Source organism: Arvicanthis niloticus, chromosome 1, assembly GCF_011762505.2.
Source record: "Arvicanthis niloticus isolate mArvNil1 chromosome 1, mArvNil1.pat.X, whole genome shotgun sequence".
Classification (NCBI taxonomy): Eukaryota; Metazoa; Chordata; class Mammalia; order Rodentia; family Muridae; genus Arvicanthis; species Arvicanthis niloticus.
The window spans coordinates 71,951,244-72,012,191 of NC_047658.1; the positions used below are offsets into that span (position 1 = coordinate 71,951,244).

A 60,948-nucleotide genomic window follows, 5' to 3' on the forward strand; every position below is an offset into this window, starting at 1 on the left:
TCTTGGCTCTGCAGTTATGTTTTGAAGAACAACCTTGAGGAACCTGAATCTGATGACTTGTTGTGAGAGAAGAGTTCTGTGGTTTCTGAAGTGGTACTGTCTACTGAAAGAACACTAAGGAAGCCAGGCTGTGCATCTCACTGCTCTTAGGGGACACTGAAATTCTTCAGGTGCCCAATCTGGCTTTTATGTGGGTGTGGAGGACCCAAATTCAGGCATGCATGCTTTTTGTCACAAGTGCTTTATGTTCTGAGCCATGTCCATAGCCCCTATGCTTATAAATTGACAAAAATAACAGCCATATTTGGTACTATGGACGACTGATTTAAGATTTTCTATGGCTACCAATACATTGGGAGGCTCAAGTCTTATAAAAATGGTGTAGCATTTGCATATTACCTGTGCATGCTATCTCATGTATTTTAAATTGTCTCTGGATTATTGAGAACACATAACACAATCTAAATACTATAAAAAATAGTCTCTATACTGTATTGCTTAGGGGATAGTGACAAAATTAAAAGACCCACATGTGTCTAACATAAAAACATTTCTGCCCCAAACATTTTCTGTCATTGGTTGAATCTACTGACATAGAATTTATACATAAGGTGGGCTGACTGTGTATATAAATAAATTTTTATATGTTGATAATGTCTAACATATTTTAAAATATATAAACATCATGGAATGGCTGTCATGCACTCTCTTCTTCACAGAGAACATTTAATACTACAAGTGCTTGAAAGAAATAAGTTGGAGTTGAAATCCCAGTGGTTTTTGGTGTTTTCCCCTTTCAATACTCCTTCCCCAAAGAAGAGGATGCAGCTGGAGACGATGAAGTCTGAGAGGTTGAAGAAAGACTCTAATTGAAAGAACCGTGCAAAGAGCTGAGTTCAGGTGCTAACATAGAGCAAGAGGAGCAGATTCCACTCACGTAGCTGAGACTAACTCAGGTCACACAGCTTGAACAGACACCTGGGAAAAGTAACTGAAGCTGTCCACCACAGAGGCATGTGTAAGGCATATGAAGCAAATGTCCTTTCTCTTTCAACCCCAAACTCCATGCTTCTGAATTTCGAATATTCAAGCAGAATAATAACAGACTAAAACAGCTTAATTAAAAATAGTTTTCAGTGGGCTTGTGGAGATGTGCTTCTTTTGCAGAGGACCTGAGTTCAGTTCTCAGTACTTATTTCATACAGCCTACATGTAATTCTGCATCCAAGGGATCTGTTACTTCTGGCCTCCATAGGCATCTGCACACATCTGTGCAAAGTGCCCTTATTTACACACACATAACAGAAAAATTGATAAAAATTAAAGATAATAGGTATTAACTTATAAAACATGACAGAAAATTAAAGTAGAAATCATGAGAGTAAAAAGAAAATAAATAGCATAATAGTAAAAACACAAGTTTAACAATATACACTATATAATCATGTGTAAATATTCTAAAAGATCACTTAGTAATGTGAGGCAAGCAGTCAACTAGCATTGCTTTATTCATCCTACCAGTAGGAAGAATGTCATAAGTGCTGAGTCAGAAAAATTATCTGTACAAAGATGAGAAAACCTATACTGTGGAGACACTAACCAGTTGAATGCCAATGTTGCCATATTAATAAAAATAAAAGTGGACTTTTGTTAGACAGTAATTGTCCCTGAACTGCAACGTTTCATCCTAGAGGGAGGTTGTGAAGAATCAGGGAGTGAACAAAATTTATAATCTCAGGAAAGACACAAGTTGTTGGAAAGTCAGAAGTTTCAGGAAGAACCCAAAATTAACACGATTCACAAGGTCCCTTCCAAAGTTGTGTAAATGGCCAACAGCTCCTGGGGAAGAGAGACTCTGTTCTGTCAAACTGCCTGCCAGTCAGGCATTGAGCTTCAAGGATGCAGATTTGTGAATGATCACTCCTACTGGGTTTGGTTTTTGTGGCCTCCATTTCCCCCCATCATTAACCTTGCTTATTTGCAGTGTTGGACTTTGGTGGAATCATTTCTTTGGCCTGTCTTCAGTGACCTGTCCCTGCTGAGTAGATGTCTGTTCTCATTTTTCCAGGAAAAGTCACAGAGCAACTTCAGAAGAAAGGTTGTGACTGGACTCATAATAATTATGATCTGTATTCACCAGAGAATCATCGGTACTTGATATCTTCACTAAAGGGCACAGCCTTAAAGTCAGACAGGTCACTGATGACAGTAGGAGTGATCATTCACAAATCTGCATCCTTGAAGCTCACTACCTGACTGGCAGGCAGTTTGACAGAACAGAGTTTCTCTTCTCCAGTAGTTGTTGGACTCTTAAAGTCCATTAAGAGTACTGAAATGGCTTCCGGTCTGGGCCCTGGCACAGAGCAGATCCTGGGACAGCAGTTCTGTCCCCAATCTCACAGAACCCAGGGGAAGCGGGCCTCCCAGGAACTCTAACCCGGGTAGTATCTTGGGTAAGGAGACAGCAACCTCCACCCTAAACAAGGAGTAAATGGGACCCACTAGGACCCAGGAATTCATTCCTGTCCCGGAGCACTGGTTCCTTCCTGTCTGCTCCTGAGCACTGAGCAGATCTTGGGCCCCAGATCTAACCCCAGTAGTAACACCCATCTCACACAGTTCTGATACAACCAAGATTAAAGGAAAGGCAGGCTCCAGTCAGAGACAGGGCAGGTAGCACTAAGGAGATCCAGATGGTGAAAGGCAAGCACAAGAACATAAACATCACCAACCCAGGGTAGTTGGCATCATTTGAACCTAGCTCTCCCACACAAGAAAGTCCTGAATTCCCCATATCACTAGGAAAGCAAGATTCAGATTTAAAATCACTTCTAATGATGATGATAGAGGACTTTAAGAAAGACATAAATAACACTCTCAAAGAATTTGAGGAGAACACAGGTAAACAGGTAGAAGCTTTTAAAGAGGAAACACAAAAATCAATTAAAGAATTACAAGAGAACACAACCAAACAGGTGATGGAATTGAACAAAATCATCCAGGACATAAAAATGGAAGTAGAAACAGTAAAGAAATCACAAAGGGAGACTACCCTGGAGATAGAAAACCTAGGAAAGAAATCAGGAGTCATAGACACAAGCATTACCAACAGAATAAAAGAGATAGAAAAGAGAGTCTCAGGTACAGAATATACTATAGAAAATATTGGCACAACTGTAAAAGAAAATGCAAAAATGCAAAAAACCCCCACAAAATGCAAAAAGCTCTTAACACAAAACATCCAGGAAATCTAGGACTCAATGATAAGACCAAACCTAAGGATAATAGGTATAAATAAGAATGAAGATTCCCAACTTAAAGGGCTAATAAATATCTTCAACAAAATTATAGAAGAAAACTTCCCTAACCTAAAGAATGAGATGCTCATAAACATACAAGAAGCCTATAGAACGTCAAGTAGACTAGACCAGAAAAGAAATACCTACCGTCACATAATAATCAAAACACCAAGTACACAAAACAAAGAAAGAATATTAAATGCAGTAAGGGAAAAAGGCCAAGTAACATAAAGGCAGACCTATCAGAATTACACCAGATTTCTCACCAGACACTATAAAAGCTAGAAGATGCTGGACAGATGTCATACAGATCCTAAGAGAACACAAAAGCAAGCCCAGACTACTATACCCAGCAAAACTCTCAATTACCATAGATGGAGAAACCAAGATATTCCATGACAAAACCAAATTTACACACTATCTTTCCACAAACCCAGCATTACAAAAAATAGTAACTGGAAAGCTCCAACACAAGGAGGGAAATTATACCCTAGAAAGAGCAAGAAAGTAATCCTCTTCCAACAAATCCAAAAGAAGATAGCCACACAAAGATAATTCCACCTCTAATAACAAAAATAACAGGAAGCAACAATCACTGTTCCTTGATATCTCCTCACATCAATGGACTCAATTCCCCAATTAAAAGACATAGGCTAATGGACTGGATACATAAACAGGACCCAGCATTCTGCTGTATACAGGAAACCTACCTGAGTGACAAAGACAGACTCTACCTTAGAGTAAAAGGCTGGAAAACAATTTTTCCAGCAAATGGTCCTAAGAAAGAAGCTGGAGTAGTCATTCTAAAATCTCCAGCCCGAGAACACAAAGGGAGGGACTCATGGCTTCACTTGTATAGGTAGTTGAGGCGTGTGCCACCACCGCCTGGCTGATATGAGTTTCTTATTGATATAAAAGTGAGATTAATATTGTTACTCTCATAGGCATTGTGCCTATATAACACATTTAAGAATTCAAGGCTTAGACCCAGTCCTTCTTTAACTTTTTTAACTGATTGGAGATGGTTAGCCTGTGATTTAAGGGCAAATTCATGGCTCTGAGTTTATTGCTAGGGTGTTTTCTATATTTTATTTAGAAATAGCTGAGAGGAGTTAACAGACAACAGTCCAGATTGACTTACATGGATAGTTGGTTTTCAAAACGTCAGAAGTCCACAGAATTGACTTTTGTTCATTTTGATTAGAGACCTGTATGCTCCTGACAGCTTCCTGTCTTGGATTCTAAGACAAAATTGAGCATCTTTGGAGTTACTCCAGTTATGGTGAGAGAGCCACTAGGCAAGAATTGCCTTTTTATCTACAGACAAATTACTGTCCAGAAAAGGACACACTTGCGGAATAGTTGGCTGATTATATCTGCCAATACAGAGTAATCAGCCCTTAATAATTCTGCATCACTCGGTCTGTCAGATGGTCCTGGGCCAGAAGGCTGAAGATCGGATGCTCCAATGTTTTGTAATATAGGGACTGTCCAGATGTTCAGCGATGTCTATAAATTGGCTAAGTTTTAGAAGCTATGCTTGTGCTTCCCATAATTTCATTTAACTCAGTCATTCTGGATTTCTGACAGGGTTGAAGACTTATAGTCTCATAACTAATCCCAGCTATTTACTTTGAGAGAAAAGATTTGAGAGGATGGTTTTCAGCTGACATTCATTATAAGCCAAGAAAAAAAAAAGCCAGGTTCAGAACTAAGTCCTTTAGTTAGGAGAGATAACAAAGGTTCTGGTCAGTCAACAAAATGATGGACTGGGTATTAGGTCTATCTTGCACCTTACTGACAGTAATTGGTATAGTTATGCTCTAATTGTATTTTTAGAGAAAAGTTTTATTTTAACAGGAAGGGTGATATGTAGGAGGAGCTAAGGTGGAAGGAGTAAGGAGAGGAAGAGGAGGAGTAAGGAGAGGAGGTGGAGGAGAGGAGGAGCTAGAGAGAGAGAGAGAGAGAGAGAGAGAGAGAGAGAGAGAGAGAGAGAACAAACATGGAGTCAGATGTTCATGTGTCTCTACCAGTCAAAAATAGTTGGTATATCTAGGTTGGGTATTGGGTTACACTTCTGATTGTATGGACATCTTGTTATTGAGCATTACCAAACGTATGAAGCCTTTGATCAACATTAAAAAAATTGTTTGAAAGCAAAAAGGAGGAGGAGGGATGAATTAGGGGTCTTCTAGGGAGGGGAAATGGGGAAAGAGGATGGCATCTGAAATGTATATACAATATTTAATAAAAAAATAAAAAAAATAAGAAAAAGTACTGAAATGAAGAGCAGTCAAGTCCAATGTCATGGTGAAAACCTAGTGAAAATCAGTGCTCCAATTTATTTTCCTTAAAATTTTATCTTTGCCAGGCAGTGGTGGCGCACACCTTTAATCCCAGCCCTTGGATGGCAGAGGCAGGCGGATTTCTGAGTTCGAGGCCAGCCTGGTCTACAGAGTGAGTTCCAGGACAGCCCGGCTACACAGAGAAACCCTGTCTCAAAAAACAAAAAAAAAAAAAATTTTTTTTTAAATCTTTATTACAGAGGAGTAAAATTCCACTGTGTATCCTAATGTTCTAATAGTCTGTTGATGAATATCTACGGTGGCCCCACTTGCTTGCTGTGAACAACACAGCAACAACAAATATTCAGGAAAATGGATGGCTTTGGAAAGTGTTACATCAAGCGAGATGAAACAGGCTCAGAAAAGTAAAAACTTCAGACTCTGTGCCTATGCAGACCCTTACTTTTAATGTGTGATGTATGTGAATAAGAGGGTATGAGAGTGGACGAAGGCCATGGAACTAGACAGGAGGTCACGGATGGGTGTTGAGGGAAGAACAGGCAGAGGTCACATGGTACATGACTATGGGAAGGATGATATGGGGTGCGAGGGAATGAAGCTACAGATACAAAAGTTGTTTTAAAACATGCTGTGGCTTTCAGTTTAGTTTTTTTTCAATTTTTGTTTTTTCATTTTTAGTGGGATTTCTGAGTGTATGAACTATTGAGTCTCTGAACTGGTATCTGTTTTTTGGTGACTTTTTTGGGGGCTTTTCCCCTTCTGTTTGTTTGTTTTGTCCCATTACAGGATGTAAGTTTCTGTTCTATCTTATTATTATTATCATCTCTTAGCAGTCTGTTTGTATTCTAAAGAGAAACAGAAAGGGAGTGGATCTGGAGGGGAGGGAAGGTGGAGAGGAACTGGGAGGAGTAAAGGGAGGGGAAACCATAATCCGGATATACTTGTGTTGGGTAAAAGTGGGGGGGTCGCGTGTCTGCCATGCCACAGGGCTAGGGCCACTGCTCAGGAGGCAGGATGCAAGACGAGGGAAGTTTGACTGTGCTCACCCCACCCCGGCCGGGCAGGAGTCGGGCTGTGTGAAGACACTGGACCTGGCTCTGGGGGTGGGGGAGTGCAGTCTTGAGGTCTTCGAGGAGCCAGAGCTAGCTGGTGGTGGTAGTGTTGGTGGTTGGTGTTCCTGGGCCTGCTGAGAGGTCGGGGACATCTGATTCTCAGTCTCTTGGGTACCCAGGCTCTGCTGGAAGCTGCATAAGAGCTGAGAAAGAAGTGAGGGCCCACGAGCCGGACGTGTGCTTGGCTTGGCTTACCTTGGCTTGGTCAGGGGTAGCTTGCTTGGGTTGGTGGTCGCTGTGGCTGGGAACACAGAGAGAGGTCTTCTGCGGGAGATTAGAAGGTGGCAGCTCTGTAGGTGAAGGCCTTCTCTATCACTCCTCACAGCAGATCCTGATGAAATAGAAACAGTCCACGGTTTTAAGGTTTTTATTGTCATGGTGGAGAGTAAATGGGTAAAACCCCCATACCCTGTTTTCTCAGGGCGGGCTTGAGGTTAAATACCTTTTGCAGGAAGGAGGGTCTGGGAGGGAAAGCTTAACTGGCTAAGCTCTTCTGGCCTTTAGGTAACTTATTAATATGTAGATCTGTCTTGAGGCTATGTGACCTGTGGTCATGCCTTCTACCTGTGAAGGGGCTCGGGCTTCTAGGGGCATTGCCCTTACGTGACTGAAGGACACAAATCTATGGAGGGCTGGGGCATGTAGAAATGCCTGCCATCCGTTAGGGTCACCTGGGTCCCACCTGGGTCCCCCTCAGGATCACCTGGGGTGTCCGGGGGTTTCTAGCCTGTGTTCGACCAGAAACCAGGCTGCCTTTCACGGTCCTACATACATGTGAGAAAAAAAAATCTAATTTCAAGAAAAGAAAAAAATAAATGAGAAGAAAATGCCATAATAAAATCTAGTCATCTGTGTGCTAAATACATAATTAAATATAAAGTAAAATAATATAAATAATATAAATAAAGTAAATAAAATGCATACAACTCAAAACTTATAAACAGAAAGAAAATCAAGGAAACAGCCTAGATGTTCATCAACAGATAGTGAAAATGTGGTGGGTTCATACAATGGAAATTTACTCAGTTATAAAGGAAAATGAAGTTTATTTTCATTACAGGATATATCAAAATATTCGATCATTGTTTTATAGCTAGATAGGGATTAATAGCCTTGGAGGCCATTAATGATAGACCTCCTTCTTCATAATTCACTTTGGACCCATCCCCCATATCTGTGGCGACACTGAAGAAAGAAACATTGCAATTGCCCTGTCTTAAGATTTTAAAATACTCTATGAAATGGTGAAGGTTTCAGGGCTTTGCTGGGGCCCATTAAGGGAAAGTTACTTCCTTCTGCTCAAAGGAACTTCCACTCTGGGATCTACTCAAGATATGGCCTTCTGATCTGCCCCAAGGGTTAGAACAGTACATACATCATCCCCTCCCTTAAGAAGTAATCCAACTGAGCCTGTCAATCATTCCTCAGAAACATATGCTGAAGACATGGGCAGAATAGTTGCACTTTCAATGAAGCAATGTACTTATACTTCCCAGAAGCCCCTTTCTTGATTCAGCTGCTTGCAGGTCTTCACTTACTGCCTGCTTTTTGGAGTTCTAACTCAGAAAGATTAACTTTTCCCTTTCTTCCCTTTTTTGGATCCTGGTGGGCCTTCTCATTCTTTCTTTGAAGTCTCCAATGCATCGTACAGCTGCAATATGTCTACCTGTAGAGTACCACTGCGGAACCTGCCTGGTTTCTCGGCCCTTAATGCAAAGGGCCAGGCTATCTCTTTCATCTTATCAATCTCTCTCCTCCCAGAAGCTGCCAAGATTACACTTTGCCAAGATTGTTTCACTTCCTTTGGGTTCATTTGTAAATTCTTTGGAGACAACAATTGAAATGTTTACTTACTAGAAAGAACACATGTCTGGGTCTTCTCCAGAGATGGAGGAGAAGGTGGTGGTGTGCTGTAATAATGAGACTCTGTATCTAAGGCTGGGGAGGGAGATTTTGGAAACACAGCTCTAAATTTGATCTCCCTGGTGTGGTAGCTTCCCTTGGGGCCTTCAACCAAATTTACAAAAAGCCTCTGCTCCCTCCAACATTGAGTCTTGTGTGAACTTCTACTATTCTATCCTATAATGATTGCATTGGAGGCAGGAGAGTTATTTATTAGTGTGGGGTGATTTTCTTGTTGAAGCAGGCAGATAACCCAACAAGACTAGAGGGTTCTGGGTCTGAGGTAAGTGTCCAAGAATATAAAGGTGTTTGTCTGGACAGAGAAAAGTGTAGATCCACAACTGTAAGTGACTCTAGAGGACAGAGAGTGAGGCCCGGGAGGGGAGAGGGGAAGGCCTTGGAAGTCTATCTGGATCTTAGGTGCCCAGAATCACTGACTCCTTCCTAAGATCTGCTTGGGCCCCAACCACTGTAAATATCCTGCCCCCTGTTTTCCCCCATTCTCATTTTTACATGCTAGATTCTGGAAGGAGACAATGAAAAAAAAGTTCAAAAATCAATTCAGAGCAAACTAAGTGAAGAGCAATTAAAGCAAGACTTTGCTGCTTTGTCATCCAAAAGCTGGGGCTGCCCCCTGACTCTTCCAGGAGTTGCTGGGTCTTCCTGTTTCTGCTCAGGAGGGTGATGCATGTAGCTGGGTTGGGCCCCTTGTAGTGTTTTCATACCTCTTTGAGTTCTTGCCATCTCATCCAGACTTCTGTCATAGCGGGTAGAACTTTAGTCTTTGTAAGCTGTTGATTGACTTGTGGTAGCTGATGTCCACATAGGAATTGTGCCAAACCAGATCCTTCAGTCTATCAGACCAAATTACTTTCCCCCTTGTGGTCCCATAGTGTCTTATTGTACACTAATGTGTTTAGTTAGCATATTATTTCAGTTAGTGATGTAAAACTCTACCTGGATACAATATTTCTATCTCCTCTAAGATACAGAACACAGCATATTCAGCTGCTTATCTAACATAGTTTCAGGCACACCAGCAGTGAAAAACAACTAGGAGGAACTAGATGACTCTGGTATCATCAAAAATACCTTTGAATACAATATGAGCTTTCAGTTTTCTGTGAAAGCTCATCTGCATCAATATGGGTACTGTAAACCATACTGGTATTAGTCATACAGTCTTCCTCTTGCTGGGCATCCCTGGCCTAGAGGACCAGCACATGTGGATTTCCATCCCCTTCTTCATTTCTTATGTCACTGCCTTGCTTGGGAACAGCCTGCTCATCTTCATCATCCTCACAAGGCCCAGTCTCCATGGACCCATGTACCTCTTCCTCTGCATGCTGGCGGGGGCAGACATTGTGCTCTCCACATCCACAGTTCCCCAGGTCTTGTCCATCTTCTGGTTCCACGCTGGGGAGATCTCCCTGGATCGCTGCATCACTCAGCTCTTCTTCATCCACTCCACCTACATCTCTGAGTCGGGAATCTTGTTGGTGATGGCATTTGACCGCTACATTGCCATTTGTTACCCCCTGAGGTACACCACCATTCTCACAAACTCCCTGATTGGGAAAATCGGAGTGGCCATCTTTCTGAGAAGCTTTGGTACAATTTTCCCTATAATATTTCTCCTGAAAAGACTAACTTTTTGCAGAACCAACATTCTTCCACATACAGCTTGTGAGCACACTGGTGTGTCCAAATTTGCATGTAATGACCTCCAAATGAATATCTGGTATGGATTTTTCATTTTAATGTCAACAGTAACTTTAGATGTTGTGTTGATTTTTGTTTCCTATGTGCTGATCCTCCGTGCCATCTTCCTCATGCCTTCCCAGGATGCTCGCCACAAAGCTCTTATTACGTGCGGGTCCCATGTCTGCATCATCATCCTCTTCTATGGGCCTGGGATTTTCTCAACCCTCACCCATCAGTTTGGATATCAGATCTCAACTGGTGTCCATGTCCTACTTGCTAATATCTGCATTCTGGCTCCACCAATGTTGAACCCCATCATCTATGGAGTCAAGACCAAACAAATCCGAGACCAAGTGACTCATATCTTGTTTCTGAAAGTAATATGATTTTCAGAACAGAAACCAAAGTACTGCATTCTCAGCACTCTAGTCACATGCAAGGGAAACTCTAACAGCCCTGTTAGGTGAGAGACATTGAGGCACTCAATTTATTTGACTAGCCCTCTTTCTGAATAAATTCCATTAGGGGAGTTTTGATATGCTTTTCAAGGTCTCAGATCAATAATGAGATTGGTGTACTTGGGGATCAGTAGCTTTTCAGACTCAGAGTCTGAGAAATATATTTATCTTTTAAATCCAAGTTCTAGTTCATAACCTATAGATATGCATTTTGACAGAGAGCTGTAGCTGACTGCTATCAAATTTCTTGTATATCAAATTAATTGTCATTCTTTTTTCTATGTTGAGCATTCCTCTATGTGTTTTCCATCTCTTCTCCTCTAATATAAATCTTTATTTCTCTCAGGCTCATTTCATCTCCATATATATTGTTATTCAAAAGAAGGACTCATGAGAAGATAAAAACCTATGGGGCCCCAGTATGATAGCACAGTCAGTCTTTCTGTCTCCGTGTGTCTCTCTGTCTGTCTCTTGTTTCTGTATTGTTCCCAATCCACTCACTTCCTCTGTCTTTCCTTACTCTCCACCTTGCTTCCCCTCTTGTTCTTGCCCCATCACAGCAAAATGTCTTGAAAAAGTTGCATCTTTATTATTTGTTTTCTCTCTTCTCCACTCTTTGTGACACACTGCTGTCACACTTTCCCCCTATATCAATGACAATGTATGTTATTGGGATAATGTATTTAGTGTCAACTGTAGGAACACAGTCAAAAGAATGAGTCATGCTGAACAATGCCTTAGTGAACTGTGGGAGAGTCTTGAGGAGAACAGGCGGAGTGTCTTTCTCCTCAGGTGCATCTTGTTCCCTGAACTGTTCTTGGATGTGCTCTTGTGTCTCCTGTGACAAACATTACATTCAGTTTATATGACATATTTATTCTTATTGGATGTCAGATCATAGCTATAGAATCCAATCTGGGGAATGTACTCTGAATCTGAATATGGCTTTCTGTGCTTTTGTGCTTTTCTAAATATAATCTATAATACGTTCCAGACAATTGTATTTAAAGTGGTCTGTCCTGAGAAAGTTCTGGGAAAGGCTACTCTGTTAATATTATGTATGCACTTACTGGCTTTTATTTACGTGTTTTTTCTGAACTCAAACAGTCTTCCCTTTGATCACTACTTCCGTTGTTGCATTCATGTATAAAAGCATACCAAACCTGAAGAAATGTTGTCTACAACATTAGCCTGTGGTTTGCCCCATTCTTTCAGATCCTTGGATCCCAGGTCTGGAAGACAGTATCTACACAGGTCAGCCAACAATTCAACAGTCAGTCAGACTCTACATAGTAACATGAAGTAGTAACAGCATTGACAAACCTTCTCTCTTTCTGGAAAATTATCACTCCTCCCATGTCAGGTAACATAACAGAAAATTCATTATAAAAGTCGTCTACCCTTTCTTATAGACACATTGATTAATAACATTTTCTAAATATACTTCCTACTATGCATATGAGTCAGTTAGATTTATCCTACCCACTCTTCTCAGTAAGCCTATATGGACTTACTATCATGCATAAAATACCAATGTCTATGGGCATTTTTAGTGTGGAGAGCCGCTCCCAGAAGATGGCACCTGGCAGGCAGCCAGGCCAAAGCTTGTACCTGTAAAAACAAGCCTTATTATGGATATATAAACAATATGCAGCTTTCACTAGCAGAGTGCCCATAGTATTATGCCACGTGGCTGAGAATTGTTGGCTGGCCTTAAGGGGATATAAGCCGGACGCGGAAGGGGAGAGTGTGCTATTTTTGTATCAAAAACCTGATTAAACTGCTTGAGGAAGAACTCAGGAGTTGCGTTTACTTTCTGCTGGTCAGAGAGGAATAACAGTGACATTTTAGTATATGCTATCTGAAACTCTATACGTTTGTTATTCGTTCTTTTTTAGTTGTTTTGTAAAAATTTCAAGTTAAACTCTCTGACCTGAAAATACACTTTTCTGGTATCTGTAAAGTACAAATTAATTTTTCATATTTAAAAGAAATTAAAATAATTAATTTTTCTTTGTTCATGTTTGAGTTTGTGATTTTCAAAAAACTGGTCCTGAGATTTAAACTGGTAAATTTACGAACATAAATTATTTATAGTATCATCATTTTTGTTTTATTAACACTCACCACACATTTTAATGGTGTTCAATGTGATGTTTCAGTACATGGATAGGGCATGCACTGGCCAGCTCCTTCCTCCTCATTCTCTCCTTCACAACCTCTAGCGATCACCATATGCCTTTAGGCTGCCTTTTAAATTCCCATGTAATCTTAGGATATTTTCTTCAATCTAAAATTTTGTTATTATTAACTTAGATATTCTTCTTGATTTTTTATTGTTTTCTTTTTAGATCTATTTTTTCAAAATAAGATGTTAAGAAAATGTTAAGGTTAGGAAAACGTTAGGAACACAAAGAAAAATGATGCATAATTGGTAATATGAGTATGTCTCTCTGCTTTTTGCTCCCTTATTAGGTTGCATCTTTTTGGGTGTGGGATACAAGCTTCCCTCCTGCAATATTCTGTAGTATGATACTTGCTACATATGAAGTATAGTGCCATCTCCTCATGTCTCACAGGGTGAGTTCAGGAACAGGCAGACTAGACCCATAAAAAATACACAATCTTTTTAGTCACGGATGAAAGAAGGGAAAGATTTCTCTTAGTTGCAGTTGTTTGTAATAACTTCATCAAAATAGCTTTTTTTGAGTTTGTTATACGTGGATTAGCTATCATGTATTCATTGAACACAGTGGTAGGTTCCATAGACACCTTCATTCATATATGTTAGTTATTTTTCACTCTACTCACCCCATCCCCTCAGATTCCTTCTTTTTGCCCCTCCCACTAGCTCTACATTCACTTATTCTTACTGACTTTCATGTCATATACATACATAGCCATATATGTCACATAGATGTAATTCTATACATCTAAAATCTAGGATTCACAGATGAGAGAGAAGGAGACATTTGTCTTTTTGAATCTGACTTATTTTGCCTAACATGATCGCTTCAGTTGTATTCATTTCTCTGCACATTAAGTGATTTCATCCTTTTGCGGCTGAGTGAAGTGCTGTGTGTATATATGCACCACATGTTCCTTATTCACCATTTGTTGATGGACAACTGGGATAATTCCACTAACTTCTCTGTTTCTTATTTTAGTCTCTGTCTTCTGCCTCTAACCTCCAAGACTCCTAACCTCTTTATTATTTTTGTGTTTCTTCTAATAACATTGGGAAACATTTTCCTAACTTGTGGTTGATTTTTACTAATAATCTTTGTCTCTGTCTAATAAACTTGTCAACTAAGACATTGAGTCTTATTTTTTATTCAATGATTGAACTTAACATTTGATAACATTTAATTTATCTTCACAGAAAAATGTTGCAGTTGGACTGGTGCTGCTATGTATTCAAATGTTGAACATTGTTTCCAAAAATCTAGTTGTCCCCAATGAGGAGATGCTCAGGTATACAAAGTGATGCTATAAAACCTGGCCCCTCAAGTTAATTGGTCAATAAAAGGCTAAAGCCTATGATTGGGTAGTAGGTAGAGGTAGGCAGGTTTTCAGGTACCTGGCTGGGGGTCCAAGGTAGAGACAAGAGGGGAAAGAAGAAAGGATACAGAGAGAAGAGGAAGCCACTACGAGAGGAGATAGACCATGTGGCCAGGAGAAACAGCAAGCAACGAGGGACATATGGATAGGATGTAAGTTAAAATACCCCCAGAAGCTGCCCAATCTAGGCTTACAGCTTGTAAATAGAATACCTGGATTGTGTGTCTTTCACATAGGCTAACAAGAATAAGTGATTCCTTTTTACAGGACAAATGTGCAGAAAGAAGGACATTTGCATGTACTTCTATTCTCCCTTCCTCTGGTTTTGTCTTCTATTAACATCCTGCATTGGTGTGGTGCATTTATTCAGACTGATCATTAATACTGCTATATTATTACTAATAAAACCATATTTTCCATTGCTAGGCTTTGTTGATAGTCTAGGTAGACAGTAATTTTATTTATTGTATTCTGATCTCTATGAATTTGGGAGTTAACTGGGTTCTTATTAATGTGAGATTGGTCAGATAATGGAAGAGAAAGCTTAATAGATTTGATCATGTTTAAGAGAAAATTATAATGGTGAAGAATATAAATGACAACATACTGGTGAAAATGTAGTAACTGCAGTTACCTGCACAATCCCTGTCAAGACTAAGGCAGACAGCATCCAGCATGGATGAAGATGAGTCCCTAGGGGTCCTTCTGTAGCTGAGGAGCTTGTGACAGTTGATGGCTGCCAAAGGAGAGGGAGTAATTTGAGCATATTACTCAGCCTTACAAACAAGGAACTCCTGTCCTTTGCAGCAGCATGCACAAGCCTAAAGGTATCATGGTAGGTGAAATAAGTCAGATGCAGGAAGAAAACATGATGCATGAAAAATGCCTGTGGAATCTAAAGTAGCCAGGTTCTCAAAAGCAGGGAATAGAATGTTGGTTGTCCAGGGTGAGGGAGGGGGAGCTGGGGAGGTGTTCCAAGGACTCAGCATCTTAGTTATGAGATATGGGTGTTTTGGAAAACTAATGTTCAGGGCTGTGTCATCAGGACGCTTGAAATTTGCTAAGATGTAGACCTCTTCACAAAACCAAACCCAGAGGAATTATGTGAGGCAATGCATATTTTTATTAGCTTTATTACGGTGGTTATTTCAAGGCACATACATATTAAAACACCCATTTGTATACATCAAACACATAATGCATTTAATCTGTCAACTATAAGTCAGTAAGTTTTGGGGAAAAAGAAGGGAGAGAGGAATTAGTTTTCTACATGGACATTGAACTGTTTATCCAAGATGCCAGCATCTTGCATGTGCTTGTGAAGGAATCTAGCAGGTCTGTGTCAGCATGGAGGAGAAGAAGTTAGATGATACAGCCCCCGATGAGCAGCAGCTTCTACAAGAGAGTCCAGTAAGTACCAATCTGGAAACAAGCCCCAAAGCATCAGTAAGTCCCACCAGCTTAAGTAAATTGCATCATCCACAGATGAAGACTTCACTAGACAGTTTTTATTTGCAGATTTTCTTTGTTGACTGCATTTCACTCTGACATAGATTCCATGCCTTCTCCACTCCTGCATTTGGAAGTGAGTGCTGGGGATGGAGTAGATTTCCAATGGGATTTTTTTTTTTTTTTTTGATTTAGTTGAAAAAGATTTCTAGAAAGTATTAAAATGTGAAAATTTCTAATAGTAATAAGAAAAAGCACATGGAAGTGAAGATATTTCTGTTAGAGTTTTCTCTGGAGCACCACATATTTAACTCAAATAATCCAGAAGCCATGTAGAGATTAGTATGTTGGCCTGGTGACCGGTCAGTGAGTACAAAGAATTTGCTCCCTCACCGGAAGAAGATAACTAAATCATGGAAGCTGATCTCTGACTTGCACACATGCTCCATGGCATGCATGCCCACAATATACACACATTGTATACCACACACACACACACACACACACACACACACACACACACACACAGACACACACACACACAAATCTCAAAGGAATTGTGTGTCACAAAAAAGCTAAAAATTAAAATTTGTTTTTTTTTTTTTTTTGGGGGGGGTTGTTGTTGTTTTTCCAGACAGGGTTTCTATGTGTAGCCCTGGCTGTCCTGGAACTCACTCTAAAGACCAGACTGGCCTTGAACTCGGAAATTCACTTGCCTCTGCCTCCCAAGTGCTGGGATTAAAGGCATGCGCCACCACTTCCTGGCTAAAATTAAAATTTCTATGTAGATATATTTATCAGAAAATACTGTTAACAGAATAAACCAGAAGCTATGTAAATATTCAGGAGTAGGAGTATAGAAAGCAAAGACGGTAATATGAGATGTGTTGGAGGGAGGGAAGGGAGTGGAGAAATGATGTAATTATATTATAATCTCAAAAATAAAAACAATTAAAAGAGACATCATGGCAGGCCAACAGAACAGAATATTCAGTTACCCATTTTTTTTTTCAAGAAATTTTATAGAATACTAACTCTTCGTATGGTATTGTGCTAATCTGGAGACAGATACAGCTGTAATAGAACCATGTGGTGAATTGTTCTGTACTTTAGTTTCTTGATATACCAGTGGGTTCTTTCCTATTCCCGGTACAGAACAACAAAAGTGAGATGAAGGATATTCATTTTCTTCCCTGTAGTGCCACCGACTCTATGTCCCACAGCACCATGCTCAACACCTTACCAATACACAGCAAAATCTAATGAAAAAGTAAGCATGGTTTCCTAAAGTGGGAAAAATAAAGAAGCTATGTGGTTGACATTTATTACAGAATAGTAGCCAGAATATGCTGGGTAGACAGTACACAATGTGAATGCCCAAAAATAGCAGAGAAAGAGCTGGGAGAGTTATCAGTGGAAATGTCTTATTGATAATCACTAGAGACTGCCATTAGATACAAACACAACAATGTAAATATACTTTAAATGGACTTGACTTTGACATTTTGTTATGATACGGCAAACATAGCACTAAGTCAATGTTGTTTGACTGGCTCAAACAAACAAACAAACAAACAAATGTTTGAAAAGATAAATAGGATCCCAATGCTTAAAGGGTTTCTTTGCCTTTTATAAGTCAGGGTCTAAGAAGGTCATGCGGGATGAAGTTTGGGCCCTTCAGAAGGTTTCCAGCTAAGTTCCTGTCCTCTGATCTTAACACTGTGCCCACTAAATTCTCTCATCCAAACTCATGGCAGACCTCAATCGTGCTTTTCACCAGAGGCTCCCTGTGTCCATGTCATGAAAGAGTTAAGGGCTTTCTAGTTATATTTCTGCTGAAGAGGAGATCCTAGGGGAGGGGAAAGTCACATGGGTTAGCTCATGGTCCCTGGAGATGCTCAGAGAAAGAAGACTTTGTTCTTCAGGTCCTCCCACGCAGTAGTATACTGGCCATGGTAGAGTCGTCTGCTGTGTGGACACTCTGGGATGAAGATGGAGTGTGACTGCAGGCAGAGCCTGACAGTTGTGATGAGGAGAGATGCATGTTGGTATTAATCACCAGAGCTTGGTGCTTCTGTGTCCTCTGCCCACAGCATGAGCTATGAGAGTGTGAGTGTGAAGATGAGGAAGGTGCGAAGGTAAAGTGATGGCTGCCTTAGTCGTTTGGTCATCCGGCAGAGTTTGCGTTTGGAATTATCTGTCTGAGAACAGCCAGAGGTCAGTCCAGCTGTCCTTGCACAAGTTTTGAGGCTTAGTGAAAACAAGAGTGGTTCAAGAGATGAGGCAACTGTTTCTTGACTTCTGAACTCATTTTTGTGACTCTGGACAGCTCCATTCTAAAGTCCGGATAAATAATAACATACACAAGGTTTTCCTTGTAGTATGTTATTATTCCTTGTAGTGGGCTTGGAGATTTGTCCTGTGATGGCCCAGAATTTTTAATTTTCCCATATGAATTAGTAAATTCTACACTACAAAAAGCTGCCATAAACAAGTGAGATTAACTACATTTTAAAAACTTTTAAAATTGTTTCCTGGCAGTCTCACACAGTTAAATAATGAATGTTAGCCATGTCTGCCATTTGCTCTCGTCTTCCTGCTTTCTCCCAATGGTGCCCTTCTTTGCAGGCCTCCTTTTTACTGTCATGCCTTCATTTTGTGTGTGACCCACTGAGTCAATTAGAGTTTCTTGCCTGAGTATGGGTTTAGAGTTATGTGTTGTGTTTTTATGCAGGGCTAGGAGAAAGAGGGTGCCTTTGGTCTTATGATTTTGATGTAGTTTGTGACTATACATTACATTTCTCACTCATGGTCTTTTTAATAAACGAAGAGAATGGTTTAAAAACAACGTAGGTAACATGTAAATGGATCAAATGGCTATGTTCTATATAACTTTACTTTTTAAGAGCAGAAGACAGGCAAGACTTGGCCCAAGCCTGCAGTTTGTTGACCCCTGGAATAACTTCCCAGCCAGCATTTACAGTTTTGATTTTGTTTTTGTGTTTTTCAGACAAGCTCTGTTCCTGTCACCCAAGCCGGCTTTAAACTGTCAATCCTCTAAGCACTTACATTTTTAGTGTCTGACTCAAGCTTATGTAGTTCAAAATGGAACCAGAGAAGCAGCTATGGTGCCTGTTTTGAGAGCTCTCTTTTCAGGTAAATGTAAGAGGACAGGGAGGCTGGAGGCAGGGGTAAGGGAGTAGCTTCAACCCTCAGTTTCCAGAGGATACTCTCTGTTTAGAGGAAAGCCAGAATGCTGGGTGAGGATGGACTGACATGACTCATGTAACTCATCACACAGGTAACTTATGGTGTGTGTAAGAGTGAGCTTTACACAGTAAAGTGACCTGTGTAAGTTTGGAGAAGCCTGACTGTGCTCGTGTAGTGTCATAGTGAAGGGCTACTGGTGTGAACTGTGAAAATGTGTGTCAGTGTCACTGCTTGATCAGAATGTTTGTGAGGGAACATATGTGATGGTGACTATAGGAATGAATGTGGTGAAAATGTGTGTGTGTGTGTGTGTGTGTGTGTACATGTGTACATGTGCACGTGTGTGTGCAGCTGGCAGGGAAGGAACTGAACACAGCATAGACAGTCTGAACCCAATGCTCACATTACTTCCCCTCTATCCCTGTCACACACATCTCTGAAGTTGTAGTATAACTAGAATTGGTGGGGGTGGGATGACAGCCTTGAAGGGTGGTTTGGGTGATCATCATGAGGAAATGAAGTCTTTTGAAATATCTGTATTGCATGCTGCTTATTTATTTGGTGTGCATGTGTGTGTAGTTATGTATATGCCATGACATGTAGAGGTTATAGGACAACTTGTGCGAGTCAGTTTTTCTTTCCACTATGTGGATTCTAGAAACTGAAGTCATGTCATCAAGTCTGGCATCTTTTAAACCCTAAGTCATCTTGATGGCTCAATGATGGTTTTTTAAATTAAAGGAAGCTTGATATTACCTAAACTTGAACATTAGGCTACTAATAGATTGTTTGAAAAAATATTTATTTAACTGTTAGTTTCTTGTTCAAATTTGCAATAGCTTCAATTTCATGTATTTGTTGTGAGGATTAGAAATAAGAATATGTTTAATATTTAGTCATTCAATGATTACTATTATAAAATTAAGAAATGTGAATAATTGGAATTACAGATAAACATAAATGAAAGGTGACAGTGGGTTTGGCAATCATGACACAGTAGATGATGCTGTAGAATGAGATGCAGGGCAGTTTTCGGGTTACAGGGAGATGGCAGTGGGTGACTCTGAGGAGGGAGGAAAGCAGCAGAGGACAAACCTTGTTTTTGTGAAATGGGAAGGAGATGAGACATTGAAACAGTTGGACCCGTCACCAGAGAGGGAGAAGATGAAATCACTAGTGATGGATTACTGTGGAGGGGTAATGAAAGGGTCGGCGTCCAGTCTACATATGGAAGGTTCAGCCTTGCAGAGGAAGAGGAGGGAGCAGATGGCTGTATATGAATCAACTTGTCGGTACCAAAGGAGGGTAGAGGTGAGGGCTCTAAGGCTAGCTTCCTCCTTGAACAAGGAGTCTGAATCTTGTAATTGATAAATTGAGGCAGGGTGGAGTAGGACAGACAGGAATGGATTCAAGTCTGTTTTGGGGATGTAGATTTCAGCCTACCATTTGGACAACCTGGAGACGCTTGAAATGGGAATGCTACCACCGTCACCTTAGCTGTGGTGATTGAGACACAAAGCCCTGAGCACAGCCAGCCATAACTGATCCTTGTTCACTCCACCCTCTCTTTTCTATGCATCTGATACAGCACTGCAAGAGAGAGCTACTTAAAATGCACCTGTACCCACCATTTCTTAGCCAGTCTGTCAGTTCAGACTTAGAAACAGCAAGAGATCATAGGGAGAAACAAAGGTTCAAGTCAGTGTGCCAAGGAGGGCAGTGGTGGTTAAGGTAGGAACTGATGCTTCAGTGGTAGAATTCTTGCATCTCAAAGAAGGCAGGAGGCAGAGAGCTTAGATGGGCAGTGTTGATTGACTACAAAATGATAAAAATTCCTCTGCAGGAATTTCAATAACTGCTGAAATATGGAGAAACTAGGCATTTAGCTCAATGGTAAAGTATCTGCTTAGAAAGTATGTTCCACCACCACCACCACCACCACCACCACCACCACCACCACCACCACCACCACCACCATCACCACCACCACCACCACCACATGTAGCTCTCAAGAAACAAGGACAAATTAGATGTTGTCAGGATGTAGCTCAGTAGTAGCGTACTTGCCTAGTGTGCACAATACCCTGGCATTGATTTCTAACAGCATGGTGCAATAAAAAGAGAGGGGGCTGCATTTGCAAGAAGAGAGGCTGGCGGTGGTGGAAATAGCGATGTGTAACCTGGATGTCAGTGTCTAGGAAACAAGTCTGATAACTCACTCATGTGTGCAGCGCCGTGCAGCTACCCGGCCTTTAGAGATGTCCAAAGTCAAAGTGGAGGTCTCAGGCAATAGCATGGGGGATGCACAAGCCTGCTCCCTTAATGTCTTCTCTGAACTCTCAGTTCCATTTTCAAAAGCTCTTTTAGTGTTCCTCTTCATGCAGCTTCCTCCCTCCCCCAGTAATTAGTCTTCAGGGGCTTCTTCTACGTCAGTATACATTCTAAAGTCTGGGAGCCGAATGCCAGCCGTTCAGTGACTTTGCTCCTATTTCCTCTAAGCCCTGAGTTCTTTGAGATGTCTTCAATGTGGCTCGTGTCCCTCTGTTATCATGCTTCTTTTCTTTGGCAAGCCCTTACTTAGTCTTCAAGATTAAGGTCACGAAGCTCTTCTACAAAGCATTTTCTGGACTCCCCCCGAAGCTGCACAGGTTGGGCCTTTTCTTTTACACTGCTTACTTTATGTAAATAGATACTGTGCTTGGCTTTTGTCTGTTCCTCAAATAACCTATCCCTTGAGTAAAGCTGGTGCCCAGTGTGCCAGTTAAACTGATAGGCAACTCCATTATGACTTTTCTTTCAAGAAGAAATATTCCAATTTGCTTTTCACAGCTTGTAACTATTTAGAAAAATCCACACCTCAGAGCTGTGGCCTTCTAGTGTGGGATGGTCTGTCTTAACAATTTACCCCATCTTTCCCTCAGATTCAAATTATTAGAGAAACTTAGGGCAAGGCAGCAACTTATTGTTGTTTATATAGTAGATAGAATGCCAAAGATTTGTCTGCATCTCCTCACCAAGAGACTTGTGATGGAGTTGCCATTACTGCTGACCAGAATGCTTTTTGCTATTCTATCCAATGAAAAATGTCCCGTCTCTCCTCCTCAACCCCATTCAGCTTTTTTGGAAGAGGGAATTGACTGTCATATCCTATAGGCCAATGTACAAATGACCTGGCCTGGGCATGGCGACTATTAACTACACGGGAACCAGCCATTCTGTCTTCATTCTGTTGGGTATCCCCGGCCTGGAAGAGCAGCACTCGTGGATCTCTCTCCCCTTCCTCATTTCCTACCTGGTGGCACTCTTTGGAAACATCATTCTCATCCTTGTAATCATCGCTGAACGCAGTCTCCATGAGCCCATGTACCTCTTCCTCTGCATGCTGGCTGCGGCTGACCTCATCCTGTCTTCTACCACTGTGCCCAAGGCTCTGGCCATATTTTGGTTTCATGCCGGCGCGATTTCCCTCGATGGCTGTGTCACTCAAATCTTCTTCATCCATGCTACCTTCATTGCTGAGTCGGGGATTTTGCTGGCCATGGCATTTGACCGCTATGTGGCCATCTGTAACCCACTACACTACAGCACAGTGCTCGGTCATGTGGTAATTGTTAGGATCGGCTTGGCTGTGGTCCTGAGAAGTTTCTGTGTGATCCTCCCAGATGTGTTCCTGGTGAAACGCCTGCCTTTCTGCCATAGCAATGTGCTGCCGCACACCTACTGTGAACACATGGCTGTTGCGAGGTTTGCCTGTGCTGATATTCGCGTCAATGTTTGGTATGGCTTATCTGTTCTCCTCTCTACCGTAGTGCTTGATGCTCTGCTCATCTTGGTCTCCTACGGTCTCATTCTTCTCACAGTCTTCCGCCTCCCTTCCAGAGGAGCCCGACAAAAGGCCCTGGGCACATGTGGATCCCACCTTGGGGTTATTTCCATGTTTTACCTGCCTGGCATTTTTACCATAATCACGCAGAGGTTTGGGCAACACGTTCCTCTCCACACCCACATCCTACTGGCCAATGTCTGCATGCTGGCCCCTCCCATGCTGAATCCCATCATCTATGGGATCAAAACCAGACAGATTCGTGAGCGTGTACTAAGCACTTTGTCTTCACAGTGGAAACTATGCTGAGTTCGGTTAACTAGGTGGCATATGCACCACACAGAGCTTTCCATTGTTGTACTTACTTTGCATAGACTAAAGAATGAATCAAGACTTCCATGGACAGTGTACAAAGTGACTTGCCTTGCCTTTCAAAGTCACTTTGCCATGTGACCAGAGAAGTATTGTGTTTAGGAAGCATGGACGTTTGGATCAGGATTGAATTCTGACTTTGTTGATTATGATAGTGGTGGCAGCAATGATGATTTTGGTGATGATTATGGTGATGATGGTGTTGATGATGGTGATGGTGATGATGGTGATGTGTTGAACCTTGGGCAACTTACTTATTTCCACAGAAACTCTACTTAATATTTTTTTTTTTTTTTTTGGTTTTTCGAGACAGGGTTTCTTTCTTTGTGTAGTCCTGGCTGTCCTGGAACTCACTCTGTAGACCAGGCTGGCCTCGAACTCAGAAATCTGCCTGCCTCTGCCTCCCAAGTGCTGGGATTAAAGGTGTGTGCCACCACCGCCCAGCTACTTAGAATATTCTTAAGACACCTTTAAAAGAGGGATTTCCACACCAAGCTAACTAAAAAACAAGGAAGTTTTACTTACAATGAATTTTACTAGTGCACCACAAAGAAAATGTCCACACTGATTTTGAATGTAATGGTGTACACATATTTAATGAAGAGCACATTTTAGTTAGAAGTTTTACATAGTATGCACTTTGATGCAACAGAAAGCCATTCTATGTGAACAGAGTTGGATGAGGGCGCACCCATGCACCTCAGTTGGGAAGCAGACTCTATGAATATCTTATACAGAAAAACCCATCAGGCTTACTGTTATTATTCTTTTTGTAAAGTGATGGATACATTCCTCTTATTTACTTAGTCATTGGCTTTGATAGGAGAAGTCTTTGTAGATCTGATCAAGGACTGAATTAACAACTGTGAAATTACAGGTTAATAAATGTTTATTGTCAAAACATCAGTTTAGTTTGAGTCAAATACGGAGGCCTGCCATAATCTTCGTATCTCTTGATTGTGCCCTGATTGCATGTTTATCATTAGCTACAGCATGACTGACCTATAAACAGGAACTTTGTTACATATAATGCACACAAATTATAGTTGTATTTTAAAAATCTTTTTTCTTAGTCTCTTTGAAATTTTGATACGTTTCCTTTCTAATCTCATTTTAAAATTACGAATTTCAATGTATTTTGATCATGTTTACCCCCCTTCCTCACAGGTCCCAAATTCATGCCATTCCCTATCCTAGTTTGTATGCCCCTCTTCCTCCTCTTCCTCTTTAAGTAACCCACCAAGCAATGTTTATGCTGCCTGTACACTCCTGGAGATGTGGCTTTCATTGGGGGTGGCTGCCCACCAGAGTCCACACCCTGAAAGACAGCTAATTCTCCTTCTCCCAGCAACTTGTCAAAAACTCCTTAGCCAGGGGAGGGACCTTGTGCCCATCTTTCTCCATGCTGAGAGTCTGTCCCGCCTGAGACAGCACAGATGATAATGTTTCTCTAATATTCTGTTAATTTGGAAGTTGGTGGTAGAATGAAAGCAGCTCAGGAAAATCCATAGGCTTTATTTGACCTTAAAAGACAATATTAATCAGAATTGGAATCAATACTTGGAGATCTTTCTCAAGGTAATTTTTATGTGACAAAGAGATTTGTATCCAGACCACTTGTTATTGACTATGGGGGTGAAAGCTGAGATAGTACGAAACCTCGTAGTTCCTTTCAGTGGAGAACAAGGGATTTATTATCTATGTAACATACATCTCCAGGTAGTGAGATAATCTGGTACAGCGTGGTGTTCAGAATGTGAGGAACTGCAAGTTGTATCATTATGATAGTTTCCTTCCACCAGTGTGAAAATCAAAAGGTACAAGCTATTATTTACAGCGTCAACTCCAAGACAATACAAAGAAGAAAGATCAATTTAAAAGTTAAAGCTTGGGTTTCTTACTGGACATACTTGATCCTCGTTCAGCCTACTAGCTGAGCCATTAATTGACTTTGCTAATGTATCTTTAGCTCTATGTTGTTGTCCTCATGGAAACCATCCTGGATTTTCATTATTGTCCATTTATCCAAACTTTTCCCTAACTCCACTGAAGGTATTTTTTTGAAGCCCTCAAAATATTTGTGTACTAGTTCAGCTACTAATTTCACTTTCTTCAAGGCAATGGAACAAGGGAAAAGCATATCCGCAAACTGACAGCAGGCAGTGTCTGAGCGCAGCTGTTCTTGTGAGAGTCAAGAGCAGGGACTCACTGACCAGACCAACATGGCGCCTAGACTTTGGCTATCACTGGGGATACTGAGAATACTGTCAGTGTTACATTCTGCTCTTGTCCGAACCACTTTCACTATTTTATCCTGAAGATATTCTTGACCTGAGTCTACAGAAGAAGTGCATAGAGCATTCCAGGGTGGGAAAACAAACAAACAAACAAACAAACAATAAAACCACCAAACCCCCCCGTAACAAATAAACAAACAAAAACCCAAACCAACCCAAAGATGTACGTTAATGACAAATGTTTTAAGCTTTACTAACAAGAATTGAGTAGGACAGACGGAGCACAATTTTTAGGAAATCTTGCAAGCTACAGATGATATAGGAATAGATAGGTATCTGGCCAAAGGTAACAACCAAGGATAGAGAAAACAAAGGAAGTCACAGAAAGGAGGCATAAATGTGCTTTTGTCTGAGCTAGATGAGTTTGGGACCGCTGTAAGGAGTCTTTTTCTTTGAGGAACCTGTCATGTATATTGATGTTGAAGGTCAGCTGACATTGACTTTTAGTTATGTCCAGCTGACTCCTTCATTCTGGGACCCTGACTCTTTTAAAGAGATGAGGGTTTAGGGCAGTTCCAACTAGATGAGTCACAATGACAAAGTTCATGGCTGAAGAACACCAACAGGAAGTGAGTAGCTGTATGCAGAAATGGTCCTCAGTAGTTAAGCCACTGGATCTTGATCAGGACAAGGAGGAGGTAAGTGTCCAGGAAGTGCTGTCAGTAGGCACTGGCTCCCGACCATCATATCTTTAGTGGACAGAGCTTTAGAGGACCTGTATTCCCCCCATCCTCATTAAAACCAACACTGAAGAAGGGTCGCAGAGGTCCAGCAAAAGCACACTCTGAGAAGGTGTAGATGAGGGAGCTGTGGTCAGTTATGTTGTAGAAGGAGACAATGCCAGCCTCATAGTCCACAAAGATCCCAATTTGGCACGGAGGTACCTGAATGTGTAGGGGGGTTTGAGGATTGGTACCAGCCTCATAGTTGTCTTTTTGCTGTAGCCAAATGGTCCAGAAGCCATTCTCAGGACTGAGTGAAAATTGCCCTTTCCTCTGTACAGACTCTCTGCAAACTCCCAGATCCCAGGCCTCCTTCCGGGTCACATCTACTTCCCAGTACATCTTCCCAGAGGAGAATCTTTGGGCACCTAGCACCATGGGGTAATTATTAAACCTCTCATCTTTTTCAGACACATTCTGATGGGTGTCTCCCATCTTCACTTGTCTCTGATCCTTTGAGATGATGAGACATGAATTGGCAGTGTTGTGATCCAGAGTGATATAAACTGCAGAAAGAAGATCATAGGTAAGATGGGATGGATGGGGCCAGCAACTTTGCCTGTACTGAGGGGATCCATGTAAACGCAAAGGTGAGTGGTGACCCTGAACTCATCATGTGAGGAAATGACTCACAGTCACTTTGGCCCTTCCTCTGATGTGTGAAGAAACCTCATCTCTGTTCTCTGCTCCACCTGTACCACTTGCACCTCTGCCACACATCACTACCCGGGCTCCCCATGACCACCTACTCCACACTTTCATTATCCCTTTCTGTCCAGCCCACAATTCCCAGAAGTCACCTCACCCCAACAAGTCCTCAGCATTTTCTTCTGCTCTGGCACATGGCATGCACTTGTCAGGTCTGGGGAGTCAACATCTAATGTGTCCAGCTTCCAGAATACACTCCTAGGGAAAGAGTTTGGGAATCTTACTTCCTACTCCTATCTTGTACCTCAGGCCCTAATGATCTTCTTCATGGACGACTCTGATAATTAAATTCAATACAAATGTACAGATACTCATGCATTCAGTGTCCATGTGAAAAGGAAAAAAAAAAAAAAACCAGTTTCGATCTGGAGTTCCAAGTTCTAGGAATCTCAAATAAATCTCCATCTCTTTCCAGAGCCTGAGGTCATGGTCATGTGGATTCTATGTAATTTTACAGGGAGCCATCTAACCGGCCAAGGCACTTTTGTGAAGAACTTGGAGGAGTCTTGGCCATGCTGTAGGTTTCACTCATTACTTATAAATGTCTTTCCTAGCAGACTCAGAGGATCTGTTACTTTCATACTTTTAACGTATGAAGATGACATTTGTTAACTATATTGGGCAATTCATCAATAAGATGTCCGTTAGTCACTGGAGGGTAGAGAATGTTTTAGAGAGGACAAGGTTTTGAGAATAGGAATGCACGAGAAAAACCCCAGTGAATGTGTGTCTAAGTCAATAGCCATTTCTATGCATACATGCTTCCTGTTCCCTTTTCTAACTGAGGAAACCTCTCCTTACCTTTCCAGGATGATCCTCACCTCCTGAGGAGAAAAGAGACAGACAGTCAATTCTGGAGTTTCTGACTGATCACTGAGATGCCACTCCTGGGGCCATGTGACATTATCCGTATTTCTCCTGGGCTCTGTTCTGCACCATCCCCTTGAGCCAAGGCCCCAAAGACTACTCTGACAAGCCCTTAGCAGAAATGACATGTGATGGCTCACAGAATATCTAGGAAGCCAACATGGCTATAACCTTTAGCCAGGATATAACCAGGGATTTAAAGACTGATAGAGAAAGCAAATTACAAGGGCTAGGTTCCTGGAGGAGGGGACCTGGCTATGGAGCCAGTAGAGAGGAAAATAAACAACACAACCCGACTGAAGCCCAGAGGTAGTTTCAGGCAAAGAATGGCTGAGATGGGTGTCCAGGGAGGCTCCTTGCTATTTATGGGCTTGAGCTGTTTGTGGAGGAAGGGCTAGTTGTCCAGTGTAGTGGCTAATCCTCTCCACTATTTAGAGCGAGCTCAAGTGAGAATATTTATTCCCAGGGAGTGACAGCCATAATGTTTGAACTGACAGCCTCTAGGCATCAGGAAAAAGGCATCAGGGAGCCCAGTTCAGTGACAGGCAAGAGAAAGCCTGCCAAGCCAAACCAACAACTTTCTGTACAAACCAGGAATGTCTGTATGTACCTGACTGAGGGACAGTGACAGAGGTATGAGAAAAGACACCTAGAAATCATGTGATCTACAGTGTTCCAAGACCAGGCTAACATACCAAGGTGGGATGCAAGATGGCTTTAGAGTATGCACTGACTTTAAAACACAAGCTGTCATCTTAATTTCTGCCTCTTACTACTTAGATAAACTGATGTAAGTTAATGGGACTCTCCCACTAAGTCCGTTAATGTTTTCTCTTCAGTGGAATGGGATAACGGCAGCACTAACCTGAGCCCTGGCAAGCCACTGGTGTGGTGTTTAAGAACCTGAGCTATCATCATATGGGAAAAATTAGAAACGAGAATAGTAGTACCAATACATGATATTTAGTTCCTATGCTTCGGAAAGAATTATTTACTTTGGAAAAAGAGTGAGACTTTCAGTAGAAGCAGAACATGTTAAAAATCATGTAGGTAGCTCACAGAAACACATAAAGTATGAATATACAACAGCTATGACTGGTGATAGGGCCACCCTTCTGGATCCCACTCCCTCTGTGTCTTCATAAATGGAGAAACTGAGCATGGAAAAGAAAAAGTTTATTCCCATGACCTATCATTTTGGAGAGAAATGACGTAGGTCAGTTTTTATACGCTGTTTTTAAAAAAAACATTCTTATGGCTACTTGTCTAAGCACTGGATTTCCTCTTTTAATTCTTTTTAAAAACACCATTTAAGATATGTGATACTATGTATCTTGGTGACATGATTCCTACACGTGGCACCTGCTGTGGTGGGCATCTCCTAGGAATATGGAGTACTTTCTCTTGTGTCTGTACCCTGTAGTTCTGGAATGGAAGCCACTCGAGGGTTCACATTTCAGCTTATTTAAAAATACCCTAAAAATTAAGGCAGCACTTGTTTTAAGAATGGTTCCAGATAGTGCTGGCTTTTTCAAGTTACTCCTTGAGCCTGTGCAGGGGGTCGCACCTGCACCTGAAGTAGCTCCAGCTCTGAACCCCGGCTCCTCCTCTCCAGCTCTGAGATCAGCTCCTGCAGGGCCTGGTTCTTCTCACCCAGCTCTGCCTCCTTCTCATCCAGGAGTTTCAGGTGCTCCCTTCCATCCTTCTCCAGCCTCTGCAGCTGCCTCTGTTCCTCCTGAGCCAGCAAGCTATTCTGATGTACAAACTCTGAATGAATCCTCGACTTCTGTGTGTCAACGTTCCTCTGTAGTGGCAAAGGGAAGATTAGAGTTTTTCAATAAAAATTTCCTCAGCTTTGGTGGTGAAGATGTTTCTGTTCCCTCAGCACCCACCCACCCCACCCACACTCACACCCTCACTCCCACAAGATTCCGGCACCAGATACTTTCTCAACTTTTCTTCCAAAAGCCACTAACGCCCATGTGAGTCCCTTTGCCTTTCTATCTCAGCAAGTTGTAGTGTGGAAAACCTATTCCCATACCCAATGATGCACTCTTTTTAAGCCCTGGGTGGAAAACAGTGGCCCCAGGCCAACAGTCTTTGCCTTCATGGGGGGAGGGGTTTCAAGTCTTTGCTACTCATTTGAGGTCTGTGATTGGCTGTGAGCCTCCTGCACTCCTTGGCAGTTTTAGATGTATTTCATTTTCTACCAGCAAATTCTCAATCTCTATCAGGCTTCGGACTAATAACTTGCTCACTGCCAAGCGGCCACTAGGTCAGGTGGGCTTCCTACTGCAGACCCGTGAGACTAGTGTTGACTCTGTTATCCCGAAAGAGGGTCAGAGGAATGATGTAAACTTTCTCCAGTAATCCTTGATCTTTGTGCCAGACTGGGGGAAATCTCATCTGATTTTAAGCTTCCTTCTTTACCTCTGTCTCTCCCTCCCTCCTTCCTTCTCTTCCATTTTTCCTTCTTCCTCCATCCCTCTCTCCCTTCCATTCCTCTTTCCTTCTCCTCTCTTCCTTCCTTTCTTTCAGTGCCTCTTTATCTGGAGACAGAATGCAGACGGTTCTTGGAGAGTGACTTATATAACTCTACCACCCCTTGGATAGGCAGTCACTGTTAAGGCTTGCTTGAGGTCAAGACCTGGGACACAGCCCAGCCTACAACTCTTGCCTTCCAGTCTGCTCTTTGCATTGCAAGATCCATTTTCAACTTCTCGGCCAACTCTTTCCCTTTTCTCAGTTTTTCTAAAGCCATGTGGATCTTCTCCTGTAGAAAAAGATAGCAGGTTAGTTCCCAGCTAGAGGCGTGGAGGAGGCAGATGGAAAGACTTTGGAAGAAACCTAGTATGTCTTACAAAAACAGAGCTACACCAGAGGGGTAACTGGATCTGGGCCATTGAATTTCCAATGCACCAGGAAGCCACAATGCATGTTGCTTTTCCCACGGCATAGCCTCTGCTGCTGAGAAGTAAAGCTGTATTCCATACACAAGCTCCTCTCAATAAAGGAAGTATCCCTCCATTCCCCAACTTCTCAGCCACCATTCTGGGGAACAAAGCACTCTCCAGGGGACACTTTCTTTAGTGTCTCTGTGCTAAGGCCTCACCTGGTATATCTTAGCAGCTTCTTCAATAGGAACCATGGTGTGGTTCCGGTGTTTCCCAGACTGGGCACATACCCAGCAAAGGGCCTGCGCATCTTCCTCACAGAACAGGTGAAGTATCTCTCCGTGCTTTGTGCAGTGCATTTCTTGGGTACCCTTCTTGGTATTCTGTGCTACTTGTTTAAGGTTTTCCACCATGTTGGTTATATACCGATTGGGCCTGAGGTTTCTTAGCAGAAAGTATTTCCTGCATGCGGGACATGAACCGCCCCCATTTTCCCCAACCCTAGATATGCATTTCTTGCAAAAGCAATGGCCACATTCGATACTCATAGGCTCCACCATGGGATCCAGGCAGACAGAACAGGTGAAATCTTCCCACATCTTTTCCAGAGACATTTCTGAGGTTGTAGAGGATGACATCTGCCTCAGAATCTTGAAGGTTGCAGGGGGTGGGGGAAGAGATAAAATGAGAGTTTGCAGGACAAAAGCAAAAGCAAGGCAAACCCCAAACTCCACAAAATAATGCAAAGGGGAACATGCAATGGCACTGGAGGGAAAAGCAGAAGACAGGGCATCAACCTGAACAACCTGAACAAGAGGAGCCCCGCCTCTAGGCTCACTCACGGAGACGACCAGGTAGAAGAGGAAACTGGGTTTCCCAAAGACACAGAGAAAACTGGCAGGGATCATGCTGCTAAGACCTCCACTGTCATCCCACCCATCCCTGCTTTAACTCTCTGTGTCCAGACGTCTCCCACATCCTTTCTCTCATTTCGTGCCTCCACTGCACAGAGACGCTAGTCATGTTAGTGATGACCATTTATCGTGTTTACCACGGACCTTCCATATTCCAGCCAGGTGCTATATGCTCATACCAGTCTTCATTCATCTTGGCAATAACTACAGGGGTCAGGTATTAGGAGTCAAGGTTTACGCAGCTACACATCACATGTGACATTTTGTCAAATACGAAGGGCTGCAGATACCGTGGTTGTGCAATAGGCGATAACTGTACAGCCTAGGTGTGTCATTAGTGACCCACTCATGTTGATGTAAGAATACTTATGGTTGTCATTCATTACCTGAGTACATCACCCAAGAGTACACGTCTCAGTTATTAGGCTTGCATGTGTGTGTATATAGGTATGCATGTACATATATACATTGATGTTTTTATTTACCCTAATATGTTCATATATGCAAACTATACTTGGGCACAAATGCATCAATGTAAGCATGCCCATACGTTCCCCTAGATAAATGTCTATGTACATAATATGTACGTGTGCTCATCCATGGACATTTGTGGGGAGCACTCCCTGGGCTCTTCTCTAAGCTACTCCAATCTAGTACTTGTCTCAACTTGGTTTGGGGCGCTGTGGATCTGAAACCTACAGAAATTTCCAAATGGCTAGCTAGCACTCTCCTCAAGCAGGAGTTTTCAAGGGGTGGGGTTTCCCTGAGCTCCCCTCTGGACTAGGTCACGCCCTGCTCCGCCCCGCCCCGCTTCTTCAGCCTTTACTAGGATAGTTGTCTCAACTAAGACACCTTCCAGGGAACTAGGAAAGTCACTTTCAGAGCCTGCTTCCACAGGCCGGCATGGGCAGCTAGGCAGGACTGGGACTAGAGAACTCTGCTGAAGGAAGCAGCAGGTGGGCTCGCAAATTCAGCCTGTGGAGCGCTGGTGGGAAGAAGCTCCTTGAATTTGTGGCGGGGAAAGAGCCATCCAGGCCGGCCAGGGGTCCCAGCTTCACTCACCTTACCAGGGTCCTTAGCTTTGGCTATGTGCTTCCAGCTTAGCTTTAGAAAGCCTGCTGTCTAAATTTCACTTTCAGTTTCCTCTCAGAGGAAAGGAAGCGGGAGAAGCAAGGGGAGGAGCAGGAAGTTGAGTGGCAAGGGTTGGAGGCAAAGAGGGCGGAGAGTGGGCGGAGAGAGGTCAGAGATGCCAGAAACTGACTCTTGGCCACTCAATACCTGCCCTCCTGGGTGTGGTCTCTCTAAGGCCTCCTTGTCCCCTTTAGCAGAATGTAATCTACAGGATATCCGTCTACTGTCTTTGACACTGGTCTTCACTTCACACCTGGGAGCATCTGGGAGAAGAGGTCTGGATAGGAGAGGAGTCACTATCTGTTTTCTACAGGGATGGATAGCTTCCCCCAAGACTGATAGTTCTTTAAAATCCCAGTGAAACATCCCGTCACTTTTTATTAGCATATATTAATTATACAGTGTACTTGAAGCATATACATTTACCATCACTCTGTCTTCCGGTTTTGCTCCCCTGTTTTCAAACTGTCAGGGGTAAGAAATTTCTTCTTTATGATACCAAGGTATGTGTTGTATCAATGAAGGGAGTTGAGACTTGTGGACACCGATTGTATTATAACTTGTGCTAAAATCATCAGTTGAGTTTTTCTTGCTATTATATTTAGGAACCATTCCGTGCTTTGAATTTTCCAGTTCTGTTTAAAAGAGCTTTGTCAGTGAAAGGCCACCAGGCAAAGTCTACTGTCTAGACTGTGCTGTTGTATTGGGACTTGATTCCAGGAACACAACAATTCCAGGAGTCAAGCGCCTGAAAGGGCGAAGACATCTGTAAACACCAGAAAATGACTCTGCTTCATACCACTGAAGCTCTGTTACTATTTCCTGCAGGCAAAGAAATAGGTCCCAAAAGAAGGCAGAGGTAGATTCAAAGTCTGTTTTGCTATTTACCACTAGATGATGCTCTATCTGTTTCAGTTTACACACTGGATAGAGAGATTAATACACACCCTAGGGTTGTGTTGATATATACTTTATAATGTGCTCACAGATCGACTAACAGCTGCCTCAGCTCCCACCTTGGTAATTGTCTGAAGACCCAAACTACTGAAGATACAAATTCCCTTCACTCACAATAGCACTTTGATTTTTTAGTCCTCTCCTCACCCTCTGGAGAAATGACCCAAATGTTGATTTGGGAAGAATTAATGTCATTCATATTACCATCCAGCACATTATTAGTGTGCTAGTGAAGTGAGATGTTTATACTTTGTGTTTTAGTCATAGTCTCCACTAACTTGAATGTGTATCAGTAACCCAATTTGTCCCTGGTGATGGGCAAGTCCACTCTGTCCAGGACAGGAAAAGCATCCCCGGTAGATTTCTAATTTATCCTTGGTAAATTTCTAATTTAGTGACCTGAGAAGCCCCAAAGATATGGAAGAAGAAGGAGAACCAGTTAGGAACAGGAAAGAATCAGTGGGTGTGGGAGAGGGACAAGAAAGGCTGACAGAGGGTTGACCAGTTGCTGGTTTTTTAACAATGTATCAGAATTATGGGACAGCCCTTTACTCTCCAAGTTAAAGCCTTTGCTGATTCCTATAATAAAATGCCACAGATTGAGTAATTCATAAAAAAAAAAACCAAACATAAGTTTGTGAGGATGGGAAGTCTGAGCTAAGGCAGCATCAGACTGGTCGACTCAGACTTGCTCATCACCACCATCATCACCTCAGTCTATTAATTTCACTAAGACACAGATGTATGTGATTTCCAAGCTGGTGCCATGCCTCCACTCCCAACAGGTCATACCCCACTTCCACCTATTCTAACTGATGATTCACATTCCAGATGATGGTTTCCGTAGCTCATTATTAGGATTCCTTGAATATAAAACAGTTATTGGTTACAGGTAATGCTTTGGAAAGAGCTTAATGGAACAGGTTTAAAAATGGTGGTGCTTGGCAGATGCAATGTAGGAGAGAAAGCAGATATGCTGAAATATTACTAATTTTGTTTTAAAAATTCGATTTATTTAATGTAAATAATGTAAAATATTCACTAGAAAACTGCTCAGATCTTTCTTAAAAACAGTAAAAAACAGGGTAAGAGTAATATACTATAGAGTAATATAGTATATTATATGATTCAGTATATATATTATTTATGGCAGCACTTCCACTTCCTTCAGGAACCCCCAACTTTCCCCTTTCACTTCCCACAGGAAGTGAAGGGAACTCAAACTTTTTTTTTCAGGAGAAAGTCTTTATTTTTCTATTAGCATGCAGAATGACCTTAGCTAATGCTTAAGAGACCCCACCCCCAAGAAGTACTTCACTTTTTATATAGGGTAGGGAATATTGGCATAATCCTGTTTTCATTTTTATTGGTTATTTTATTCATTGACGTTTCAAATGTTCTCCCCTTTCCAGTTTCCCCTCCACAAACCCCTATCCCTTCCCCTCCCCTCCCCCTGCCACTATGAGGGAGCTCCCTCATCTGCCCTGGCATTCCCCTACCCTGGGTCATCAAGCCTCCACAGGACCAAGGGACCAAATCTTAAGACTCTGTAATGGATCAAGATGACATAAACAAGAGTCCAAGGAACCTGAGATTAACTTTAGTCTCCACCGGCTGGCTTGAGGTGGACCCGGAGAGCTGCAGAAACAACTCTCTCTTTTTAAATTAGTTTTATAAAGTCCAAAACCACAAAGCTTATTAGAAGTCCTCTACAACCATGGAGTAGGGGGAAGTTAACAGGATGTGCTGGTTACAGAAGAGGCTTGACAGGACACCAAAGCCAGCTAGCTCTTACTTCTTAAGGGTAATTCAAAGAAGTAAAGTTTATAAGTCCTTTCCTAAGGCCTCATATATTCTACTTTTTTAAGTTTTAAAAGCCTCAGTGGGTTTAAAAAATTTTTTTTAAGCACATAAATTTGGCTGGGAAAGCGTTGAAGAAATAGGAGAGGACTGGAGAAAAGAGAATGGGGTATATAGTTGATCCAAACACAGGGTATGCATGTGGGAAATTCTCAAATAATAAACAAGAAAAAAAAATCACATGAAGTTTGTATTTTGAAAGAAAGTGTGGAAAGTCATTTTATAAAGTAAAGATTTCTGAAATAAACAAGGTTAATGAGTGTCGGAAAAAACAAGATTTATTTTATTTGTGTGTGTGCATGCGTGCGTGTGTGCCCATGGAAGCCAGAAGAGGATTTGGATGCCCCGGAGCTGGAGTTGTTAGGCAGTGTGCTGCCAGGTGTGAGTGCTGAGAACCAAACTCCTGTCCTCTGGAAGAACACTGACTCCCGTCCCATATATCCTAATTTAATCATAATAATTAAAGGTCCTGTGAAGCAATCATCACCTATAATGTTCAAATAAAGACCAAGCATCAAGGAAGTCACCTGCTCTTAATCACATATTTGGTGACAGATCTAGAAGTAGATATCCTTGAAGTTTTCCACTACCTCATGCTTGGCAGACAATCTCCAAGGGTATTACTGAGAGAAAGTTTGCTTCATGAATGTAACTTTACTTCCAAACACTGTCATTTCCTAAGCAGCACCTTAGGGTTAAGTGGAGAACCGTTTTCCCTCCTTTCTTGCAAGTTTCCCAAGGTTAAAGCACTGATGCTTGTTTCTGGCTACTCTGTTTCCTTTTTGTCAGAATCTGGCAAGATTCTGTGCAGATGCTTTCTATGTGTAGTCATTCTTCAAGGTCCCTTTGTCAGAAGGACAGAGTGTGTCTCAGTCTCTAGTTATCTGCTTGCCTCCATCTGTCACTGTAGTTCATGGGGTTGGGTCTTCTGGAAAAATAACCACTCCATATGAGGTGTCTGAGCATCCTCCTGCAGCAAATCAGCAGGTACAGAGGCATTTGCCTGATGGCTTCCCACCAAGTCTCAGAGCTGCCTGGCCTGGAGCTCAGGGACCTCAGCAAGGTCAGCTGCGTAAATCTCCTGGATTTGCATCTGGTTCCCAGCAGACCAGTTAAGTCTCTACTTCTAACAGGAAGATTATAAAGTACTGGCCTTTATGAGCAGAACAAGAGATGCTTCTTACTAACAGAGGAACAGATGAGAGGAGACAGGCTCTGGAGCTGTGGTGAGTGAATGGATGGGGTGCTGCGCCCAGACTGAGGGCGGTAGGTACCAGGGCCTTGTACCATCTACCTACATCATTATTTTTACTACTGGGCAGGGTGAAATCCATCTAGGGCAGCCACCTTCCCTCTGGGTCAATGTGAAGCCTGAGACATGATAGTGACTGGAGGAAGGCCTTTCCTGATGTTTTCTTTTATAACATACAGGGTTTGGTTCTATGAGGCCCTCTTTAGATCTGACTTTCCTAGGTAGTTTGGACGAAGGACCATCATGAGAAGATGAGCAACTCAGGATGAAGGGAAACAGTGTCTTTCAATTTTCAACTACCTGGTTAAATCTGGGGAAAACTGTAGGTGTGTGGATGATTCCTCAGGACTTCCTGCAGTGGCTGCTTCAGGCCCAGTCAGAATCTGATAAGTGTTCTGCAGTCGGCTGTGGTGCAAAGAAAGCAACAGCATAGGATCTGCCTCAGTCTGAGGTTCAGCTGCTCGACTAATCCTCCATTTAAATGTCAGATTCTGACAAATTTGAGCAGGGCAGCTGATGCTCCCTCTTCTACTAAGCTAACTCTGAGGAGGCTGTAACAACTGGTCACATTAACACTTACTAAGATCTTATAATTTCTTGATGATCTCAGAGATCCTCATTGTCACTCAAGGGTAGAAGCACTTTTGTTATTTCATGTACACAATTCAGGCAATTTAAGACATAGGGGTGTCAAAACATGCCTGATACTCACAGACGGCAAACAGCAATGCCAGGATTCAAACTCAGACTCGTTTGATATAAAACACAGACTTAAGATTTTTTTAGGTTAATTTAACGATTTTACATTTTGTGTATGAGTGTTTTGCCTGCTGTATGTACAGTGTACACTGTACATACTCTCAAAGTGTCATGATAGGTCATGTGGGTTGGGGAATTGAACTTGGGTCCTCTGCAAGAACAAGGAGTGTTCTTAATTACTCAGCTGCTTCCTCAACCTGTAGACTGTTCACTTGGAATTCTATGTTGCCTGCCTAGGATGAAATATACATTATATGTCAACATGTTCCAACCTCTGACATGCCACTGTGAAATGCATTTACTAGAAAGCGCGTATTTTCCATGCTACCAAAGTCACTCAAGGAAATGAAAGGAAGATCCCATTTGCAGAGAGCTCAGATGTCCTTAGACTGATCTGTGTTAATACAGGAGTGAAGACCCCAATGGCCTGGATATGAAATAGTTATAGCTGCTTATGAATTACACAAGAGGCTTTTGTGTCAGTCTCTCTCTGTCTCCCTTTCCCCTCTCCCTCTCTCCTTCCTCCTTCTTTCCTTCTTTTCTCTCTGTAATTTATGTGTCTGCATCTATGCTATCTTAATATTAGATATATTCTCGACCTCTTCTGTTCTAGACTTTAACCTCACCAGTTAAATATAAGATTTTAGTTTTAGCAAAGACAACACCTATATGCTGAGAATTTGAAGATCAACTGTTTAAAACATTTAAAGTGATTTCATATAAGTCAGAATAAAAAACGATATGATCTGATTTATTTAAAAACCAGATTTTTCCTATATAGATCATAAGTTTATAAGCAAATGAGTGTTTTAAAAGATTCTGCAGCTTACATCCTTTCGCTGGCCCACATTGCATCTTCACTGACAGCATCAGATCTGAGTCCATTATCTATTCTCAGCCACAGACTCTGAGGGTCCCAACATGTAAGGGGTGTAGGGGAGAAGATGTGGAGAGCAGGCTACCTCCTCACTCGCCCTTTCTACCACATAATAAAAGCTCAGCCAGCCCAGAAACAGAGGAGGTGAAAGAGTGTGGTTGTTTGCAGGCCCTGTATGCTGTCTGTGACACCCTTGTTGTGGGAGCTTGGCAGAGACAGTTTATGACAAGTTTATTTGTGAACAGTATAATTTTAGCCTTAATGTTATCTAAGATTCATCGATATCATGGCTTGGGGAAAACTGGGTTTCTGGCTCATGCCCGACTCTGCTAGGTTTAGGATTCAGTGCTACAGCATATTTTTTTGTCTTTTCTTTTGGCCCTAGGACCCAGCTGGCAAGCCAGAGGCTTAAATCCTCACATTCCCTTGAGAGTGTTGGTGAGTGATGCTTGGTTGTTATAGAAACCTTCTTGGGGTCTCAAACTTTCTCTAAGCTGGGCCATTTCTTTTCAAAACTTATAGTTAAGCTACGGGGGATAGACTTCTTTGATTAACAAAACAAAATAGACTTTAGACTATTCATGATCTTCTAGAACCTGGATAAGTAAAGTGGTGGAAGGGCAGAGAATATAATTTACTTTTTTCCACCTCCAGAATTGACTCTGTTATTGGTTTTTTTTTTTTTTTTTACCTATCTACCAACCTTCTATTCATATATCATTATCTGTTTTTATCTATTTCCCACCCTTTCCACATTTCTCTACCCACTCCACCCCTGCCACATCTAGTTCAATCAAGTGTCTCATTCGCTCTCCCAGGATATTACTGCTTTGAGGAGAATGTTCTTCTCCCTAAGCCATACTATGTAACTAAATTCACACAGTTTGCAGCACAGGATGATCGTGAAGCACAGAAGCTCCTTTTGGCTTAGGCTATTGAAACATGAGTGTACTCAGGACTGCTACATCTAAGTGGTCACAAGGAGGTAAGGGTGACAGATGAGGAGCACTCTCAAATATGTAACTTTATGTCAACCTTTTGGGGACAGACTTTTTCAACACTAATCAGGTTAATAGGCACACTAGGTAACAAAGAAACATAACATAGCATTTAAGCAGCCTCTGGGATCAGACTGTCTCCATTTCTATTCTGGCCATTCACTTCTTAACTTCATGATCTTAGGCAAGTTAACAAACTACCTGGAAGCCTAGTTTTCCCATGTGGAAAATGGGGATAATTTTTATCCACCTCAAAAATAGTGAGTCCTCAATAATTACATAATTTATTATTATTTACCATTATCATTATTTTTGAGAGCAGGGCTCACTGTGTAGCTTGGGCTGGCCTCAAACTCACAATCTTCCTATCCCAGCCTCCTATGCACTGTGATTGCAGGTGCACTTCACGACTGGAACATGCACGAAGTATGTGTGTAGTAGCCATTTCAGTGCTCAAGCACTAAGCACTGTTTTAAACCACACACATATAAAAGTGTGTGTGCTTGCACGTGTGCTATAACGAGACAATTATTTTTAAAAGATTTGGGGAGGGAGAATGCTGAATGACAGACATATCAGCATTGGGGTCAAATTGTATTGTTTCTTCTGCTTCTGTCTAATGAGCCGTGGACAGGAGTTTTCATCTCTTAGATTCTTTTTGTTGTTAGGAAGGAGATAATGCCATTCAAAGGCTTTAGAAAGTGGGAGGCTTCTTGAGATGCTGGCTATAAAATCCTAGTCTAGGGCATAGTTAACATTACACTTTCATTCGTGCCTACAGTGTGTAAAACAGTGTGCAGTTTTCCATGTTCTTAACCACTCTGTGATGTCAGTAACAGTCCTTTATTACAGAAAAGTACACAATGACAATTCAGGCTGAGAATCACAACTTCTAGAGCCTACACTCAATGGGCTGAAGTGTACATGGCAGCCCTTGCAGGTGTGCACTGTGGTCCTGACTGGGTAACTGCTCATATTTTTGTATAATGCATAAATATTCCCATGTGTGGTTTGACTTGTGGGATAGAGCAGCTCAGGCAGAGCATATAGGCATGCACTCAGTGTGGGGAGGCTCTAGGATTCAGATAGGAAAAATGGTGCGTGCTATATAAACCCTTCTTTATTGTCTTTATTCTCACAGTTCTTAAGCAAGATGTGAGAGAAAGAGAGAGAGAGAGAGAGAGAGAGAGAGAGAGAGAGAGAGAGAGAGATAGGGAGAGGGAGAGGGAGAGGGAGAGGGAGAGGGAGAGGGAGAAGGAGAGGGAGAGGGAGAGGGAGAGAGAGAGAGAGAGAGAGAGAGAGAGAGAGAGAGAGAGAGAGAGAGAATAAGGACAAAAGAGGGAATGATGGGATTTTGATTCCATCCAAGGGCTTATATGTCTGGGTTTTCATTACTCAAGAGTCTGCCAACTTTCTTTATTTATAAAAAGCATTTAAAGATACATCTTTATTGAAATTAACTGTAATCTAATATATGACATTGGCAGAAATGCAAAGCAAAAAGAAAACCCTGATGTCTACAAAACAATGTATTGAATTTTATTATAGCATGTGGGTTTTAATAACAAATTAAATAGAATAAGATAAAACAAAACCATCACCTTGAAGTTGGACGAGGCAAACCAATGGAAGGAAAAAGCATACAAGAGCAGGCACAAGAGTCAGAGACCCACTTGTTCACACACTCAGGAGTCCCATAGAGTGCTAAAGTGAAAGAAGACCAGGAACAGGCTTGTGCAGGCCCTGGGCTTGCTGCTAAAGCCTCTGTGAGTTCATATGAGCTTTTTACAGTTGATTTAGATGGCCTTGTTTTCCTGGTGTCCTCCGTCTTCTTTGGCTCCTACACTCCTGCCTTCTTTTCTGTGGGTTTCCTGAGCTCTGAGGTTCCCAAACTTTCACTGAATGAGAAGATGAAATGACAAGGGGAAGGAAACACTGGGTGCCAGACACCTGTTGTTTATTCTCACAATAGAAAAATTATCCAGAAAAGATAATGAGCAAACTCTAAGTACACACAACAGTGTGAATGTGTCATAGACAAAAATTATACAGAGAAGTGTATACTGTAGGATCATAATTACATAAAGTTCCAAGATTTATAATATTGATCTTTGGTATCATAAATCAGGATAGTGGGAGGCTGGGAATCACTGGAAGGGGTCATAGAACTTGGAGATTCTGAAACTGTTTGGTTTCTTATTTAAAAATGTATTGTTTGTGTGTGTGTGTGTGAGACAAACACACACACACACACACACACACACACACACACACACACACATACACACACAGCATGCCATGGCATAACTGTAGAGATCAGAGGATGACTCTGTGGAGATGTTTTTTTCTTCCACCTTTACTTGGGCTCCGGGGGAGTGAACTCAGGTCACCAGGCTCGCCTAGCAAGCACCTTTATCCTCTGAGCCATCTTGCTCTCCTTCAATATTTGGTTATATAGACATACTCATTTTGTGGAAATTCATCATGTTTTGCATTTTTGATATACAGACTTTTTTTGTGCACATACTGTACCCCAAACAAGACATGACCAAACATAGAAAATTTGATGAGCAGAAGGATATCTCAATAATTCATGATACTTGGGAGAAGGGTGATTGACTATGGAGATTTTGCTTAGATCTGCTCTTCTGTGTATTAGGGAAACATTGATGCTCATTACACAAAGCCAGAGTTGCTAAAACAAAGTTGCTAAAATCTAAATACCCACCTTGTCTGTCTGTCTGTCTGTCTGTCTGTCTGTCTGTCTGTCTTTCTCCCTTTGTTCACTCATTTATTCATTCCTGGCTGTATAGGTAATGATTTAAGTGTTCATACTGAAGTTTTTGTAGATATCTGGAGCTTAATTTAATTGGAACTTTGAGAACAAACGGAAATACACAAGGACTGAGGAGAATGGGACAAAGGAGCTGTTTCGTTACTCAGAGAAATCATGATGGTTTGATGTGTTTAGTTTTGTGGGAGCTGAGGAAAGGAGACAGGCCAAAGATTAGTTGATTAGGAGAATGTGTTCTAGAGAGGAAGGACTGGTCTTTTGAGTGTTTAACAGATAAAACAAAAGAAAGGAGACAGGAACCCACCGGAAATGGAGTGTGGTTTGGGGAGGGATGGGAGGGATTAGTGTTTTGTTCATTCCATTTCCAGTGTAGCTCTGTGTGCTTGCTTAGTGGACAAGGGAAGGTTGACTGGTCATGAGGAGAGAAGCTGGAACAAAGTGATGTGTGAGCATGTAAGAACAGGAGCACTCGCACCCCCAGTCTGGGCTCTTTGGCAGAGCTTTATTCATCCTGAGATTCTGGACGCTTCTGTTTCTTTGCCTGACATCTCTGTTAACCTCAGCACTCTGTTCCCAGCTAAGGAGAACTTCAAGGTAGTTGACTCCATATAACAGCTTTTGTAGTAAGAGGGCTGAAAAGGGGCTCTTTAGTTGAGTCTATAACCAGAGCCCTATCTTGAAAACAGCATCTTTTTTTCTTTTTTAAAATTTTATTATATATGTGTTGTATATATTGTCACTGTCTTTAGACACACAAGAAAAGGGCATCGGATCCCATTACAGATGATTGTGAGCCACCATGTGGTTGCTGGGAATTGAACTCAGGACCTCTGGAAGAGTAGTCAGTGCTCTTGACCACTCAGCCATCTCTGCAGCCCCAGAGCCCTGTCTTGATGGTATAGTCAGAAGCACGCATGGAAGCTGTAACTAGAGCCTGAGGTGGACACGGGTCTGGGGGAAACATTAGTAAAATGGAATGCTTTTGGCGTCTTTACTTCTGAGGGAAACTTGACCATTTCTTTTAAGTAAACTCATCTTCGCGGGACATTTGTTGTCAGAGGAAACACTTGAAGAGGTTATTTTGACCACTATACATTGCATGTATTCACTGAAATATCACATGTGTCCCCACAGATAAGTACAATTATTACACATTAACCAAAAATTTAAAAATATTTAAAATGTTTGGTGACTGATTTGATTGTCATATAATGTGTATACTAATCGGCACAAAGAACTCCATGTATTTGAACAATTAGCAGCAATTAAAAACAAAGTGTAACTAAGTAAAAAGCCTATTTTCTTTCCCTAAATAATTTCTCAGAAAGAAATGCAGAAAACACATAACAGCATTGGACAAGTGAGCAAGCAGCCTCCTAAGGGATGCTTCTGCAAACACACTGTTGGTTGATTGTCCTTTTAGGCATGTTTGATGGCAGAGATCAGATGGGAAACCCACCTTTAAGGAAGAATGCAATCCATATGTTTGGTTTGTATTGTCATCCTAAAGTTAAGAACAGTAGGCTTCTGGCTTTGCAGAAGAAACCTTTACCAGCTGAGCCATCTTCCCTCATTCTGTTTCTTTAAAGAATTGTTCTTTCCTTGATATGTAGTCTAAGAAGGCTTTCTGGAAGATTAGGCTTTAGGTTTCACTTAGGTGAAAGAGGGAAGTTCCTCAGGCCCAAGGGAAGGTGGCTGCTGATTGGCTAAAGATTAGGCTGTTAGCAGGAATCAGAGATTGACTCAGACAATGTATCCAACAATACTGTATTCAGAGAAGCAAGCCATCTTAGGAGGAGGGTTGTTTTTAATAGCTACAAGTCAGCTCTTCCCTTCTAGCTCTGTGACCACATGAATGAATGTCTCCTTCTCATAGGGTGGACAGTTTCCTCCTGGAGTCATTATGTTCTGCAATACCAGCACTCCTGGTCACTCTACCTTCCTCCTCACTGGCTTTCCAGGCCTGGAAGCCTCCCATCACTGGGTTTCCATTCCCATCAACCTCATCTGTGTGGTTTCCATCCTGGGCAACAGCATTATCCTCTTCCTGATCCGCACAGATCCAGCTTTACATGAACCCATGTTCATCTTCCTGTCCATGCTAGCAGCCTCTGATCTGGGCCTCTGTGCTTCCACCTTCCCCACCATGGTGCGGCTCTTCTGGCTGGGTACTCGAGAGCTGCCCTTCGATTTCTGTGCAGCACAGATGTTTTTCATCCATGCCTTCACCTATGTGGAATCTGGTGTGCTTCTGTCCATGGCCTTTGATCACTTCATTGCCATCCGGGATCCTCTACACTATGCCACAATCCTTCCTCACTCAGCAGTGGCTAAAGTCGGGGCTGCCGTTCTGGTAAGGGCCATCTTGCTCAACCTTCCCGGACCCATCCTTCTGCTTGCGTCTTATCTTTCCTCAGATCAGTACCCTCTCCCACTGCTACTGCCTGCACTGCGACCTCGTGGGTTTCATGGTTGTGTGAACATCGAAGTGTACTTAGGGAAGCTTAGGAGGGATAGCAGGGTACAGCCCAGCTGTATCATCGTATTGCTCCAAGGCCTGTGCTGAGCAAAGTGCGGTATGAAATCAATCACTGGAGAAAATGATGGCAGCCGGGAGTCATGTTAATGCATGGGCATTTGTAGGTCCGATGCTGAGTACCACTTAAACTAATTTCTTCTATCAGGAGCCCCCTGAAAATAATGTAAAGTTACTGGGGCAAAGGCACATCTGTAATTCTAATACTCCTATGGAACGCTGGATCGGAGGTAGAGACAGGGCAGTGCTGGCTAGTCCAACATACGTAGCAAACGAGAGACCATGCCTCAAACAATGTGGAAGGCAAAGATTGATAGCCAACGTTGTCCGTGACCTCCACACAAGTGCTTGCGGCACCCACACTGTAGCTGCATGTGACTACATGCACATGTTAAAAAGTATATTGTATTTAACACACACACACACACACACACACACACACACACACACACACATATATATGCTTCCTTTGCTATACCTGCCACAAGCTCTCTTTACCAGTGTTGGGAGCTTAGATCTGCTGAGCCATGGCTGCCTCTACACTTCGGTAGCTGGCGGGCTGGGATCCCTGCTTCCATTGGCCAGTTCCTGCCATAGCTAATTTCCCTGTGGCCTGTTCTGGCACTGAGCCTTCCCTGGCAGAGCAGACAGCATGTGCAAAGACTGTTCTGTGCAGCCAATCCTCCATCCCTGGCATTTCCCTAGAGTCTTTCCTAGGTGGCTCAGTACCTGGTAGAATTCTCCCAGGAGCCTGCAGGCTACTCCATGTTAACGCAGCACCACAGCCCATTCCTGTGTGCACCATTACCTGCTTCTGGTAGGGAATCTGCAGCTATAACTTCTCATATGGATCTTGCCAACCCTTTGATGCCAGGAGTCTTGCTTCTACCTTCCCTCCATATTATAGAGTGCTTTAATCCCCATTGCAAGGTCTCCCTAAATGCTGTCTGAGACTCTCTTGTGGTAAGTCTAGCAGGGAATATCCCTTCTGCCAACCCCAGCAGAACATGAGAAAGATGGAGAGTAGTCTCTTGAATGGCCCGCTACAGTATGTCGGAGATGTTTAAAGTGGTTAACAATTTAGGGAATATTTGCAATGCAAGGAGTTTCTTAATCAAGAGACTTACAGTATCATACAGCTGATAGCTTTATAGACTTTGCCCCTGCACCATTATAAACTTGCACAGGTGTTTGCATTGTTTAATATCTTTATCATAATAGTTCAACTCCAGACTCTGTATCGTTCTCTTAATTTATGTAGTAAAAGTAAAAATAGATTTGTGGATTTTCATTGTTTATGTGCTGAAATTGCAGGCACATCCCATCATGTCTGTGCATGAGTTCTTTTGGGCAGAGGAGGTGAACACTGGAAAGAGTCCCATGGCAGAAATACAGTTTTGTTTTTGTTTTTTTGTTTTTTTTTGTTTTTGGTTTGTTTTTGATACAGGGTTTCTCTGTGTAGCCTGGCTGTCCTGGAGCTCACTCTGTAGACCAGACTGGCCTCGAACTCAGAAATCAGCCTAGCTTCTGCCTCCCGAAGTGCTGGGATTAAAGGCGTGCACCACCACTGCCCAGCCAGAAATACAGTTTTACTTAGATAGTTTTATAGGATCAAATGCTGGCTCCAAGGAAGCTGTGTGGAGCCAGTTGTGGAGACAGCTGTGGAGCTGTCATTGATAAACTCATGTCTGAGAATGACCCTGAAGATCTCAACTGCAGCAGCATGGCTATCCAGATGTTCTGGATAAACATCTGGTATGTTTCTTTGTCCTAATGTCCACAGTGGTCTTAGATATTGTCCTAGTTTTCATTTCCTATGTGCTGAATCCCCCGTGCCATCTTCTGCTACCTTCCCAAGATGCTTGACACAAGGCTCTCAACACTTGAGGCCCCCATGCCTTCCATGGGCCTGGTATCTTTACCACACTTACACAGAGGTTTGGACACCACATTGCACACCATATCCATGTCCTTCTGGGTAGTGTCTTCATTCTGACTCCACCGATGCTGAATCCTATCCTTTATGAGGTCAAGACAAAACAGAACTGGGACCAGGTGGTTTATGTATTACTTTAAGGCAAAAATGACTAATATTGAAGCAGATTTTTTTTCCAGTATGAGGGGAATTTCAGTGTGAGCATTAGGAAGCAAGTGAGGCACCTCAACTAATCAAGTGATTTCACGTGTTGATATTTCTAGACGAATTCATCCATGGAGCATGGGCACTTGCTCCTTCCAAAGCCTGTCCTCTGTCATTAAATAGCAGCGCCTTTGGGGGCTTTCTTAGTTCACTTTCTTGCTTGTAGGGGGAGAAGCACAGCAGACTGTCTTGCTAAGTCTCTCTTACCCCTGTAACCTTGAATAGAGAATCAGGTAAGATGTAGCCATGGCAGTAGCCTTCCTGGTCATTGTAGTGTGTTCTATGCTCTGAATAACTTCAATCTCAGTAATCACAGATGTCCTTCTCTGTGTCCTTTGTGTCTTCAGGATCATCACCATTCTGTGTGTCCCCCTTTTTTCCCAATAAAAAAGAAAACAAATGAAAAATAACCCTTGAAACTGTGTCTTACCGCCATGAGCACATTACGGCCTTTCTGTTACCAGGGAATGAATGACCTTTCACAGTTTGTCCGCCTTGTGGCTTCAATTTTACTTTTTCCTGCTCTATTTTAGCTGTTGACACACATCTCATTCAGCCTGCATTTGGCAGGGTCACAGTGATTTTTTTTTCTCTTTTTGAAATTAACTGTGCGCTTATTTCAACTTAAATATAACACATAGGAGCTGACCAGAAAGATGCTTATTTTTCCCTTTTGGAAATGTTCTATCTTATGTAGTTCAGGGTAGCCTGTCACTCTCAGTGTAGCCGAGGTTGACGTTAAACTTCTGATTTTCCAACCCTTTGCCTCCCCTCTCAAGTGCTAGGAATATAGACATGGGCCACAATGCTCTGCAATTTACAGCAGAATCATAGAGGAATGCTAGAACTGCCCAGGGCAAACCAGGTACCCTGCTACTCAGCCACAGACCACATCAAGACACAGCTGAACGAATGCCGTTTTCTCATACTTGCCTCTGAGCATGACTTGAAGATGCCATGACTTGAAAGCACAATAAGGAAGTTGTTCAGTATACATTTTAAATGAAAATAATTGGTGCTAGAGAGATGACTCAGTGGTTAAGAGCACTGACTGCTCTCCCAGAGGTCCTGAGTTCAATTCTCAGCAACCACATGGTGGCTCACAACTATCTAAATGGATGCCCTCTTCTGGTGTGTCTGAAGACAATCACAGTGTACTCATAAAATAAAGAAATCTTTAAAAAATAAAAATAAACTTGTTTGGACTGGAGAGATGGAAAAAAATCATAAAACTGTTTCTTTAAAAAAAAGAAAATAATTATTGTAAAGAAAAGAGTGATTATTATTGTTGAATTTTTATTTTTAAAGGAGCTGTCACTTGATTTCATACACCTAAGAAAAACTAAATATAACCATGCTCACTCAGAACAACTGTATGTTTTCCTAATTAAAAAAGCTTTTAATTGAGAGAATTACATCAGTTTCCCCTTTTCATTTCCTCCCTCCAAGCCCTTCCAGCTACTCTTTCCCCAGTTTCCCTAACGTCCCCCATTCAAGCTGATATCCTGCTTTTTGATTATTATTGCCACATATGTATTATGTGTGAGTACGTGTGCACAAATATACAAATATAGCCTGCGGAGTCTATTTTTGTTATTTGTGTGTGCGGTTTCGAGGCTGACCACTTTGCCTGGGGCAGCCAATGAAGGTGTCCATCACTGGGAGAGGCTAATTATTCTCCCAGCAGTTATCAGTTACCTGTAATTCTTTGTGTAGGCGGGACCCCGTGGTACTCCCCTCTCCTATGTTGATGTGCTTATTTATGTTGTCATTGTTATGGTCATTTTTTTAAAAAATTTTTTATTTTGGTTTTTCGAGACAGGGTTTCCCTGTATATCGATGGCTGTCCTAGAACTCACTCTGTTCTGGTCTTGTTTACACAGCCATTTCTATAAGAGACCGTTATTTTACTGCAGGCTTCCTGGTATGCTGACTCTTACAATCTTTCCACCCCCTCTTCCAAGACATTTCTTGAGCCATAGTTGTCAAATAATAAATGTCAAAGCCCAGCGTGGCATGGTGACACAGACCTATAATCCCATTATGTGGAAGGCCGAGGCAAGGGTATCTCAAGTTCAAGGCCAGGCTGGGCTATGGAGTGAGCTCATAGGTTTAGGTTGTCTAGCATTGCCAGGAAAGGCATGCTTTAGCAGTGACAGAGGAAGTGTCAGGAGCTAGTCACATTGTGACCACAGCCAGGAAGCAGAGCTTAAACAACAAAATTTAGTTCTCATACTCTAGAGGCTAAAAGTCTGAAATTAAGGCACTGGCTGATTAGTTTTCCTAGTGAGTCCCTTTCCTGCTGATAGAGGCCTAACTATCCTCAGAGTGGTGAGGGTGTTCTGATGTGACATTTTAAAATATTTGGAGCCACATTAGGTTGGGGGAGGGGCTCAGGAGCCCCACCTCTCACTGCCTGACTTAATTCAGAGAAGGGAAGTCATCACCTCTCATTGTGTATCCTAAGAGGCCCTACTGAATAGTCCCAATTCAACAACCAAACAGACGGCTATTATTAAACTACATGAGGCACACAATGAAACTGAAAATCACTAAAGGAAGATCAGAGAAGTGAGGGACAAGAATTACTATATTGCATTATATACATGTACAGACTACCTTAAAACAAGTATAATATTTTAGTTGAAAAGTAATTGTATTATATTTACAGTATAAAACACAGCATTTAAGATATCTAGACTAGCTAAAAATAGCTAATTAAACATGCATTAATTACTTTACTCTGATGACTAATTCTGATCATTAATTTTAGATCGTTAATCCTGAGGTAACCCAAAAGACCACACATAGTATGTACTCACTGATAAGTGGATATCAGTCCAAAAGCTCACAATGTCCATGATACAACCCACAGACCATATGGAACTTAGAAGGAAGGAAGACCAGGGTGTGGATGTTTCAGTCCTGCATTGAGGGGGAAACAGGATGATCGTGAGGGGTGGAGGAAGAGGGAGACCTGGGAGGGAGAAAAGATGGGGAGAAAATAAGGCCAGTAATATCAGGAACTGAAGGAGATGTGAGGGAGGTACAGAGGGTCAGGAAATTGAACAAAAATATGTAGCAGATGGGGAGGAGGAAATGGGATAGCCACTGGAGAGTTCCAGACTCCAGGGAAATGTGATGCTCCTAGGACCCAATGGGGATGACTTTAGCTGAAATGTGCAGAGAAGGGGGAGATAGAACCTGTAGAGATCACCTCCAGTAGATAGGCATGGTTCCTGGTTGAGGGATGGGGCCACCCACTCATCTCAAAGTTTATAACCCAGAAATATTCCTGTCCAAAGGAAAAAAAAGGGACAAAAAATGGAACAGAGACTGAAGGAAGGGCCAACCCGGGATTGCCCCACCTGAGGACCCATCATGTCCACAAACACTGTTGCCGTGGTCAAGAGGCACTTGCTGACAGGAACCTGGTGTGGTGGTTCCTTGGGAGGTTTGGCCAGCAACTGACCAATGCAGATGTGGATGTTCAGAGCCAACCATTAGACTGAGCTCAGGGAACCTGGTAGGGGAGCTGGTGGAAGGACTGGAGGAGCAGAGGGGAATTGCAACCCCATTGGAAGAACAACATAGGTTGGCCTGACCACCCAGTTCTCCCAGAGACTAGAGCACCAAGCAAGGAGTGTCCCTGGAGGGATTCATGGCTCCAGATCATATGTAGCAGAGGGTGGCCTTGCCTGACAGCATTGGGAGGGGAGGCCCTTGGTCCCTAGGAGGTCTGATGTCCCAGCATAGGGTACTAAAGAGTGGGGTGGGAGAGTGTTGGTGGGAGGAGGAGTACCCTCATACAGGTAAAGGGGAGGGGGGTGCGTGAATGTGGGATGAGGGGGGTTGGCAGAAGTGGGATATCATTTGAGATGTAAACAAATGGAATGATTAATAAAAAACAATGCCTAGAGAACTTTGCAGTGCCCATGGGTGTGTGTGAGATGGCATTTCCCTAGATGTATCATTATTACAGCACATGTGGGCAGAGGAAATTGCTTAGTGCATAAAGCGCTTGCAATGCAGGTGTGAGGATCTGAGTTTGAAACCCTAGAGCCATCAAAAGCTAGGTAGGCATAGTAGTGTATACCTCCAGTCTCAGTGCTTCCGGGGTGGGATGTGAATTAGAGTCAGGAGAATTCCCAGAAGCTCATAGGCCAGCTTGCCTGGTGTATGTAGCAGCAAACTGCACAAAAGAGATGTATAACAAAGTGGAAGATGAGTATAGACACCCAGGATTGTCCTCTGACCTCTCTAAGTATAGTACAGTAGAGGCATTCCTATACTCATAAACATGTACACACACACACAAACATGTATGTGGACACACACACACATGCACACACACTATACACATTGTATACACAAAAGAATAAAAACAAAGGAACACTGTGACTACAGTTAACAATAGTGTGCTATATATTTGAAAATTGGAAAGTATATTTTATGAGTTCTATCACCAGAAAATGATTAGCTGAAGCAATGCATTCATTAAATAGCTTGATTTGAGGGTTGGAGAGAAATATTGGTGGTTAAGAGCACTGGCTGTTATAACAGAGGACCTGCATTTGTTTTGTAGTGACCACATGGCAGCTCACAAGTATCTGTAACAGCAGTTCCAGTGGATCTGATACCCTCTCCTGGCTTCTCTTTGGATTAGGCACACATGTGGTACATAGACATAAGTGCAGACAAAGCAACCACATGAATAAAAATCAAAAAATCAAAATATCATGTTTTGACCATTCCAGAGTGTATGCATTTTCAAGACATCATGTTGGACACCATTTTTTTTTTTTTTTTTGGTTTTTCGAGACAGGGTTTCTCTGTGTAGTGCTGGCTGTCCTGGAACTCACTCTGTAGACCAGGCTGGCCATCGAACTCAGAAATCTGCCTGCCTCTGCCTCTCAAGTGCTGGGATTAAAGGCGTGCGCCACCACCGCCCAGCTACTTAGAATATTCTTAAGACACCTTTAAAAGAGGGATTTCCACACCAAGCTAACTAAAAAACAAGGAAGTTTTACTTACAATGAATTTTACTAATGCACCACAAAGAAAATGTCCACACTGATTTTGAATGTAATGGTGTACACATATTTAATGAAGAGCACATTTTAGTTAGAAGTTTTACATAGTATGCACTTTGATGCAACAGAAAGCCATTCTATGTGAACAGAGTGGGATAAGGGCTCACCCATGTACCTCAGTTGGGAAGCAGACTCTATGAATATCTTATACAGAAAAACCCATCAGGCTTACTGTTATTATTCTTTTTGTAAAGTGATGGATACATTCCTCTTATTTACTTAGTCATTGGTTTTGATAGGAGAAGTCTTTGTAGATCTGATCAAGGACTGAATTAACAACTGTGAAATTACAGGTTAATAAATGTTTATTGTCAAAACATCAGTTTAGTTTGAGTCAAATACGGAGGCCTGCCATAATCTCCGTATCTCTTGATTGTGCCCTGATTGCATGTTTATCATTAGCTACAGCATGACTGACCTATAAACAGGAACTTTGTTACATATAATGCACACAAATTATAGTTGTATTTTAAAAATCTTTTTTCTTAGTCTCTTTGAAATTTTGATACGTTTCCTTTCTAATCTCATTTTAAAATTACGAATTTCAATGTATTTTGATCATGTTTACCCCCCTTCCTCACAGGTCCCAAATTCATGCCATTCCCTATCCTAGTTTGTATGCCCCTCTTCCTCCTCTTCCTCTTTAAGTAACCCACCAAGCAATGTTTATGCTGCCTGTACACTCCTGGAGATGTGGCTTTCATTGGGGGTGGCTGCCCACCAGAGTCCACACCCTGAAAGACAGCTAATTCTCCTTCTCCCAGCAACTTGTCAAAAACTCCTTAGCCAGGGGAGGGACCTTGTGCCCATCTTTCTCCATGCTGAGAGTCTGTCCCGCCTGAGACAGCACAGATGATAATGTTTCTCTAATATTCTGTTAATTTGGAAGGTGGTGGTAGAATGAAAGCAGCTCAGGAAAATCCATAGGCTTTATTTGACCTTAAAAGACAATATTAATCAGAATTGGAATCAATACTTGGAGATCTTTCTCAAGGTAATTTTTATGTGACAAAGAGATTTGTATCCAGACCACTTGTTATTGACTATGCTCGTAGTTCCTTTCAGTGGAGAACAAGGGATTTATTATCTATGTAACATACATCTCCAGGTAGTGAGATAATCTGGTACAGCGTGGTGTTCAGAATGTGAGGAACTGCAAGTTGTATCATTATGATAGTTTCCTTCCACCAGTGTGAAAATCAAAAGGTACAAGCTATTATTTACAGCGTCAACTCCAAGACAATACAAAGAAGAAAGATCAATTTAAAAGTTAAAGCTTGGGTTTCTTACTGGACATACTTGATCCTCGTTCAGCCTACTAGCTGAGCCATTAATTGACTTTGCTAATGTATCTTTAGCTCTATGATGTTGTCCTCATGGAAACCATCCTGGATTTTCATTATTGTCCATTTATCCAAACTTTTCCCTAACTCCACTGAAGGTATTTTTTGAAGCCCTCAAAATATTTGTGTACTAGTTCAGCTACTAATTTCACTTTCTTCAAGGCAATGGAACAAGGGAAAAGCATATCCGCAAACTGACAGCAGGCAGTGTCTGAGCGCAGCTGTTCTTGTGAGAGTCAAGAGCAGGGACTCACTGACCAGACCAACATGGCGCCTAGACTTTGGCTATCACTGGGGATACTGAGAATACTGTCAGTGTTACATTCTGCTCTTGTCCGAACCACTTTCACTATTTTATCCTGAAGATATTCTTGACCTGAGTCTACAGAAGAAGTGCATAGAGCATTCCAGGGTGGGAAAACAAACAAACAAACAAACAAACAAACAAACAATAAAACCACCAAAGCCCCCCTGTAACAAATAAACAAACAAAAACCCAAACCAACCCAAAAGATGCCCAGGCCCGTGGGGATTCGACGAGACCTTAGGGAAGTGGGCGAACGAATGAAAGGACAAGAGACACAAAGAATGAGAGTAAGTCTGGGTTCTGATCAAGCTCTGAAACTTTAATTTTGGGGGCAGGTTTTAAAGACACAGCAAACCGGGAAGTTTGGGCAAGGGTCATTGCTTAGGGCTATCCTACTACGGAATCCTTACTGTCTAAGACCAGTCCACTGTCATATCATTATTGCCCTAGACCATCCCACTGTCATAACCAGCTCCAAGGAAATGCCAGGTTCCTGGTACCTGAGACCTGTGAATGTCCTTTCTTAACATTGTACTGACTAAACTTTCTAAAACAGCAGGTAATTTCCTGGGTTTGGCTTTCAGCAAAAAGATGTACGTTAATGACAAATATTTTAAGCTCTACTAACAAGAATTGAGTAGGACAGACTGAGCACAATTTTTAGGAAATCTTGTGAGCTACAGATGATATAGGAATAGATAGGTATCTGGCCAAAGGTAACAACCAAGGATAGAGAAAACAAAGGAAGTCACAGAAAGGAGGCAGAAATGTGCTTTTGTCTGAGCTAGATGAGTTTGGGACCACTGTAAGGCGTCTGTTTCTTTGAGGAACCTTTGAGGAACCTGTCATGTATATTGATGTTGAAGGTCAGCTGACATTGACTTTTAGTTATGTCCAGCTGACTCCTTCATTCTGGGACCCTGACTCTTTTAAAGAGATGAGGGTTTAGGGCAGTTCCAACTAGATGAGTCACAATGACAAAGTTCATGGCTGAAGAACACCAACAGCAAGTGAGTAGCAGTATGCAGAAATGGTCCTCAGTAGTTAAGCCACTGGATCTTGATCAGGACAAGGAGGAGGTAAGTGTCCAGGAAGTGCTGTCAGTAGGCACTGGCTCCCGACCATCATATCTTTAGTGGACAGAGCTTTAGAGGACCTGCATTCCCCCCATCGTCATTAAAACCAACACTGAAGAAGGGTCGCAGAGGTCCATCAAAAGCACACTCTGAGAAGGTGTAGATGAGAGAGCCGTGGTCAGTTATATTGTAGAAGGAGACAATGCAAGCCTCATAGTCCACAAAGATCCCAATTTGGCACGGAGGTACCTGAATGTGTAGGGGGGTTTGAGGATTGGTACCAGCCTCATAGTTGTCTTTTTGCCATAGCCAAATGGTCCAGAAGCCATTCTCAGGACTGAGTGAAAATTGCCCTTTCCTCTGTACAGACTCTCTGCAAACCCCCAGATCCCAGGCCTCCTTCCGGGTCACATCTACCTCCCAGTACATCTTCCCAGAGGAGAATCTTTGGGCACCTAGCACCATGGGGTAATTATTGAACCTCTTATCATTTTCAGACACATTCTGATGGGCGTCTCCCATCCTCACTTGTCTCCGATCCTTTGAGATGATGAGACACGAGTTGGCGGTGTTGCGATCCAGAGTGATATGAACTGCAGAAAGAAGATCATAGGTAAGACTGGATGGATGGGGCCAGCAACTTTGCCTGTACTGAGGGGATCCATGTAAACGCAAAGGTGAGTAGTGACCCTGAACTCATCATGTGAGGAAATGACTCACAGTAACTCTGGCCCTTCTTCTGATGTGTGAAGAAACCTCATCTCTGTTCTCTGCTCCACCTGTACCACTTGCACCTCTGCCACACATTACCACCCGGGCTCCCCATGACCACCTACTCCACACTTTCATTATCCCTTTATGTCCAGCCCACAATTCCTAGAAGTCACCTCACCCCAATACGTCCTCAGCATTTTCTTCCGCCCTGGCACATGGCATGCACTTGTCAGGTCTGGGGAGTCAACATCTAATGTGTCCAGTTTCCAGGATACACTCCTAGGGAAAGAGTTTGGGAATCTTACTTCCTACTCCTATCTTCTACCTTAGGCCCTAATGATCTCGTTCATGGACAACTCTAATAATTAAATTCAATACAAATGCACAGATACTCATGCATTCAGTGTCCATGTGAAAAGAAAAAAAAATAACCAGTTTCGATCTGGAGTTCTAAGTTCTAGGAATCTCAAATAAATCTCCATCTCTTTCCAGAGCCTGAGGTCATGGTCATGTGGATTCTATGTAATTTTACAGGGAGCCATCTAACCGGCCAAGGCACTTCTGTGAAGAACTTGGAGGAGTCTTGGCCATGCTGTGGGTTTCACTCATTACTTATGAATGTCTTTCTATATGAGAGTCCTAGCAGACTCAGAGGACCTGTTACTTTCATACTTTTAACGTATGAAGATGACATTTGTTAACTATATTGGGCAATTCATCAGTGAGATGTCCGTTAGTCACTGGAGGGTAGAGAATGTTTTAGAGAGGACAAGGTTTTGAGAATAGGAATTCAGGAGAAAAACCCCAGTGAATGTGTGTCTAAGTCAATAGCCATTTCTATGCATACATGCTTCCTGTTCCCTTTTCTAACTGAGGAAACCTCTCCTTACCTTTCCAGGATGATCCTCACCTCCTGAGGAGAAAAGAGACAGACAGTTAATTCTGGAGTTTCTGACTGACCACTGAGATGCCACTCCTGGGGCCATGTGACATTATCCGTATTTTTCCTGGGCTCTGTTCTGCACCATCCCCTTGAGCCAAGGCCCCAAAGACTACTCTGACAAGCCCTTAGCAGAAATGACATGTGATGGCTCACAGAATATCTAGGAAGCCAACATGGCTATAACCTTTAGCCAGGATATAACCAGGGATTTAAAGACTGATAGAGATAGCAAATTACAAGGGCTAGGTTCCTGGAGGAGAGGGCCTGGCTAAGGAGCCAGTAGAGAGGAAAATAAACAACACAACCCGACTGAAGCCCAGAGGTAGTTTCAGGCAAAGAATGGCTGAGATGGGTGTCCAGGGAGGCTCCTTGCTATTTATGGGCTTGAGCTGTTTGTGGAGGAAGGGCTAGTTGTCCAGTGTAGTGGCTAATCCTCTCCACTATTTAGAGCTAGCTCAAGTGAGAATATTTATTCCCAGGGAGTGACAGCCATAATGTTTGAACTGACAGCCTCTAGGCATCAGGAAAAAGGCATCAGGGAGCCCAGTTCAGTGACAGGCAAGAGAAAGCCTGCCAAGCCAAACCAACAACTTTCTGTACAAACCAGGAATGTCTGTATGTACCTGACTGAGGGACAGTGACAGAGGTATGGGAAAGACACCTAGAAATCATGTGATCTACAGTGTTCCAAGACCAGGCTAACATACCAAGGTGGGATGCAAGATGGCTTTAGAGTATGCACTGACTTTAAAACACAAGCTCTCATCTTAATTTCCGCCTTACTACTTAGATAAACTGATGTAAGTTAATGGGAGTCTCCCACTAAGTCCATTAATGTTTTCTCTTCAGTGGAATGGGATAACGGCAGCACTAACCTGAGCCCTGGCAAGCCACTGGTGTGGTGTTTAAGAACCTGAGCTATCATCATATGGGAAAAATTAGAAACGAGAATAGTAGTACCAATACATGATATTTAGTTCCTATGCTTCGGAAAGAATTATTTACTTTGGAAAAAGAATGAGACTTTCAGTAGAAGCAGAACATGTTAAAAATTATGTAGGTAGCTCACAGAAACACATAAAGTATGAATATACAACAGCTATGACTGGTGATAGGGCCACCCTTCTGGATCCCACTCCCTCTGTGTCTTCATAAATGGAGAAACTGAGCATGGAAAAGAAAAAGTTTATTCCCATGACCTATTATTTTGGAGAGAAATGACACAGGTCAGTTTTATACGCTGTATTTTGTATTTAAAAAAACATTCTTATGGCTACTTGTCTAAGCACTGGATTTCCTCTTTTAATTCTTTTTAAAAACACCATTCAAGATATGTGATACTATGTATCTTGGTGATATATGATTCCTACACGTGGCACCTGCTGTGGTGGGCATCTCCTAGGAATATGGAGTACTTTCTCTTGTGTCTGTACCCTGTAGTTCTGGAATGGAAGCCACTCGAGGGTTCACATTTCAGCTTATTTAAAAATACCCTAAAAATTAAGGCAGCACTTGTTTTAAGAGCAGTTCCAGATAGTGCTGGCTTTTTCAAGTTACTCCTTGAGCCTGTGCAGGGGGTCGCACCTGCACCTGAAGTAGCTCCAGCTCTGAACCCCGGCTCCTCCTCTCCAGCTCTGAGATCAGCTCCTGCAGGGCCTGGTTCTTCTCACCCAGCTCTGCCTCCTTCTCATCCAGGAGTCTCAGGTGCTCCCTTCCATCCTTCTCCAGCCTCTGCAGCTGCCTCTGTTCCTCCAGAGCCAGCAAGCTATTCTGATGTACAAACTCTGCATGAATCCTCGACTTCTGTGTGTCAACGTTCCTCTGTAGTGGCAAAGGGAAGATAAGAGTTTTTCAATAAAAATTTCCTCAGCTTTGGTGGTGAAGATGTTTCTGTTCCCTCAGCACCCACCCCACCCCACCCACACTCACACCCTCACTCCCACAAGATCCCGGCATCAGATACTTTCTCAACCTTTCTTCCAAAAGCCACTAACGCCCATGTGAGGCCCTTTGCCTTTCTATCTCAGCAAGTTGTAGTGTGGAAACCCTATTCCCATACCCAATGAAGCTCTCTTTTTAAGCCCTGGGTGGAAAACAGTGGCCCCAGGCCAATAGTCTTTGCCTTCATGGGTGGGGGTGGGTTCAAGTCTTTGCTACTCATTTGAGGTCTGTGATTGGCTGTGAGCCTCCTGCACTCCTTGGCAGTTTTAGATGTATTCCATTTTCTATCAGCAAATTCTCAATCTCTATCAGGCTTCGGACTAATAACTTGCTCACTGCCAAGCGGCCACTAGGTCAGGTGGGCTTCCTACTGCAGACCCGTGAGACTAGTGTTGACTCTGTTATCCCGAGAGAGGGTCAGAGGAATGATGTAAACTTTCTCCAGTAATTCTTGATCTTTGTGCCAGACTGGGGGAAATCTCATCTGATTTAAAGCTTCCTTCTTTCCCCCTCTCTCTCCTTCCCTCCTTCCTTCTCTTCCATTTTTCCTTCTTCCTCCATCCCTCTCTCCCTTCCATTCTTCTTTCCTTCTCCTCTCTTCCTTCCTATCTTTCAGTGCCTCTTTATATGAAGACAGAATGCAGATGGTTCTTGGAGAGTGACTTATACTATCCCTTGGATAGGCACAGTCACGGTTAACGCTTGCTTGAGGTCAAGACCTGGGACACAACCCAGCCTACAGCTCTTGCCTTCCAGTCTGCTCTTTGCATTGCAAGATCCATTTTCAACTTCTCGGCCAACTCTTTCCCTTTTCTCAATTTTTCTAAAGCCATGTGGATCTTCTCCTGTAGAAAAAGATAGCAGGTTAGTTCCCAGCTAGAGGCGTGGAGGAGGCAGATGGAAAGACTTTGGAAGAAACCTAGTATGTCTTACAAAAACAGAGCTACACCAGAGGGGTAACTGGATCTGGGCCATTGAATTTCCAATGCACCAGGAAGCCACAAGAAAGCACAACGCATGTTGCATTTCACACAGCATAGCCTCTGCTGCTGAGAAGTAAAGCTGTGTTCCATACACAAGGTCTTCTCAATAAAGGAAGGAAGTATCCCTCCATTCCCCAACTTCTCAGCCACCATTCTGGGGAACAAAGCACTCTCCAGGGGACACTTTCTTTAGTGTCTCTGTGCTAAGGCCTCACCTGGTATATCTTAGCAGCTTCTTCAATAGGAACCATGGTGTGGTCCTGGTGTTTCCCAGACTGGGCACACACCCAGCAAAGGGCCTGCCCATCTTCCTCACAGAACAGGTGAAGTGTCTCTCCGTGCTTTGTGCAGTGCATTTCTTGGGTACCCTTCTTGGTATTCTGGGCTACTTGTTTAAGGTTTTCCACCATGTTGGTTATATACCGATTGGGCCTGAGGTTTCTTAGCAGAAAGTATTTCCTGCATGCGGGACATGAACCGCCCCCATTTTCCCCAACCTTAAAAATGCATTTCTTGCAAAAGCAATGGCCACATTCGATACTCATAGGCTCCACCATGGGATCCAGGCAGTAGGAACAGGTGACATCTTTCCACAACTTTTCCAGAGACATTTTTTGAGGTTGTAGAGGATGACATCTGCCTCAGAATCTTGAAGGAAGCGGGGGGGGGGGGGGGCGAGAGGGGAGGAGAGATAAAATGAGAGTTTGCAGGACAAAAGCAAAAGCAAGGCAAACCCCAAACTCCACAAAATAATGCAAAGGGGAACATGCAATGGCACTGGAGGGAAAAGCAGAAGACAGGGCATCAACCTGAACAACCTGAACAAGAGGAGCCCCTCCTCTAGGCTCACTCACGGAGACGACCAGGTATAAGAGGAAACTGGATTTCCCAAAGACACAGAGATAACTGGCAGGGATCATGCTGCTTAGACCTCCACTGTCATCCCACCCATCCCTGCTTTAACTCTCTGTGTCCAGACGTCTCCCACATCCTTTCTCTCATTTCGTGCCTCCATTGCATGGAGATGCTAGTCATGTTAGTGATGACCATTTATCGTGTTTCCCACGGACCCTCCATATTCCAGCCAGGTGCTGTATGATCATTCCAGTCTTCATTCATCTTGGCAATAACTGCAGGGGTCAGGTATTAGGAGTCAAGGTTTACGCAGCTACACATCACATGTGACATTTTGTCAAATACGAAGGGCTGCAGATACCGTGCTTGTGCAATAGGCGATAACTGTACAGCCTAGGTGTGTCATTAATGACCCACTCATGTTGATGTAAGAATACTTATGGTTGTCATTCATTACCTGAGTACATCACCCAAGAGTACACTTCTCAGTTATTAGGCTTGCATGTGTGTGTATATAGGTATGCATGTACATATATACATTGATGTTTTTATTTACCCTAAATATGTTCATATATGCAAACTATACTTGGGCACAAATGCATCAATGTAAGCATGCCCATACGTTCCCCTAGATAAATGTCTATGTACATAATATGTACGTGTGCTCATCCATGGATATTTGTGGGGAGCACTCCCTGGGCTCTTCTCTAAACTACTCCAATCTAGTACTTGTCTCAACTTGGTTTAGGGTGCTGTGGATCTGAAACCTACAGAAATTTCCAAATGGCTAG

The 60,948-nt window shown here is 42.5% G+C and overlaps 4 protein-coding genes and 2 pseudogenes across 7 annotated transcripts in view; 4 read left to right on the forward strand and 2 right to left on the reverse strand.

Moving 5' to 3' along the window:
* Nucleotides 1-1,653, forward strand: part of LOC143443847 (olfactory receptor 52B4-like) — a 5,235-nt pseudogene extending 3,582 nt beyond the window's left edge. Inside the window, exon 3 of the transcript XR_013113169.1 lies at nt 1-1,653. This exon is cut by the window's left edge and continues 1,490 nt beyond it. The product of XR_013113169.1 is annotated as an olfactory receptor 52B4-like (transcript).
* Nucleotides 1,654-8,788: 7,135 nt separating this feature from the next.
* LOC117712577 (olfactory receptor 52B4-like) lies at nt 8,789-10,751 on the forward strand. The gene has a single exon (XM_034508556.2). The coding sequence runs from the start codon at nt 9,765-9,767 to the stop codon at nt 10,707-10,709; it is 945 nt and encodes a 314-aa protein (XP_034364447.1). The 5' UTR covers nt 8,789-9,764; the 3' UTR covers nt 10,710-10,751.
* Nucleotides 10,752-17,740: 6,989 nt separating this feature from the next.
* On the forward strand, nt 17,741-24,256 carry LOC117722883 (olfactory receptor 52B4-like). Of its 2 annotated transcripts, none has more exons than XM_076939359.1 (3): nt 17,741-17,929; nt 18,802-18,947; nt 22,117-24,256. In XM_076939359.1, the coding sequence occupies exon 3, from the start codon at nt 22,183-22,185 to the stop codon at nt 23,131-23,133; it is 951 nt and encodes a 316-aa protein (XP_076795474.1). In that variant the 5' UTR covers nt 17,741-17,929; nt 18,802-18,947; nt 22,117-22,182; the 3' UTR covers nt 23,134-24,256. The 2 variants fall into 2 exon arrangements, with proteins under 2 accessions (XP_076795474.1, XP_076795479.1); XM_076939364.1 differs by having other exon boundaries at nt 17,741-17,900.
* On the reverse strand, nt 23,693-32,761 carry LOC117722226 (E3 ubiquitin-protein ligase TRIM21-like). Of its 2 annotated transcripts, XM_076939353.1 has the most exons (7): nt 32,661-32,761; nt 30,903-31,334; nt 30,468-30,563; nt 29,358-29,594; nt 27,725-27,747; nt 27,021-27,121; nt 23,693-26,721 (listed from the first exon to the last, which is right to left on the reverse strand). In XM_076939353.1, the coding sequence occupies exons 2-7, from the start codon at nt 31,320-31,322 to the stop codon at nt 26,177-26,179; spliced, it is 1,422 nt and encodes a 473-aa protein (XP_076795468.1). In that variant the 5' UTR covers nt 31,323-31,334; nt 32,661-32,761; the 3' UTR covers nt 23,693-26,176. The 2 variants fall into 2 exon arrangements, with proteins under 2 accessions (XP_076795468.1, XP_076795472.1); XM_076939357.1 differs by lacking the exon at nt 30,468-30,563.
* Nucleotides 32,762-44,108: 11,347 nt separating this feature from the next.
* LOC117712621 (olfactory receptor 51G2-like) lies at nt 44,109-44,706 on the forward strand (annotated as a pseudogene).
* Nucleotides 44,707-53,943: 9,237 nt separating this feature from the next.
* Nucleotides 53,944-59,938, reverse strand: LOC117719281 (E3 ubiquitin-protein ligase TRIM21-like). Its single transcript, XM_034517432.2, is given in 7 exon segments — nt 53,944-55,314; nt 55,614-55,714; nt 56,326-56,348; nt 57,969-58,199; nt 59,069-59,164; nt 59,518-59,916; nt 59,918-59,938. Coding segments are annotated over 7 exon segments (1,416 nt in total). The 3' UTR covers nt 53,944-54,769.
* Between the last annotated feature and the right edge of the window lie 1,010 nt (nt 59,939-60,948).

Bases quoted from the DNA above. Each gene is read 5' to 3' on its own strand.
- LOC117712577 (XM_034508556.2), top strand. From the start codon at position 9,765: ATGGGTACTGTAAACCATACTGGTATTAGTCATACAGTCTTCCTCTTG.
- LOC117722883 (XM_076939359.1), top strand. From the start codon at position 22,183: ATGGCGACTATTAACTACACGGGAACCAGCCATTCTGTCTTCATTCTG.
- LOC117722226 (XM_076939353.1), bottom strand. From the start codon at position 31,322: ATGTCATCCTCTACAACCTCAGAAATGTCTCTGGAAAAGATGTGGGAA. The intron at 30,564-30,902 runs GTGAGGCCTTAG...CTTTTTCTACAG, and splicing joins AAGCTGCTAAGATATACCAG to GAGAAGATCCACATGGCTTT. The intron at 26,722-27,020 runs GTGAGGTGACTT...TTCTTTCTGCAG, and splicing joins AATGCTGAGGACTTGTTGGG to TTTATATCACTCTGGATCAC.